The sequence below is a fragment of the Euleptes europaea genome, chromosome 1 (genome assembly GCF_029931775.1).
Source record: "Euleptes europaea isolate rEulEur1 chromosome 1, rEulEur1.hap1, whole genome shotgun sequence".
Classification (NCBI taxonomy): domain Eukaryota; kingdom Metazoa; phylum Chordata; class Lepidosauria; order Squamata; family Sphaerodactylidae; genus Euleptes; species Euleptes europaea.
In genome coordinates this window covers 177800094-177870726 of record NC_079312.1, presented here as the reverse complement: position 1 = coordinate 177870726, position 70633 = coordinate 177800094, and the positions used below count along the sequence as shown (strand labels likewise).

General features: G+C 51.3%; 1 protein-coding gene across 2 annotated transcripts; it reads left to right on the top strand.

Moving 5' to 3' along the window:
• The first annotated feature begins 25164 nt into the window (after window positions 1–25164).
• On the top strand, window positions 25165–63238 carry SLC6A8 (solute carrier family 6 member 8). 2 transcript variants are annotated; one of them, XM_056848824.1, is made up of 13 exons: window positions 25165–25326; window positions 40837–40968; window positions 42934–43180; window positions 44284–44416; window positions 48336–48470; window positions 50144–50247; window positions 51139–51263; window positions 52067–52179; window positions 52341–52478; window positions 56172–56274; window positions 59302–59402; window positions 61042–61212; window positions 63062–63238. In XM_056848824.1, exons 1-13 carry the CDS (start codon window positions 25239–25241, stop codon window positions 63203–63205), a joined length of 1734 nt encoding a protein of 577 aa, XP_056704802.1. In that variant the 5' UTR covers window positions 25165–25238; the 3' UTR covers window positions 63206–63238. The 2 variants fall into 2 exon arrangements, with proteins under 2 accessions (XP_056704802.1, XP_056704876.1); XM_056848898.1 differs by having other exon boundaries at window positions 25201–25326; window positions 40917–40968.
• The last annotated feature ends 7395 nt before the right edge of the window (window positions 63239–70633 follow it).

Genomic DNA, 70633 nt, shown 5'->3' with positions numbered 1-70633 from the left:
GCAATTTTCTTATACATTCATACACGTTCAATATGGCACAGAATTGTATTATTCAGACCACTGAAGGAGGTTTCACAGCAGAAACATATATGGTCTGAGCGGTGATATTGTTTGGGTATATTGTCACACCGTTGTAGTTTTGTGTTTTTATGTTTATTTGGCATGTTTAGCACAGATACATAGAGGCTAGAACAGGGCTGCAATACAAGTTGTATATTTATATTAATTCTGTGTTTGTATTAAATTCATTGAAGAAAGCTGATCGGAAGAAAGTAGATCCCTTTGAAATGTGGTGTTGGAGGAGAGTGTGAGGGATACCCTGGACTGCCCAAAAAACAAATCAGTGGGTTCTAGATCAAATCAAGCCTGAACTGACCCTAGAAGCTAAAATGACTAAACTGAGGCTGTCGTATTTTGGTCACATTATGAGAAGACAGGAGTCACCGGAAAAGACAATCGTGCTAGGAAAAGTTGAAGGCAGCAGGAAAAGAGGAAGACCCAACATGAGATGGACGGACTCTATAAAGGAAGCCACAGCCCTCAGTTTGCAAGATCATATTTTGGTCATTTTATGAGAAGACAGGAGTCACTGGAAAAGACAACAATGCTAGGAAAAGTCGAGGGCAGCAGGAAAAGAGGAAGACCCAACAAGATGGATGGACTATAAAGGAAGCCACGGCCCTCCGTTTGCAAGATCTGAGCAAGGCTGTCAAAGATAGGACCTTTTGGAGGACTTTCATTCATAGGGTTGCCATGAGTCGGAAGCGACTTGACGGCACTTAACACACACACACACATTAAATTCATTATATATTATTCACCAAATCGCTTGAATCAATATTAGCCCATGGTTTCATGTTGATTCCTTACCTTTTGGGTACCTTGTTCTAGTTTTATAGGGTTACGGTTATTTTCCTCCTTTTTGTCGTTGCTGAGAAAATATACCTCCGGCCTCAGAACTACTTTATGAAGATCAGAAAGATGCCTATGAACACGGAAGGATGCTTTCCCTGTATCTGTCCACGCAATGCTTAAAAGGTGATGTATAAGCATTATTTAATTCCAGCTTACCGCTGCAAAAACAGGGTCTTGCAAAACCTTAAAGTCTAACAAATTTTATGCTGGCAAGCATGACTGCCCAGGCCTGGCTAGCCAAGGCTGGTTCAATCTTGTCAGATCTTGGAAGCTAAGCAGGGTCGGCCCTGGTTAGGACTTGGATGGGAGACCACCCAGGAAGTCCAGGGTCGCCAGGCAGAAGTAGGCAATGGCCAATCACCTCTGCTCACCTCTTGCCTTGAAAACCTTTGGGGTTGCCATAAATCAGCTGAGACGTGATGCCCCTATAGCCTAAAATCCACTTCTTCAGAAGCAATGAGTGAATCTTCACTTGGGCTTCCAGATCACAAAGTCAAAAGAAAGTCAAAAGGTAGGCTGACCACATTTCCTTGAGACAAAAACGGGACATTGGGATGGCAAAAACGGGACATTGGGATGGCAAAAACGGGACATGGGTTATGTAATATTAGTGTAACCCGATCGGAGCACTTTTTCTATGAGAATTTACTCAGCCATGGCTGCCTGCAGCATAAGAAATGTCAGAACTGAAGGAAACAAACGTTGGAAGTGTAATGAGGTGCAAAACGGGACAAAATTGACATTTTAATTAAAAAGACGGGACGGCCAGGAAATATGATAAAAACGGGACTGTCACGTTCAAAACGGTACCTATGGTCAGCCTATCAAAAGGGAGAGCCAGCATGGTGTAGTGGTTAAGAGCAATGGTTTGGAGCGGTAGACTCTGATCTGGAGGACCGGGTTTGATTCCCCACTTTTCCACATGAGCAGCGGAGGCTAATCTGGTGAACTGGGTTGGTTTCCCCATTCCTCCACATGAAGCCAGCTGGGTGACCTTGGGCTAGTCACAGGTCTCTTTAAGCTCTCTCAGTCCCACCTGCCTCACAGGGCGTCTGTTGTGGGGAGGGGAAGGGAAGGTGATTGTAAGCCGGTTCGATTCTGCCTTAAGTGGTGGAGAAAGTCGGCATATAGAAACCAATTCTTCTTCCTCTTCTTCTTCTTCATAACACTCCTATTTAAGCATTACAGAAGATGCACATATCATGTGTCCCCCCCATTTCTGAATCTATTTTATTTAAAACCAATCTACCCTGCTTCTCTATCCAAAAGGGACCCCCCAAAAAGATTAAAACAGGATGTAAAAGCAACGGTCATAAAAACACAGCTGCAACACCATGCCACCTCGGCCAAAGCAGAATGACGCCTGTCACCTCTAAGAATTGCCCTGAGGGCCAGTGAACATGTTCGAGGCCACCCCAATACATTTTGGGGAGTTCTAATGGCAATTCCCACCCCCAAACCCTTGATCTACAATCCAGGGAGAGGGTTTCTCATGAGAGCTCCAAGCCATGAACAGGAGCTGCCTAAAGAAGATTTTTATACCACGCTTTTCTCTGCCTTTAAGGAGTCTCAAACCGGCTTACAATCTCCTTCCCTTCCCCTCTCCACAACAGGCACCCTGTGAAGTAGGTGGGGCTCAGAGAGAACTGCGACTGGCCCAAGGTCACCCAGCAAGGCTTCATGTGGAGGAGCCATGCAGAGGGGTCATCTGCTGAAGCTGGAGGGTGATTCAAAACAGAGAAAAGGAAGTATTTCTTCACACGACACATAGTTAAATTGTGGAACTCCCTGCCCCAGGATGTGGGGATGGCTGCCAACTTGGAAGGCTTTAAGAGGGGAGTGGACATGTTCAGGGAGGAGAGGGCTATCCATGGCTACTAGTCAAAATGGATACTAGTCATGATGCATGCCTATTCTCTCCAGGATCAGAGGAGCATGCCTATTATATTAGGTGTCGTGGAACGCAGGCAGGACAATGCTGCTGCAGTCATCTTGTTTGTGGGCTTCCTGGAGGCACCTGGTTGGCCCCTATGTGAACAGACTGCTGGACTTGATGGGCCTGGGTCTGATCCAGCAGGGCCTTTCTTATGGTCTTATGTTCTTCATTGCCAGTATGGCTGCCGATAGAGTGCAGCAGCAACAGGAATTCTGCATGGCAAGTTTCCCCGCAATTTCTCTATCCTGGTCCTTCGACAGTGGCCATATTCCCCGTCCCCTGACCTACCAGGGCTTTTCCAGTTTTTTTTAAATTAGAAAATCCATTAACTTATACTTATATACAATCGTAATGGTCTAAATGCAACAGGTTCTGCAAATGCCCAGATTTCATTTTCAAAAAGAGTCCCTAACCTCTTCCACTGTGGAGACATGCCTTTCCCCTTATACCTCTGCAACGGAAAGGGCTAGACTTACTTATATTTCAGCAATGGAAAGGTCTAGACTTACATTTTTTTTTAAAAAATGAAAGCCGGAAATTCTCAGAACCTGTTACACTTATTGCTATAACAGTATGGTGATATAACAATATGAAATTGCTGATATATTTTTTAAAAAAAACACCTCCTTCCCCCAAGGAAACAGCTGCTAGGACAGGATCATGGAAAACGGCTGCCAAGCAAGCAGGGCAATCTGAAATTTCCAGCCCACACAGCAGCCATCCAGCCTTTACTGAGATCTTCCCCAAAATTTTGCATCAAAACAGGTTTGACAAAGATTTGATTAAAGCTGGAGAAACCTGGAGAGGCGGCAGCGGCTCTCCCGGGTCTCAGGCAGAGGTCTTTCTCATCACCTGCTTGCCTAGTCCCTTCAACTGGAGATGCCAGGGTTTGAACCTGGGACCTTCTGCATGCCAAACAGATGCTTTACCTACTGAGCCACAGCCCCTCCTGCTGCTGTTCTTAGCAGGCATGTAAAGAGAGGCAGGAGGCACGGTTCTTTTGCACTCTGCACATGCACACTAAGAGGAAGTCCTTCCAAAAGGCAGCAAAATATGGCAGTTCTGAAGCGGCTCAGGACCCAGCGGGAGTGGCTCGCGACCCACTGGAGCGTCCTGACGGATGGGGTGAAGACCACTGCTCTAAGGGGACGAATATGTGAATTAGCCAGCTGCTATTTTCTAACCCTTCGGGGAAGCGCATACAGTTTCTCCTCACAGCCAGCCTGTGAGATTGGGCAGCCTGAAAGAAACCAGCTTCCCCAAGGCCACCCAGAGAGATTAATGACCAAGCAGGGCTCTAAAACTAGATTTTCTCCATCCAAATCGAACCACATTTCGCCTGCTCTTTCGGTTAATTCCTAGACAGGATCCGCGCCGTGCGCATTGGGCCAGAGCGCCGCAAAACACTGGCTGTTGTTCAGTAGCTCTCCCACGGAGGATCGTAGTGGCGCGTTATAAGGCGGGGCAGAGTGTTTATAGCCCGGACCGGAGCTCACATTGTACATGAACGCATGAGATTTGTGAGCGCTTAAGATAAAACGGTGCATCAGATCGCAGCATGTTTCGGTGACGCTGGAAATGCTATTGTGAAGTAGGGTCGGGGGGTATGTGTTAAAATTAGTGTGGAAGCCAACATTTCATCAACTGGAAACATGTTATCCAGCATTCTGGGCCTATGACTGCAGGCAGGTTTCGTTACAAAAACGGGGGAAAGATTGGGGGCTACGTGCCCATCCTATCAATGGTGCATGCAGAGGTATGAGGCGCACCCTAAAATGCATGGTGTAAAAAATAACAGGTGTCTGTCTGTGGCTGATAGAGAGATGTGGAAATGTTGGTGTGTATGTGTGTACAGTCCTGCACCGTGAAAATAAAAACTGATATTGCAGAGAAGGATATTAAGGTATGAATGGTAGAAATAGGCATGAATGGGGGTGGGGGAGGCGGAGGGATTGCAGGGGCAGGAGAAGAGAAGGCACCTGGGGGGCAGGAGAAGAGGATGCACCTGTCGGATGGCTGGGCTTAGATGTGAGGCATTATCTAGGGAGGAGAGAAGCATGTTTATAAGCGAAGAGGCATGTGTGGACAGGTGTGTGTGGACAGTCCTGCAATGTGAGAATAAAATCTGATATAGCAGAGAGGGATTCGAAGGTATGAATGGTAGAAATAGACACAAATGGGGGCAAAAGCGGAGGGATTGGGGGGCAGGAGAAGAGGAGGCACCTGGGGGCAGAAGAGGATGCTCCTCTCGGATGGCTGGGCTTAGATGTGGGGCATTATCTAGGGAGGAGAGAAGCATGTTTATAAGCAAAGAGGCATGTGTGGACAGTCCTGCAATGTGAGAATAAAATCTGATATTGCAGAGAGGGATACGAAGGTATGAATGGTAGAAATAGGCATGAATGGGGGGAAAGGAGGAGGGATGGGGGGCAGGAGAAGAGGAGGCACCTGGGGGCAGGATGCTCCTCTCGGATGGCTGGGCTTAGATGTGGGGCATTATCTAGGTAGGAGAGAAGCATGTTTATAAGCAAAGAGGCATGTGTGGACAGGTGTGTGTGGACAGTCCTGCAATGTGAGAATGCAATGTGATATCCCAGAGAGGGATTCGAAGGTATGAATGGTAGAAATAGACACAAATGGGGGCAAAGGCGGAGGGATTGGGGGCAGGAGAAGAGGAGGCACCTGGCCAGAAGAGGATGCTCCTCTTGGATGGCTGGGCTTAGATGTGGGGCATTATCTAGGTAGGAGAGAAGCATATTTATAAGCAAAGAGGCATGTGTGGACAGTCCTGCACCGTGAGAATAAAATCTGATATCACAGAGAGGGATACGAAGGTATGAATGGTCGAAATAGGCATGAATGGGGCGAAAGGTGGAGGGATGGGGGGGCAGGAGAAGAGGAGGCACCAGTCGGATGGCTAGGTTTAGATGTGGGGCATTATCTAGGTAGGAGAGAAGCATGTTTATAAGCAAAGAGGCATCTGTGTACAGGTGTGTACAGGCCTGCACTATGAGAATAAAATCTGATGTTGCAGAGAGGGGTACAAAGGTATGAATGGTAGAATTAGGCATGAATGGGGGGAAAGGCGGAGGGTTGGGGGGGCAGAAGGGGATGCACCTGGGGGGCAGGAGAAGCGGAGGCACCCGTCAGTTGGCTAGGTTTAGATGTGGGGCATTATCCAGGGAGGAGAGAAGCCTGTTTATAAGCAAAGAGGCGCGATGTGGGAAGAGAGCCTCGTGGGAATCGATGGGTGGATGGAAGGAAAGGGCCGGGGGACAGTGATGGACGGACGAGAAGGGGTCGGAGTAAAGGAAATGGGGAAATAAAGATGAATATGAGCAAAGGAGGAGGAATGGGCAGGCTGATGCAGGAAGGAGAGGTACAGACCCAGCATGCAATCCAAGTGCAGGGGAAAATAACAAAACACAAAGGGGAGGTTTTGGCTTGGATTTGCCGTCCTGTAGATGCACATTTTCCCCCTCCGAATCCTCAAAACTCAAAAACAAGCCCCCACGCAGAGTTTTGAGAATCCGGATGGGGAAAACGTGTGTCTAGAGAGCGGCGAATCCAAGGCAAAACATCCCATGCCTAAATGGCCCAAAATGAACCCCCATGCAGAGTTGTGAGAATCTGGATGGGGGAAATGTGCATCTAGAGCGGCACCTCCAAGGCAAAACCTCCCATGCATAAGTGGCCAAAAACGAACCCCCCCATGCAGAGTTTTGAGAATCCAGGTGGGGGAAATGTGCATCTAGAAAGTGGCAAATCCAAGGCAAAACCTCCCGTGCACAAATGGCCAAAAAACAGATCCCTGAAAGATCTCATCTCTCTTCCCACCCTTTGGCAAAGCCCCCATTTGGATGCCCAACGAACGCGACGCGCGCCTCCAAGGAAAGGCGCAGGGTCCGTCCCGCCATCCTGACCCCCCCCCCGGGTCCCACTTCCCGGCAGCTCCCGACAAGGGGTCCCAGGAAACCCCGTCTCCCCCGCCGCCCCTTTCCCTCCAAGTCCAGGTCTGCGCCCGATCCCCACCTCCGCGCGAGAGGATCAAGCGCAGCGCCGGGCCAACGCGCAGCATTTTTGCAAGGTGGATCGGGCGCAGAGGCGCGCGCACGAGAGGACCCCCCCCTCCCCGAGCCCGCCGGCCTCCCCCTACCTCTCCGCCAGCGCCGCGCCTCCCTCTCCGCCGCCGCCTGGCCTCGTTGGCATTCGGGGGAGCGTCCGAGTGGCGCGCGCGCGCGCTCCGCAGCCTGCCGGCGCGGGAACGCGCAGGACGACGACGCGGGCAGCCCCCTCCCCTCCAATCCCCCGACGGCGGGGCCCACCCACTCATGCCTAGGGTTGCCAGGTCCCTCTTCGCTATCGGCGGGAGGCTTTCGGGGCGGAGCCTGAGGAGGGCGGGGTTTGGGGAGGGGCTCCAACCCCATAGAGTCCAATGGCCAAAGAGGCCATCTTCTCCAGGTAGACCAATCTCTGTCGGCTGGAGACCAGTTGTCATTGCAGATCTCCAGCGAGTACCGGGAGGTTGGCAACCCTAACTTCAACGCCCTAGAGTCCAGTTGCCAAAGCAGCCCTTTTCTCCAGGTGAGCCGATCCCTGTCGGCTGGAGACCAGTTGTCATTGAATGATCTCCAGCGAGTACCGGGAGGTTGGCAACCCTAACTTCAACGCCCTAGAGTCCAGTTGTCAAAGCAGCCCTTTTCTCCAGGTGAGCCGATCCCTGTCGGCTGGAGACCAGTTGCCATTGCAGGAGATCTCCAGCGAGTACCGGGAGGTTGGCAACCCTAACTTCAACGCCCTAGAGTCCAGTTGCCAAAGCAGCCCTTTTCTCCAGGTGAGCCGATCCCTGCCGGCTGGAGACCAGTTGCCATTACAGGAGATCTCCAGCGAGTACCGGGAGGTTGGCAACCCTAACTTCAACGCCCTAGAGTCCAGTTGCCAAAGCAGCCCTTTTCTCCAGGTGAGCCGATCCCTGCCGGCTGGAGACCAGTTGTCATTGAATGATCTCCAGCGAGTACCGGGAGGTTGGCAACCCTAACTTCAACGCCCTAGAGTCCAGTTGCCAAAGCAGCCCTTTTCTCCGGGTGAGCCGATCCCTGCCGGCTGGAGACCAGTTGCCATTAAATGATCTCCAGCGAGTACCGGGAGGTTGGCAACCCTAACTTCAACGCCCTAGAGTCCAGTTGCCAAAGCAGCCCTTTTCTCCAGGTGAGCCGATCCCTGCCGGCTGGAGACCAGTTGTCATTGAATGATCTCCAGCGAGTACCGGGAGGTTGGCAACCCTAACTTCAACGCCCTAGAGTCCAGTTGCCAAAGCAGTCCTTTTCTCCAGGTGAGCCGATCCCTGCCGGCTGGAGACCAGTTGCCATTGCAGGAGATCTCCAGCGAGTCCCGGGAGGTTGGCAACCCTAACTTCAACGCCCTAGAGTCCAGTTGCCAAAGCAGCCCTTTTCTCCAGGTGAGCCGATCCCTGCCGGCTGGAGACCAGTTGTCATTGAATGATCTCCAGCGAGTACCGGGAGGTTGGCAACCCTAACTTCAACGCCCTAGAGTCCAGTTGCCAAAGCGGCCCTTTTCTCCAGGTGAGCCGATCCCTGCCGGCTGGAGACCAGTTGCCATTGCAGGAGATCTCCAGCGAGTCCCGGGAGGTTGGCAACCCTAGCCGCGCCCCCGCGCCTACCTGCTGCAGATGCGCTCTCCGGGGTGAGGGCAGGCTCCCCGGGCGGACCCCTCCCCAGCCGCCGCGCCGCCTCTCCCTCCACCCCGGCGGCCGGCTCCCTTAAAGCGCCTCTCCTTCCCGGCCTTGTAAGGACATCAGCGCCGGACGGGGAAGCGGGGAGGAGGAGGCGGTGGCTTCCCTTGCCGGGGACTCACCAGAGGCCCTGCGGCGAGCCTCCCACCCGCAAATCCCCACTGGGGCGAAGGCTGGCCGACTTTGCGGGGTTGTTGTGCTGTGCAGGCGAGCTCTGAGCTCGTCGGGTGGACTCTGACCGGGAGAACCGGGTTGGATTCCCCACCCCTCCACATGAGGGGCGGAAGCTGGTTTGGTGGGCTGGGTGGCCGATGGTGCAGGGGAGGTTTTGCCTTGGATTTGCTGCTCTCCAGGTGCAGGTGGGTGAAATGAGGACCCAGCTTGCTGCTGGGGGGAAAGGGAAGACGACTGGGGAAGGCACTGGCAAACCACCCCAGAAACAAAGTTTGCCTAGGAAACATCGGGATGTGACGTCACCCCATGGGTCAGGAATGACCCCGTGCTTGCACAGGGGACTGTTACCTTTTACCTTTTTTAGATGCACATTTCCCCCATCCGAATTCTCAAAACTCTGCGAGGGGGCTTATTGTTGAGTTTGGAGAATTTGGATGGGGAAAATGCGCATCTAGAGAGCAGCAAATTCAAGGCAAAACCTCCCAGGCATAAATGGCCGATGTGTTTCCCCACTCCTACACCTGAAGCCAGCTGGGTGACCTCGAGCTAGTCACACTTTCTCAGCCCCACCTACCTCACAGGGTGTCTGTTGTGGGGAAGGGAATGTGATTGTAAGCCGGTTTGAGTTTCCCTTAAGTGGTAGAGAAAGTTGGCATATAAAAACTAACTCTCCTTCTTCTTCTAGGTCAGGGTTGATACTGGGGAGATACCATGGTATGGAGAGAAGGGACAGGGAGAAACTTTTCTCCCTCTCTCATATTACTATAACGTGGGGTCATCTGCTTAAGCTGGAGGCTGAGAGATCCGAAACCGATAAAAGGAAGTATTTCTTCACACAACGCATAGTTAAACTGTGGAACTCCCTGCCCCAGGATGTGGTGATGGCTGCCAACTTGGAAGGCCTTAAGAGGGGAGTGGACATGTTCATGGAGGATGGGGCTACCCATGGCTACTAGTCCAAATGGCTGCTAGTCATGATGCATACCTATTCTCTCCAGGATCAGAGGAGCATGTCCATCATATTACTATAGGTGCTGTGGAACACAGGCAGGATGGTGCTGCTGCAGTCGTCTTGCTTGTGGGCTTCCTGAAGGCACCTGGTTGGCCACCGTGTGAACGGCCCCAGGTACGCCGACTAAAAGAACAGCGCTGCTGCGCCAGCTTTTTCTGGCACAGCCTCGCTGTATTCAATGGGGCAAAATGCCCCATTTTTTAAAAAAAACTACCTTTAAAAGGATTTTTACAGCCATTCGGTGGCCGGGGCACGGCTTTGGAGGCTCCACATCTGCACCTCGGCCACATTGTCCCCAGCCGCCAAAGGCTCAGGAAGACTCAGGCCACCTGGCTGCCCATTATGATATGTCTTTTATATATCTTATCTTTTATATATCTTCGAGCAGGGAAGGATATAGGAACCACCCCATAAAAACCGCTTTGCTGGATTTGGCTGGAGTATCCTTCAGCAGGCCTTTCCTCCACGTCTGGGGATTTCTGGGGGAGTGACAAAGGACTCTTGATGAAGGGGGCAATTATTGCTGATAGACACCCCCCCTCCCCATTGGGGTAAGAAGAAGAGTTGGTTTCGATATGCCGACTTCCTCTGCCACTTAAGGGAGAATCAAACCGGCTTACAATCGCCTTCCCTTCCCCTCCCCACAACAGACACCCTGTGAGGTAGGTGGGGCTGAGACAGCTGTGACTAGCCCAAGGTCACCCAGCTGGTTTCAGGTGGAGGTGTGGGGAAACCAACCCGGTTCGCCAGATTAGAGTCCGCCGCTCATCTGGAGGAGTGGGGGATCGAACCCCGTTCTCCAGCTCAGAGTCCACCGCTCCAAACCACCGCTCTTAACCACCACACCACGCTGGCTCCCAAGGGAGGGAGGGGATGGTAGAGGTTTGGGATAATGGCAAGAAGCATTGGCTTTGCCACAGGGTTACACCAAGATATTTATTCCCTGCTTTCCTTTCCATTTATAGGACCCAAACCAACTTACACCATTAAACAAAACACTTCACATCTTTTACAAAGTCCCACCAGTACAAAAATACCACACAGATTTTTTTAAAAGATAGGGAAAAAACCAAGCGTTACTCATTACCGGTTGACTGACCTCATGGGTCACTAAAAGAATATCGGAAGACCTCCGCTTTACAAAGTTTCCAGAATCTTTGCAAGGTTATAAATAGAAATAGAGAAGCTGCTCTTTCTCCTATTTAGACACCAATCCTGATGTTTCCTGCAAAGTGTCGCTCTTTGCTTTAGCAGCTGAGAAAATCCGAGCGAAAGCTGTTTTTAATCAGGGAACTGAACATATTTAAATACTAATTTCTTGTGGGTCAGACTGTTTTAAAGTTATTTTATGGTTATTTTATGTTATTTTAATGTTTTGTATGGTGGGTTGTGAGGGCCTTCGGCCGCAGACAATAAACGTTATATCAAATAGATATAGAGAAATAGAAACATAGAGCTGGAAGGGCCTCAGGGGTCATCTAGTTCAAAGCTTCTTGACCGGTGGGTTGCGAGCCCGTATGGGGTCGCGTAACTTAAATGTGGGAGTCCCGAAAAATTTGCCAACAGTACTTATTAGTATGCAATTTTGCTTTCGTCTTCAAAAAATGGCAACATTATATGTATGCCAAAGAATTGTTTTGAAATAAATGCCTTTATGATTTATTATCAGTAAATGTTTGGTTTGTATACCTATTTTATATCCCTATATACCCAGGGTCCCGTAAAAAATTCTCGGGCGAAAAGGGGCCAAGAGTGGGAAAGTGTTTAAGAAGCCCTGATCTAGACCAACCCCCTGTACGACGCAGGAAATTCACCGCTGCCCACTAGACCCTGCTCTGTGCCCAGAAGGAGAAAAAAAAAAAACCTCCAGGATCCCTCGTCAATCTGGCCTGGAGGAAAATTGCTTCCTGGCCCTAAAGTGCCGATCGATCGGCATTACCCTGGGCATGTAAGAAAGAGCCACGAGAGCCGAGCGCCGACTCATCCCTTCCTGCTCTCCCTCTCATGAACTGCCTAAGGTCATAGAATCAGCATTGCTGACAGATGGCCATCTAGCCTTTGCTTCAAAACCTCCAAAGAAGGAGAGCCCACCACCTCCCAAGGAACCCTGTTCCACTGAGGAACAGCTGTAAGGCCATTTATGCAGGGACTTTTCCCCGGGGTCACCCCCGCCGACTGCTTCGGGGCCTCCTTTTGATTATGCGTACCTTTTCCGACCAGTGTCTTTCAAGGTCAGTTTAGGGAAGTCCTTCAGCTTTCGCATAAAAATGTCTTTGATATCTGTTGGCCGGCCATAGCGTTCGTCAAGCCTTTGCCACGCTCTCCCGAGTGTCGTTTCAGGGTTCTTGACATGCGCTGAGTAGAGTCGCTTGGCTAGTTCCGAAGAAGCTGGCCCCAGCCATGCGGTCAAGAGCGTCAACTCCTCGTCTGCTCGCAATCCCATCTCCCCTGTGACCTTCTGGTAGATGACCTTGCACAAGAAGTAGTCTTCCACGCGGTCCGTGAACTTCTGCACACCCTGCTCGGACAAATTCTTCCTGAGATTGCGTGATCCCAGGTAGCTGCCGCCATACTGGGCAGGTGCTGGGAGCAGAACGGCATGCATGAGCGTTGTGGGATACTGAGCAGCTAGCTGAGCCGCAGGAACGGCAGGTGACTGGAATGGCTGACGGTCAGAGGTCGCCGCGCTCTCCCCACACGTTTTGCCCGGGTTTTCCAGACGCTGTTTTAACCAGAATCCGGAAAATGCGGGCAGAACGCACAGGGAGAGCGTGGTGGCCTCTGACGGTCGGGAAAGGCGTGCATAGTCCAAAGGAAGCCCCGAAGCAGTCGGCGGGGGTGACCGCAGGGATAATGTGACTGCATAACAGGCCTGTCAGGAAGAACTGCCATAGTTAAGCGACAACTATTTTTGGTGCCATCTGCGGTTCAAATGTTCTGTAGCTTTTTAAATGTCGATTGTAGACTGTTTTAATGTTATTGCATTTTAAAAATGCTTATTGTAGGCTGATTTTATTGTTGTTACATCAGGTTAATTCATGCCATCGTATTCCCTATTACTATGTATGGGTGTGAGAGCTGGACAATGAAGAAAGCTGGTGGGAAGAAAGTAGATTCCTTTGACATGTGGTGTTGGAGGAGGGTGTTACGGATACCGTGGACGGCCAAAAAAACAAATCAGTGGGTTTTAGATCAAATCAAGCCTGAACTGACCCTAGAAGCTAAAATGAGGCTGTCGTACTTTGGACATATTATGAGAAAAGTCACTGGAAAATACAATCATGCTAGGAAAAGTTGAAGGCAGCAGGAAAGGAGGAAGACCCAACAAGAGATGGATGGACTCTATAAAGGAAGCCACGGCCCTCAGTTTGCAAGATCAGACCAAGGCTGTTAACGATAGGACACTTTGGAGGACTTTCATTCATAGGGTCGCCATGAGTCGGAAATGACCTGACGGCACTTAACACACACACACCTGCCCTGAGCCTGGCTTCGGCCAGGGAGGGTGGGATGTAAGTTGAATGTAATAAATAAATAAATAAACATCAAATCCATGGAGCGTTTGTTGAGAATGAAAATCCATTTGAGTCTGAAGTTCTCATCCTCATTAAACATCCAGGTGTGGGGTTGTCTTTTTAACGTGCCAGCCTCATGGAATCATGTTCTTCCTGGCGCTGAGCCGGTTGAGTCATCAATCAAAGGGGGATGTGGGGGAGAAAGGAAGGAACCCCCTCTGTGAGGATTTGGAGAACCCTGCAACCCCCAGCCTCACTGTTTTGACCCTCAACGGCCCAGAAGATCTCCCCACCTGAAGGTTCCCGTAACCAGAGTGGACATGAAATCCCAGGAAGTAACAGCAGAGGGACCCAACGCCATACACATGTCGGAGGCTGGAGAGTCCGTGGTCCTTAACCGGGAACCCCTTTGGCTGCGGAGACCGATTGTCCCGCTTGGAAGAGGAGATGCCGCCCGTCGTTTTTCTCCTGCAAGGCATTTTTGAAATATTTGAAAGACAGCGGGGGGGGGGGGGGAGACCCAGAGGGAAAAGAAACCAAGCCAGAAGTCGGAGACCCACAAAGAATCGATTGGAAGGGGGTGGGGAGGCTAACCAATTTGGAAATCCCACACCCCAATATCTCTCTTCTAGGGTCCCATAAGCGATCAGGGGAGGGACTTCAGCAGGGTATAATGCCACAGAGTCCACCGTCTGAAGCGGCCATTTCTCCAGGGGAACTGATCTCCGTCGCCTGGGGATCTGTTGTAATAGCGGGAGATCGCCCACCACCACCTGGAGGTTGGCAACCCTATCCTCGGGTGACCTTGAGGCCAGTCACAAATTCATCCTAAACTCCCTCACAGGGGTGTTGTTGTGAGGATAAAAATGGGAGGGGGGCGAACAGCATTGTAAACTGCTTTTGGGGAGAAAAGCAAGATATAAATACATCTGAAGGAAGGAAGGCGTCCAATTAATCAGGATTTTGCAGAACACCTTACCTTTGGGAAACTACAGCAAAGAGACAAAGGAGAAGGAGGCGGTGTTAAATTATGCTGTAGGCTGAAACCCGATCAGCAATGTATTAAGCTAAATAAAAGACTCAGAGGATTTAAACCCCATGTAGGGCAATAAAGCCCGGGGGAGATCAAGTGACAGGGCCAAGGACATGCAAGCAATATTTTGTCTCCCCACTTCCCTTCCTGTCCCCCTCCACACACCCTCCAATTTATTCCCTTTCCTAAAAAGCAGTTAAGCAGGTTGCTCTGCACAAGAACCAACACACGAACACGCGAAGCTGCCTTACACTGAATCAGACCCCCGGTCCGTCAAAGTCAGTATTGCCTGCTCAGATCAGCAGCAGCTTTCCAGGATCTCAGGCAGAAAAGGGTCTTTCCCATCACCTACCTGCTTAGTCCCTTTAACTGGAGATGCCGGGGATTGACCCTGGAACCTTCTGCATGCCAAGCAGATGCTGTGCCACTGAGCCACAGCCCCTCCCCAGGTCTCTGGGTAGGATTGCCAACCTCCAGGTGGTGGCTGGAGATCTGTTGCTATTACAACCGATCTCCAGCCGATAGAGATCAGCTCCCCTGGAGAAAATGGCCACTTTGGCCATTGGACACTATGGCATTGAAGCCCCTCCCCAAACCCCGCCCTCCTCAGGCTCCGCCCCCAAAACTTCCCACTGGTGGCGAAGAGGGACCTGGAAATCCTAGCCACTGGTAAGGTTGCCAGCCTCCAGGTGGTACCCTTTGTGTGGATGGGGAGCATGGGGGGTGGGTTTCTCCCAGAATGTAAAGAGTAAGGTTTGTAAGAAAAGGAAGAAGAGTTGGTTTTTATATGCCGACTTTCTCTAACACTTAAGAATCAAACCAGCTGACAATCGCCTTCCCCTCCCTGCAACAGACACCCTGTAAGGTAGGTGGGGCTGAGAGAGCTCTAAGAGCTGTAACTTGCCCAAGGTCACCCAGCTGGTGTCGTGTGGAGGAGCAGGGAAACAAATCCAGTTCACCAGATTAGCCTCCGCCGCTCACGTGGAGGAGTGGGGAATCAAACCCGGTTCTCCAGATCAGACTCCACCGCTCCAAACCACCGCTCTTAACCACTACGCCACGCCGGAACTGGTACTAGATGCACTACGGAAGAAGCTTCTGTTTGATGAACTGTTATTCAGCCTGTTCGTGGGAGTTCTTTAATATGCTCATTGTACAGATGGTGGTTATAGAGTTATTTAGGTAGTTATAGGATTATCGTTATTATTGTATCATGGTTATTGTTGTGAAATTACATAAATTGTTATTCCTTAGAGGCAGCGTGCTGTAGTGTTGTTTAGCTATTAATTGGTTGCAGCATAGATTTTCTTATTTCAGTTACCTCCAGGTGGTGGCTGGAGATCTCCCCTATCACAACTGATCTCCAGCCAAGAGAGATCGGTTCCCCTGGAGGAAATGGCCGCTTTGGCGATTGGACTCTATGGCAGCGAAGTCCCTCCTCTCCCCAAACCCCGCCCTCCTCAAGCTCCGCCCCAAAAACCTCCCACCAGGGGCAAAGAGGGACCTGGCAACCCTAGCCGCTGGTAAGGTTGCCAACCTCCAGGTGGTGGGTGGAGATCTCCTCTATTACAACTGATCTCCAGCCAAGAGAGATCGGTTCCCCTGGAGGAAATGGCCGCTTTGGTGATTGGACTCTATGGCAGTGAAGTCCCTCCTCTCCCCAAACCCCGCCCCCCTGAGGCTCCGCCCCCCAAACCTCCCGCCTGTGGCAAAGAGGAACATGGCAAACCTACTCGGGGGCCCTGCCAAACTCCCATGCCAAACCCAAGATGCCGATGGTCCTGGGCCAACACCAAACCCTAGAAGTCTCTATGCAACATCTCGGAGGAACTTTCCCCTCCTTCTGAGACAGCATGGAAATCCCCTTCCCCATATCCATTATTCTTTCTTTCCTTTTCTTGCAAAACGGCTCATCTCTTTTGGATTTCAGGCGGACGACTCACCATCTGGTGACTTACCCCTCCATAAGGGGCCAGCCACAGCCGGACGAGTCAGCCGTAAAACGTGCTTTCTCCGAGCCCATAAACGATATATCGCACAGAGGCTGCGACCTTTCCCTTCATGTAAAGGGAACCGGGGAGCTGGAATGGGATATGGGGCCTGGGGATGGGGGGCAGAGGGAGAGAAGCATGCGGGCAAGCAGGGCTTTCTGGTCTCGGTGGAGGAAAGAGCGGGATAACAGGTGGGGCATCTCTTTTTATGAGTATAGTTTATGGGTATCGTTTAGCTCCACATTACCAATGTAGAGTCACAGATAGGGTTTCCAGCCTCCAGGTAGGGGATGGAGATTTCTTGGAATAACACCTGATCTCCAGATTACATAAATCGCTTATTTATGTATTTGTTTGTTTGGAGTTACATTAAAAAGAAGTAGACAAGCTTGAATCTTCGGCTCCGATAGAAGTATTCCTTTCACAGTCCTCAAGATATATTGAAAAATAGGCTAGAGGTATATTTTCTCAAACAGTGTGTCCAGTCAGGATAAATCCGCCACCAGAAAAACCTTTGTAGCTCTGTCCCACGTAGGCAAAGTATTCGGGACAGATATGAGTGCTGATACCTTGGAGATATACCCGAGATAAAATTAAAATGAGACAGAATTCAAGTATGGAACGTGTCCAGAGGAGGGCAACTAGGATGGTGAGGGGTCTGGAGACCAAGTCCTATGAGGAAAGGTTGAAGGAGCTGGGGATGTTTAGCCTGAAGAGGAGAAGACTGAGAGGGGAGATGATAACCATCTTCAAGTACTTGAAGGGCTGTCATAGGGAGGATGGTGCCGAGTTGTTTTCTGTTGCCCCAGAAAGTCGGACCAGAACCAACGGGTTGAAATTAAATCAAAAGAGTTTCCGTCTAGACACTAGGAAGAATTTTCTAACAGTTAGAGCAGTTCCCCAGTGGAACAGGCTTCCTCAGGAGGTGGTAAGCTCTCCTTCCCTGGAGGTTTTGAAGCAGAGGCTAGATGGCCATCTGTCAGCAATGCTGATTCTGTGTCCTTAGGCAGATTGTGAGAGGGAGGGCATCTTGGCCATCTTCTGGGCATGGAGTGGGGGGTCACTGTGTGTGTGTGGGGGGGAGGTAGTTGTGAATTTCCTGCATTGTGCAGGGGGTTGGACTAGATGACCCTGGTGGTCCCTTCCAACTCTATGATTCTATGAATATTTATTCCCCTTCCCCCGGAGAAAATGGCTGGTTTGGAAGGCAGACTGCACGGCATTATACCCTGCCGAGGTCCCTCTCTGCCCTAAAACCCACTCTCCCAGGCTCCACCCTCAAATCTCCAGGTATTTCTGAACCTGGAGTTGGCAACCCTAGTCACACAAGTAGATGTGAGGAGTTTGCAATCGGCATGTTGACCAAATAGGAGATCGGAGACGGGAAATGGGGAGGAACTGTGGCTCAGTGGTCGAGCATCTGCTTGGCATGCAGAAGGTCCCAGGTTCAATCCCCAGCATCTCCAGTTAAAGAGACTAGGCAAGTAGGTGATGTAAAAGGCCTCAGCCTGAGAATCTGGGGAGCTTCTGCCAGTCTAAGTAGGCAATACTGACTTTGATGGACCGAGGGTCTGATCCAGTAGAAGGCAGCTTCATGTGTTCATGTGACATGGGTAAAAGAAGTTGTCATTGTTAGAAGCCTAGGAGAGCCGGCATGGCATAGTGGAGAGTTTCGGACTAGGATCCTGGAAGACCCAGATTCAAATCCCCACTTGTACCATGGAAGCTTGCTGGGTGACCTCGGGCCCCTCATAATCACTCAATTTGGCCGACCTCACAAGGTTGTTGTCGTGAGAAGGGAGAACGATGTTCTAAGCAGCTTTGAGTCCTCCCTGGGGGGGAAAGCAGGATATTGGGGGTGGTGCAGGGGTAAGAGCCAGAGTTTCTGGGACATAAGCAAGTTGTTTTTTAATGGAGTCCCAATGTGGGGACAGCCCAAAACACCCCTCACCCCATAAAAACCTCTGCCAGGCTTTCATAGTTCCGATCAGTTGGCAACCTTGTATTTCCAGCTTCTAGGAGACGGGAGGAATGGCAGTACAACCCCCCCCCCAAATTGTGATGAAGCTTCCCCACCCTACAGATAGCGAGGGACTCATCCTGCCCAGCTGGCACCCTTCCCTGGCATCAGGTGCCTGAGCTTGGGTTCTTTTTTTAAAGCAATCTCTGCCAGGCTGGGTTAAGAGGCCAATCCTGTTTATTTCAGGAGGGTGCCGGCTTGTGCGGTCACTTGTCTCGCCCTGAAGGCCGGCGCTGGGCAAAGGACCGGAGGAAAGGACGGTGCCAGCCAGGTATTGAACCAAAGATCACTTCAGGAAGGACAATTACCCTGACGCTCTTTCACCGGTAAAGGCCAGTGTTGGAGCGGCCTCATTTCAGATCTCGAATTTCAGATCTAGCATTGGGATCAATTTTCCCTCTCCCCCGCCCCCCCTGCAAGGGAGTTTAGGCTTCAAGCAGCTGGTTGCATTTCAGAGAAATCATGCCATAAACTATGTCGTAGTAGCACATTTCATTCCGAGATCTTATGCTCAGAGGAGATGACACCTTAGAGCGTGATCCAAATCATTCCTGGGGCGGGGAGGAAGAGATTTGCGACCAACTAGTGCCCCAGAGATGCATACCGTCTTTCATTTCAATGCCCCGGCCTTCTTGAACTGAAGTTTGCCTCTGTCCACCCACACACCCCTTTTAAAAAAGGAATTGCCGATTGAGCTGGGATTCAAATTTGAAACCTAGAATTGGGTCTTGACAATCAGTATTAATTTCATTCTGATTATTTCGGTCTTCAAGACGAGGAGGAGGAGGAAGAGGAGGAAGAGGAAGAAGAAGAAGAGTTGGTTTTTATATGCTGACTTTCTCTACCACTTAAGGGAGACTCAAACTGGCTTACAATCACGTTCCCTTCCCTTCCCCTCCCCACACAACAGACACCCTGTGAGGTCGGTGGGGCTGAGAGAATGTGACTTGCTCAAGGTCACCCACCTGGCTTCGTGTGTAGGAGTGGGGAAACAAATCCAGTCCACCAGATTAGCCTCCGCCGCTCATGTGGAGGAGTGGGGGATCAAACCTGGTTCTCCAGATCAGAGTCCACAGTTCCAAACCACTGCTCTTAACCACTACACTGCACCACACCGGCTCTCAAGCAGGTGCACTCAGGGAAAATGCCACTACTGTTTCCTCAAAAAAATAAACCATACAATTCTGGCACCCAGCCTCAAGATCAGGCTTTTACAGTGTTTTTGGCTTCTGGCCCAGAGGCGAAAAAACAGCTCCCCCACCCCATCCCAACTTGGCCAAGACAAGGTGTTTTGTTTTTGGTTTCTGATCGGTTGACAGTCCTCCTAGCCCGAGTCTAATAAATGTTTCTTTCTCCTCCCATATCAGGAAATAGAAACCCAGGCGGCGGGAGGAATCAGGAACAGCCGTTGAGGCCTGGAGTGAATCATAGTCATAGAGTTGTAAGGGACCACCAGGGTCATCTAGTCCAACCCCCTGCACAATGCAGGAAACTCACAACTACCTCCCCCCACCCCCCACCCCTAGTGACCCCTATTCCATGCCCAGAAGATGGCCAAGACACCCTCCCTCTCATGTGGCAGGCAGGCTGGCAGGAAGAAGCAGCCGGGTTGCGAACTCTGGGTTGGAAAATTGTTGGATATTTGGGGGTGGAGCGTGGGTACGGGGGGAGGGAGGGACCTCAGCAGGGCATAATGCCATAATTTACCCTCCGAATCAGCTATTGTCTTCAGGGGAATTGATCTTCATAGTCCTGTAGTCCAGATCTCCAGGCCCCAACTGGAGGTTGGAAAGCATAGGAATAGGGTTGCCAGGTCCCTCTTCACCACTGGCGGAAGTTTTTTGGTGAGAGCCTGAGGAAGGTGGGGTTTGGGGAGGGGCTTCAATGCCATAGAGTCCAATTGCCAAAGCGGCCATTTTCTCTAGGTGAACTGACCTCTATCAGCTGGAGATCAGTTGTAATAGCAGGAGATCTCCAGCTAGTACCTGGAGGTTTGGTAAACAAAGGTTAGCGTGCTGTAGGATACTCAAGTTTGCTGAGTACCTGGAGGTTGGCAACCCTACAGAGGAAGCAGCCGGACTCCAAAGGGATTCTGACTCCACCGCAGGGCTCTGCTGAACCGGGCTCACCGGGATGAAAGCCCAGACCCTTTGTGCTGTGAAAGGCATGAAAAAGGAGCGCCACTGAGCATACGTAGAGCGCATTCTCTCATGTCTGGCTGGGAGGGCGATGCAGGATATAGGGTTGCCTTTCCAGGCTTGGGAAATTCCTGGAGATTTGGAGGTGGAAGGCCTGAGGAAGGCGGGCTTTGGCGAGGGGAGGGGTCAGCAAGGTGGTCTCAGATGCTATAGAGACCCCTCCAAGTCTCCCCTGGGTGCTTTGGAGGGTGGTCTCTATAGCATTGAGTCCCACTGAGGTCCCTCCCCTCGCCAAAGCCCCGCCTTCCTCAGGTTCCATCAAATCTCCAGGAATTTCCCAAGCTGGAGTTCGCAACCTCAGGCAGGAAATGGGATAGGGTTGCCAGGTCCCTTTTCACCACTGGCGGGAGTTTTTTTGGGGCGGAGCCTGAGGAGGGCAGGGTTTGGGGAGGGGCTTCAATACCATAGAGCCCAATTGCCAAAGTGGCCATTTTCTCCAGGGGAACTGATCTCTATCGGCTGGAGATCAGTTGTAACAGCAGGAGATCTCCAGCCAGTACCTGGAGGTTGTACAGAAAAGTAGCACTAATGACTAACTGGAAACTGTTCAAACAATGCTTATAACAATAAATGTATAACCAAACCACGACTGTGTATATACATTTTATCACAATGTGCAATACATGTTCTAAGAGAATCATCCTTGCTGTTATGCAAGGTTACAACATAATATACAAACATTACCAACAGCAACATAGCAGCTTCATGGGTTCACAACTTTGCAAACTGCAATTGACATTGACCAAGTCCCAAAGCGACAGGCTACTATGCCGTCTGTTCACAATGACTGACACTGGATTTTCTACTTCATGGGTGTGCATTTTGCCCTAGTTTATGGCTTAGAGTGGAAGACCAGGACCGAAGAAACCTCAGTGAAAAGGGACTTTTACCGGAGCCCCTTCTCTTTGTTAACTGGCCTCACTACGATTTTCTCTACATGCTTCCATTCCCAATTTAGGATGTTTGTGTAGCGTTGGAACCTATTGAGTTACCGTTTGTATGCTTTGGGATTTTGTCAATGAACACACATGAAGCTGCTTTATACTGATCAGACCCTTGGTCCATCATAGTCAGTATTGTCTACTCAGACCGGCAGTGGCTCTCCAGGGTCTCAGGCAGGGGTCTTTCACATCACCTGCTTGCCTAGTCCCTTTAAGTGGAGATGCCGGGGATTGAACTTGGGACCTTCTTCATGCCAAGCAGATGCTCTACCACTGAGCCACAGCCCCTCTCCACGGCTCTCCAGGGTTCTAGGCAGGGGTCTTTCACATCACCTGCTTGCCTAGTCCCTTTAACTGGAGACGCCGGAGATTGAACCTGGGACCTTCTTCATGGCAAGCAGAAGATCTACCACTGAGCCACAGCCCCTCTCCACGGCTCTCCAGGGTCCCAGGCAGGGGTCTTAAACATCACCTGCTTGCCTAGTCTCTTTAACTGGAGACGCCGGAGATTGAACCTGGGACCTTCTTCATGGCAAGCAGATGCTCTACCACTGAGCCACAGCCCCTCTCCACGGCTCTCCAGGGTCTCCAGGGTCCCAGGCAGGGGTCTTTTACATCACCTGCTTGCCTAGTCCCTTTAACTGGAGACGCCGGGGATTGAACCTGGGACCTTCTGTATGCCAAGCAGATGCTCGACCACTGAGCTACAGCCCTTCCCCGTCAATTGCAGTTTGCAAAGTTGTAGCTATGTTGCTGTTAGTAATTTTTGTATATTTGTATGTTATTTGTTGTAACCTTGCGTAAGTGATTCTCTAAGAGCATACACATTGCCCATTGTGATAAAATGTATACATGCTATCGTGGTTTGGTTATACATTTTTTGTTATAACCATTATTTGAAGAGTTTCCATTTAGTCATTAATGTTACTTTTTTGTTTATTCTTCAAAGTACCTGGAGGCTGGCAACCCTAAAATGAGAGGCATGGGGTGGACGAACATGAACACATGAAGCTGCCTTCTACTGAATCAGACCCTCGATCCATTAAAGTCAGTATTGTCTACTCAGACTGGCAGCGGCTCTCCAGGGTCTCAGACAGGGGTCTTTCACATTATCTACTTGCCTAGTCTCTTTAACTGGAGGTGCCGGAGATCGAACCTGGGACCTTCTGCATACCAAGCAGATGCTCTACCACTGAACCATGGCCTCTCCCCTATAAGGCAGGATCCCTTGTTAAGAGAGCGAATGGGGCGGCCCCATCGGCATCTTTCCTTGGGTGTAAATCACACACAGTTCGGCGGGGTTTATTCCCAAACATGTCAACCGAGTAGGCATTGGGACGGGTTTTACAGCCTGACCCCGAAAGCAAGCACCCCAATCCAGGGCAGCAGTTTGCACTCCAGAAAACGCGCAAAGGGCAACGATCCAAAAACTGCATTCCCATGCGTCCTCAAAACTGTAGCGGGACCCTAGGTGTGCAAGAGGGTTACAAACCTCCAGGTGGGGCCTAGAGATCCCCCACAATGACAACAGTTCTCTAGAGATCTGTTAACCTGGAGAAAATGGCTGCATTGTAGGGTGGGATTTATGGCATTATACTGCACCGAGGTCCCTTCCCAATACCCACCATTTCCCGGACTCTACCCCCCTAATCTCCAGGAATTTCCCAACCCAGAAATGGCAACCCCCCATAAGTAGGGCCACTGGCAGGAGGTTTGGGGGCAGAGCCTGATGAGGGCAGGTTTGGGGAGGGGAGGGACTTCAATTCCATAGAGTCCAATGGCCAAAGCAGCCATTTCCCCCAGGGGAACTGATCTCTATCGGCTGGAGATCACTTGTAATAGCCAGACCGCCAGCTAGTCCCTGGAGGTTGCAACCCTATCCATAAGGCACCCCCTACCCCGCAACGCCTGCACAGAATGCAATGGCATTCACACACAGAGAGACCCGTGCACAGAATGGAAACCTGCCTTCTGCAGTCTGCAGAAATAATGGACACGCTGGGAGGAGGCAGAGCTATGGGAACAGGTGCAATGTGCAAAGGGGGGGGGAAAGCAGTTCTCCCTTCCCAATACCCTGCTCTTTCCGGACTCTACGCCCCCCCCCCCAAATCTCCAGGAATTTCCCAACCCGGAACTGCCAACCCTCCCCGCAACCCATGAGCAGAATTCACTGGGATTCACACACACACACACAAAGAGACCCGCGCGCAGAACGGGAACCTGCCTTCTGCCGTCTAAAGAAACAAGACACGCGCTCGGGGGGTGCAGAGCTATGGGAACAGGTGCAATGTGCAATGTGCACGGGGGGGGGGAGGAAGCAGCTCTCCCTTCCGGCTGCAATAGCCATGCCCCCCCTCTCACTCTCTCCCCTCCTCTCCCCTCTCCCTCCCCCCTCCCTTCTCTCCCCCCTCCTCTCTCCCCCCTCCCTTCTCTCCCCCTCCTCTCTCCCCCTCCCTCCCCCTCCTCCTCTCTCCCCCCTCCCTTCTCTTCCCTCCTCTCTCCCCCCTCCCTTCTCTTCCCTCCTCTCTCCCCCCTCCCTTCTCTTCCCTCCTCTCTCCCCCCTCCCTTCTCTCTCCCCTCCTCTCTCCCCTCCTCTCGCTCCCCCCTCTCTCTCTCCCCTCTCCCCTCCTCTCTCCCCCTCCCCTCCCTTCCCCCTCCCCTCCCTCCCCTCCCCCTCTCTCCCCCTCCCCTCCCTCCCCTCCCTCCCCTCCCTCCCCCTTCCCCCCTCCCCTCCCTCCCCCTTCCCCCCCTCCCCTCCCTCCCCCCTTCCCCCCTCCCCTCCCTCCCCCTTCCCCCCTCCCCTCCCTCCCCCTTCCCCCTCCCCTCTCTCCCCCCTCCCCTCCCCTCTCTCCCCCCTCCCCTCCCCTCTCTCCCCCTCCCCTCCCCCTCCCCTCCCCCTCCTCTCCCCCTCCCCTCCCCCTCCCCTCCCTCCCCTCTCTCCCTTCCCCCCCTCTCCCCCCCTCCCCCCCTTTCCTTGCGGCGGCCGAGCGTGGAAGGAGGAAGGCGGAGCAGGCGAGGGATCGCGGCGGCAGCGACGACGGCGGGGAGGGGGGGGGGACAAGGGGAGGGGGGAGGGAGAGCGAGAAGGGGGAGGGCCGCTGACGTCACGGGGCCCGGCCCCCGGTCCCCCCCCCCCACCAGCCGTCCGGGCGCAGGAGGGAGGCGCCGGCAGAGGCGCCGCAGCCGAGCAGGAGTCCGCCTCGACGGCCGTGTGCGCTGCAGCCGCCGCAGGAGCGCTCCCCGCCGCCGCGCCTCCGGGAGGGGCCCCCCGGGGGTCTCCCCCCTCGCCCGCCCGCCGGCCCCCCCGCGCCCCCCGGAGCCCGCTTCCCCCGCGGCCAGCGCTGAACACATGAGGTTTTTCAGGCTGACCTTCAAGTGCTTCGTGGATTGCTTCTGAGCCGCCGCCGCTCGCCCCGTCGACCCCCCCGGAGACCCCCGACGCCCCCCACACCGCCCACGCCCAGGGGGCTTCCTCCGCACCCCCTCCTCTCCCTCCCCCCCCCGTCCCAGCGCGGCCCCGATCCGCCTGGAGGGGGGCGGGCGGCCCTCGGGGGGCCCCCCCGGCGCCATGGCCAAGGGGGCTTCGTCGGAGGGCGGCGGGGTCTACAGCGTGTCGGCCGAGCCGCCGGAGAAGAGGACGGGGCGGGCCCCCCTCGCCCTGGGCCCCGCCGGGGAGAAGGGCCCCGACGCCGAGCCCCCCGGGCCGGCCCTGGCCCTCCTGCCCCCCCAGAGGGAGACCTGGACCCGCCAGATGGACTTCATCATGTCCTGCGTGGGCTTCGCCGTCGGGCTGGGCAACGTCTGGCGCTTCCCTTACCTCTGCTACAAGAACGGCGGAGGTGAGCTATGGAAGGGGCACGTGGGCGGGGAGGGGGGGAGAGGCGGACCCTGGGGTGGGCTAGAGTGGGGGGCACGGCCCGGTGGTGGAAGAGAGGGGCGGGATGCTTCCCTTCCCTAGAGGAAGGAGATGGGGCTGTGGAACTCCCTGCCCCAGGATGCAGTGATGGCTGCCAACCTGGAAGGCTTGAAGAGGGGAGTGGGCATGCCCATGGAGGAGAGGGCTATCCATGGCTACTAGTCCGAATGGACGCTGGTCATGATGCAGACCTATTCTGTCCAGGATCAGAGGAGCAGGCCCATTGGATGAGGTGCTGTGGAACGCAGGTTGGCCCCTGGGTGACTGGATGGACCTTGGTCTGATCCAGCAGGGCTATCCATGGCCACTAGTCAAAATGAATAGTAGTCATGATGCACATTTATCCTCTCCAGTGTCAGAGGAGCATGCCTGTTACATGAGGTGCCGGGGAGCACAGGCAGGATGGTGCTGCTGCAGTCGTCTTGCTTGTGGGCTTCCTAGAGGCACCTGGTCGGCCACTGTGTGGCCAGACTGCTGGTCTTGATGGGCCTCGGTCTGACCCAGCAGGGCCTTTCTTATGTTCTTATGGAGGATGGAGCTATCCACGGCTACTAGTCCAAATGGATACTACTCATGATGCATCCCTAGTCTCTCCAGGATCAGAGGAGCGTGCCCATTATATTGGGTGCTGTGGAACACAGGCAGGATGGTGCTGCTGCAGTCGTCTTGCTTGGGGGCTTCCTAGAGGCATCCAGTTGGCCCCTGTGTGAACAGACTGCTGGACTTGCTGGACCATGGACTGATCCAGCAGGGCTTCTCTTATGGAGGATGGGGCTACCCATGGCTACGAGTCCAAATGGATATCAGTCATGATGCATAGCTATTCTCTCCAGGGTCAGAGGACCATTCCCATTATATTAGGTGCCGTGAAACACAGGCAGGATAATGTCTTGTTTGTGGGCTTCCTAGAGGCACCTGGTTGGCCCCTGTGTGAACAGACTGCTAGACTTGATGGGCCTGGGTCTGATCCAGCAGGGCTTTCCTTATGTTCTTATGGAGGATGGGACTATCCATGGCTACTAGTCAAAATGGATACTAGTCATGATGCATACATATTCTCCCCAGGATCAGAGGAGCATGCCGAATATATTAGGTGCTGTGGAACACAGGCGGGATGCTGCTGCTGCAGTCGCCTTGCTTGTGGGCTTCCTGGAGGCCCCTTGTGGGCCCCTGTGTGAACGGACTGCTGGACTTGATGGCCCTGGGTCTGATCCAGCACGGCCTTTCTTATGTTCCTGTGAAGGGTGAAAAGACGTGGTGCTTCAGTTCCTAGGAACGAGGCACCTGATTTTTTTTTGCCCTAAGAAAGGTGGGAGGGGGCGGCATCCTTCCTGGCAGGAGAGATCCAAGGGGCCAAGGTGCGGTCCTCACCTACAGCCTGGAGTCAGGTCGGGCAGTGAGGTTCAACGATCTGGAGCTGGCGATCTGTCCTCCTCCCGCGGCCTGGCCTCGATATCCTTCGCTAAAGGGCAATTGTACTCTGTTCAGGGACCGCTGAAGACTCCTTGGGAAGAGAAGGGCCGAGGCTGGTGTGGGAGACAAAGATGAATGGGGAAGCTTGTTTGCAAAGTCCTGGCTGAGGCCTGGAATGTGGGTAGAGCGCACCTTGGGAGCGGAGCGGGACGTCCGCCGTGGGACCCAGTCGCTTGGCAGAAAGGCAGCCTTGTCAATATTTTAAATGTATATATTTTTTTAAAAAGGGAACTGGAGAACCCAGCCAGCCTCCCGCACTGGGGTTGCAAAGATCCCAACGCAAAAGCGTGTGACCTCCAGGCAGCCGAAAACCTGGGGGTTTAGAAATGAAATGTCTTTGCCTTTTAAAAGCGGGTTCATAACGTCACTCGGGAGCCGTGCCAAGGTGAAGTCCGAAAGGCGACGAACAAAACCCAAAGGGTTTGGTGCGGAGGGGCAGGAGGGGCTGTGGCTCAGCGGTAGAGCATCTGCTTGCATGCAGAAGGTTCAATCCCCCGCATCTCCATTTAAAGGGACTAGGCAAGTAGGTGATGGGAAAGACCTCTGCCTGAGACACCAGAGAGCCACTGTCGGTCTGAGTAGACAATACTGACTTTGATGGACCAAGGGTCTGATTCAGTGTAAGGCAGCTATAGGTGTTTATGTGTGTATTGTCCTGTAAAAGGGAATCCGATCTACAGGTGGGCTTCTTACAGCTGGGGTGGGGGATAAGGAGTCCTATGAGAAAGTGTTCCTTCTGTGGGGAGGGTAAATACCGAGGCTGAAAGAGGAGCGAGCAGTGATTAGATACAGGAGGAATCCTGTCTAAGCTGGAGTTACACGGGGGAGGGAGGGAGGATACCAGTTGGCACGGTGCTGCCTTGCAGATGTCACCCCACGCATTTCTTGTTATGGAGGGAACGAGGTGCATCCTCCAACATACAGAAGGGAAGAAAACGAGTCGGTTTTTATATGCCGACTTTCTCTGCTCTAAGAGAGCTGTGACTAGCCCAAGGTCACCCAGCTGGCTTCGTGTGGAGGAGTGGGGGAAACCAACCCGGTTCGCCAGATTAGCCTCTGCGCTCATATGGTGGGAGGAGTGGGGATCGAACCCGGTTCTCCAGATCAGAGTCCACCGCTCCAAACCACCGCTCTTAACCGCTACACCACTGGAGTTCCTCCACTATCTGACCGCTTCACACTCTCTCCAGGATGCTGTCTAAGTGAGATGCAATGGGGAAAGTGTCAGACTAGGAGACCTGGGTTCAAATTCACACTCTGCCATGGGAGCTTGGGCCGGCCACACCCTCTCAGGTGAACCTACTTTGCCGGGTTGTTGCGAGGATGAAATGGAGGAGAGGCGAACAGAAACAATGTTGGGTCCCCCGCTGGGAAGGAAGGATGGGAATGAAGGAAATGGATAAATGAAATGGGAGAGCAATCGCCCGCCGGTTCCCCTCTCAAAAATACCGGCTGGGTGAGGTGGAGGCTAATCTGGTGAAATGGATTTGTTTCCCCACTCCTACATATGAAGCCAGCTGGGTGGCCTTGGGCTAGTCACAGCTCTCTTAGAGCTGACTCAGCCCCACCTACCTCACAGGGTGTCTGTTGTGGGGAAGGGGAAGGCGATCGTAAGCCGGTTTGAGTCTCCCTTAACTGGTAGAGAAAGTCAGCATATAAAAACAAACTCTTCTTCGGACTTTAAGGGTGCAGCGTGAAAATGGTAAGGCTAGGTTCTGGGAAACCCGGATTCAAATTGCCACTCCACCATGGAAACTCGCTGGGTGACCTTGGGCCGGTCACACGCCCTCTCAAGCCAACCGACCTCGCAGGGCTGTTGTGAGGTATAAAACAGACGGGAGGAGAACAGGAGTTGGGCCCCCGCCGGGGAGAAACGCAGGGTGCAAATGAAATGCCGTGGAAACTTGCCGGGTGACCTTGGGCCGGTCAGGCACCTCAGCCTCACAAGGTTGTTGTGAGGATAGAATGAAGAGGACAATGCCAACGGCTTTGGGTTCCCACGGGGGAGAAAGTCAGGGTATAAATGAAGTCAAGAAAGAAATAAAGGGCTCCCACTTCCAAAATTCATCTCCTTTTCCCTGCGGCCCCAGCAATTCCCTTGACTTGTGGGGTTTGCTGCTTTGTGACTATGCCCTGGGCAGCAGAGGCGGGCCATTTACGCATGGGAGGTTTTGCCTGGGATTTGCTGCTCTCTAGGTGCACATTTTTTCCCCATCTGGATTCTCAAAACTCTGCATGGGGGCTCATTTTTGAGTTTTGAGAATTCGGATGGGGAAAAACGTGCGTCTGCAGAGCGGCAAATCCAAGGCGAAGCCTCCCGTGCATAAATGGCCATGGTGGTTTCTAAGGTGGAAAATCCCGACGTGGCACACCCGGGCTCTTAAATGGAAGGGAACAGTGGCGCAACGTGGAGGGAAGCTCTCCTCCACCTACTCCCTACTTAAATAGTCGTTTCATCTCTCCAGCCATGCGCGGTTCCATTTCTCCCAAGGCGTGAGCAAGAGAGGTGCCGGCGCGTCAGATCTCTCTGACGTGAGCGCCGCCAACCTTCACGGCGCCCACTTTTTCACCTTGCGCAGTAGTCTGCCTCTTCTGTGGGGATGCGAGACGTTATGGAAGAGGCACTGTCCGTTTCCTCTTGAACAGGAGGGCAGGGGTGGAGGGGGGCATTGGCGGGAGGGGGGAAATCAGCAGGCAGGACAAGGTTGTGGTGTCTGCCAGTTGCCCCCTGCAAATGCCCCCCCCCCGGGATGTTTTTAACTTCCCCCTTCCCTAGCTGCCTTTTTTGAAACCGGTAGTGAGTCTGGCTGGGGGAACAGCCGGGGCGGGGGGCTTTTGCGTGGAAGAATCAGTGAGCGTGGGAAGGCTTAAGTACCCCTTTCCCTTCAGCCAGCGTGGTGTAGTGGTTAAGAGCGGTGGTTTGCAGAGGTGGACTCTGATCTGGAGAACTGGGTTCCATTCCCCACTCCTCCACATGAGTGATGGAGGCTAATCTGGTGAACTGGATTTGTTTCCCTGCCCCTCCACACAAAGCCAGCTGGGTGACCTTGGGCAAGTCACAGCTCTCTTTGAGCTCTCTCAGCCCCACCTACCTCACAGGGTGTCTGTTGTGGGGAGGAGAAGGTGATTGTAAGCCGCTTTGGGTCTCCCTTAAGTGGTAGAGAAAGTCGGCATATAAAAACCAACTCTTCTTCCTCCTCTTATTCTCCCTTTAGGAGCGACCACATTCCCCGTTCCCTTGGCACACGGGGGATCTGGAGGGCGCATCTGCCAAGATCGTATCTCCTTTGGCCCTGGGTGGCGTGCGTTGTATTAAACACGCTCCCGAGCTTGCAAATGACATTTGTATAGTCTACAGCTTAATAAGGTTATAAAACACGTGGGCATGGCAGATTCCACCTCCCCGCAAGGATATACTCGGGGCAGTGACCGCTGCCTGGATCTGTAGAGAACCAGAACGGAACGGTGCTTTGGGGCGCAAAGGAATCTACTTTTAATCTCAATCTAGTGTCCGACCGCTGAGGTCAACGGTGACACATCAGGAGAGAGTCAGAACAAGCCAGCTTGCGATTGGCTGTTGTGGAGGAGGGGAGGGGGGATGCGGAGAAGTGATGCGGAGGGTAATTGACTTCCACTCAGGTGTGTTTCATTGGCACATCACGCTGGTTGCCCAAGAACATGGGAAGGTCAGTTCGGCCAGAGGGCGAGGAGAGACCAGATAGCCTGGTTGAGATCGGGGCCTTTTTTGCAAAACCGGGCCTCGGCTGCAAAATCCGGGTGGGACAGCTCCCGGCCGCCCCCCGGACACGTGTCGAGTGGAACCCCCACATCCTAAGATATACCGCAGCCGCCTGCCAGACACCTGGGCTGTGAGCCAGAGGGGATGACGCTACTAGCATCTCGAGCCTTTCTTCACACTTGTCTGGAAAGGCTGTGGGGGTGTTGGGGGGAGGATAACATAGAATCATAGCGTTGGGAGGGACCACCAGGGTCATCTAGTCCAACCCCCTGCACAATGCAGGAAATTCACAACCACCTCCCCCCCACACCCCCAGTGACCCCTCCTCCATGCCCAGAAGATGGCCAAGATGCCCTCCCTCTCAACATCTGCCTGAGGTCATAGAATCAGCATTGCTGACAGATGGCCATCTGTGTGTGTGTTAAGTGCCGTCAAGTCGCTTCCGACTCATGGCGACCCTATGAATGAAAGTCCTCCAAAATGTCCTATCTTTGACAGCCCTGCTCAGATCCTGCAAACTGAAGGCTGTGGCTTCCTTTATTGAGTCAATCCATCTCTTGTTGGGTCTTTTTAAGCAGAGGCCATCTAAAAACCTCCAGGGAAGGAGAGCCCCCCACCTCCCGAGGAAGCCTGTTCCACTGAGGAACAGTTAGAAAGTTCTTCCTAATGTCTAGATGGAAACTCTTTTGATTTAATTTAAACCCGTTGGTTCTGGTCCGACCTCCTTAGGCAACAGAAAACAACTCGGCACCCTCCTCTATATGACAGCCCTTCAAGGACTTGAAGATGGTTATCGTATCACCTCTCAGTCTTCTCTCCAGGCTAAACAGCCTTGTCAGACCCCCTTTTCCTGTGCCTCAGGGTTGCACCACTCCTGACACGACGCCACGCCACTGTTCAGCGCCCTGCCGAATCCGCCCTCTCTTAGGATCAGATCCTCCTCCCTGCTCTCCGAAGGACGGAAAGGTGCGGCCGGGCTGCTAGCAGCCGGGCTGCGGGAGGGGTGGCGCGTTGGCTGGTGCGCCCTCCTCTCGGTCATGACCACTCCCGGAATGAGTCTCTCACACACACAGGCTGACTCCCTGATCAGATGACCGGCCCGAGCTGACACCGCTGTGTACGTTTCTCTCTTGCCAAGGGCTGGCCGTGGTGTATATGTGTACACAGCCAGTGTGGTGCCGAGTTTGAACCAGGGAGAAAATCCCCCACGCGGTCAGGAAGGGTGACCTTGGGCCAGTTGCTGTCTCTTTCTCTCAGCTTTATATCCTTCACAGGGTTGTAGTTACAGGGGACTGAGGGGTTGAGAGCCAGCGTGGTGTAGTGGTTAAGAGCGGTGGTTTGGAGCGGCGGACTCTAATCTGGAGAATCGGGTTTGATTCCCTGCTCCTCCACATGAGCGACGGATGCTTATCTGGTGAACTGAGTTGGTTTCCCCGCTCCTACACACGAAGCCAGCTGGGCTAGTCACCTCTCTCTTAGAGCTCTCTCAGCCCCACCTACCTTACAGGATGTCAGCTATGGGGAAGGGAAGGTGATTGTAAGCTGGTTTGATTCTTCCTTAAGTGGTAAAGGAAGTTGGCTTATGAAAACCAACTCTTCTTCTTCTTGACTATCCCACCGGGAGCTCTTTGGAGCAAAGGTCTTGATAACAAGATAATCATTCAGAATCTGAGGTCTTTTATGCATGGCTGTTTCCCTCGCTGTCACCGCTCCGATGACTTTAGGGTCTTTGTTTGGATTATGCCTGCCGTTTCCGACCCATCGCATAAAGTCGCCTCGCTCTCCCCCTGCATTTCCCCCGCGTTTTGCCCGTGTTTTCAGAGACCTGTTTTATCTCGAATTTGAAAATTCAGACAAATCGGGGGGAAAGGAAGGGGGAGAGCGAGGCGACCTCTGACAGTCGGAAACGGCATGCGTAATCAGCACAAAGACCCAAAGTCTTCAGATGGGTGACGGCGAGGGAAACAGCCATTTGCAAAAGTCCTGACTGAGATGTGGGGGCGGGGGGGCCATGGTAGCCGCTGGTCTTCCTTCCAAGGGTGGCCACCTCTGGTCTTGCCCATTCGCTCCTGAGAACTAGAAACCCAGTTTAATTTTAAACACCAGCCATTTCTATCCAAAGGGATGTATATGCTGGAAGGGAGGCAGGACTTCTATCCCAAGCGTCTGTACAAAGTAAAAACTCGGAGCTGTGTTTGGGGAGGGGCCCTGGCTCAGTGGCAGAGCATCTGCTTGGCATGCAGAAGGTCCCCGGTTCAATCCCCGGCATCTCCACTTAAAGGGACCAGGCAAGTAGGTGATGTGAAAGACCCCTGCCTGAGACCCTGGAGAGCCGCTGCCGGTCTGAGTAGACAATACTGACTTTGATGGACCCAGGGTCTGATTCAGTAGAAGGCAGCTTCATGAACATAAGAAGCTAAGAAAGGCCCTGCTGGATCAGACCAAGGCCCATCAAGTCTAGCAGTCTGTTCACACAGTGGCCAACCAGGTGCCTCCAGGAAGCCCACAAGCAAGACGACTGCAGCAGCAGCACCATCCTGCCTGTCTTCCACAGCACCTAATATAATAGGCCTGCTCCTCTGATCCTGGAGAGAATAGGTATGCAGCATGACTAGTATCCATTCTAACTAACAGCCATGAATACCCCTCTCCTCCATGAATATGTCCACTCCCCTCTTAAAGCCCTCCAAGCTGGCAGCCATCACCACATCCTGGGGCAGGGAGTTCCACAATTTAAATATGCGTTGTGTGAAAAAATATTTCCTTTTATCTGTTTTAAATCTCTCGCCCTCCAGCTTTAGCAGATGACCCCGTGTTCTAGTATTATGGGAGAGGGAGAAAAAGGTCTCCCTGTCCACTCTCTCCAAGCCATGCATAATTTTATAGACCTCTATCATGTCTCCCCTCATCTGCCTTCTTTCCAAGCTAAACAGCCCTATCCGTCTTATCCGCTCCCCATAGGACAGTTGCTCTAGTCCCTAATCATTTTGGTTGCTCTTTTCTGAACCCATGAAGTCATGCGTTCATGTGACTCTGGTGTCCGCCTGACATTTTCAAGCGATGGATTGGACGACATCAACAGGTTCCTAGTCCTCTTGTTTAAACACAGAGGGAGAGAGATTCATTCCCAACCTGGTGTTTCAAAAGCGTCTGCTGCTGGTTCCGAAACCGGCAAGGCGGGGGTTAGACTACAAGAGAAAAACTATGCTCCAAGCCGGGTTAACGTTAGCTCCTCGTGGCTGGGACAAATTGTTTTCTCTTTCTCCATTCACGGGAGAGATCTGGGATCCGTCCTCCGTAGACGTTTTGACACGACTTGCGCAGCTTGCTATGCTCGTAAAGTCTTATTGAATTGAATCATGCTGCGCAAACACCCCGAGGGATTGCCAGCGCCTTGAACTGTGGCCCAGAGGCAGTGCGCTGGTGCACGCGCATGCCGTTTCTCACCCTCACGCTGCGGGGCTCGACGGTGTCCTGGCTCCCGGCTTTGTTCCTCAGGACAATAATCTGTTTCTCTAGGCCAGCAGAGAAAGGGGGGCATTGTGAAAAGAAGTCTGTGATATCCGCAAGATGCTTCTTTTCATTCTCAATCCTGTTTAAACTCTAGTAAAGTTTTGAGGCTTACTGGGACTCTGGATGGGGGGGGGGGTGATCCAGACAAGCAAAGAGGGGTGGGACCACAGTTCAGCAGGAGAGTATCTGCTTTGCAGACAGAAGGTCCCAGGTTCAATCCCCATCGTCTCCAGTTAAATGGAGTGGGAGATGCCTGAGACCTCTGAAAAAAACTGGGGCTAGTCAGAGAGGTCAAAACTGACCTTGACAGACGAACAGTGTGATTCAATGAAAGCAGCTTCATGAGTATTTGAGCAACAACCTTTGGGGATGGGCTGTGGCTCAGTGGCAGAGCATCTGCTTGGCATGCAGAAGGTCCCAGATTTGATCCCCAGCATCTCCAGTTAAAGGGACTAGGCAAGGAGGTGATGTGAAAGACCTCTGCCTGAGACCCTGGAGAGCCGCTGTCGGTTTGAGTAGACAATACTGACTTCTATGGACCAAGGGTCTGATTCAGTAGAAGGAAGCTTCATGTGTTCATGTGCGTTTAAGAAGCTGGGCAGCCGCTGGGGCCAGAAAGGGAACTGTGTGTGGCTGTGGTTAGGGGAATAGAAAAGTAGGCAAAGGAGGCCTGAAGGCATCCTCAGAGGTGGGTGAGGGTAGTGGAGATAAAGAGGTATTCAGTGGACAGCCGGCCTGGCCTGAAGTGACTCTTCTCCCATCTCGCAGGGAAAGCCACGGAGAGGTGTCGGCTTGCAACAAGCCAGGGACAATCCACAGCCACCCTTCTGAATGAGTGATGCAGGGAACCTCCCCTCGGGTAATCTGCAGGCAGCTGGTAGAGAGTCAGTAGGAGAGCCGTCCATATAAAAACCACAGAGCTTCAGCAGCTCACGTGTTGCGGATTCCAAGGGCAGGCACAGAGTCTCGATGGAGTTTTTGGTCACCGACTCGCAGGCACCTCTGTTGGATGCCCGTGGTCCATCTTGATACATACCTATTCTCTCCAGGATCAAAGGAGCATGCCTATTCTGTTAGGTGCTTTGGAACGCAGGCAGGATAATGCTGCTGCACTCGTCTTGCTTGTGGGCTTCCTAGAGGCACCTGGTTGTCCCCTGTGTGAACAGACTGCTGGATTGGATGGGCCTTGGTCTGATCCAGCATGGCTTTCCTGATGTTCTTATGGAGGATGGGGCTATCCATGGCTACTAGTCCAAATGGCTGCTAGTCATGATGCATACCTACTCTCTCCAGGATCAGAGGAGCATGCCCATTATATTAGGTGCATTGGAAGACAGGCAAGATAATGCTGCTGCAGTTGTCTTGCTTGTGGGCTTTTGAGAGGCACCTGGTTGGCCACTGTGTGAACAGAGTGCTGGACTGGACGGGCCTTGGTCTGATCCACCAGGGCCTTTCTTATGTTCTTGTGTAGTCCAGCACCCTCTTTCATACAGCAGACAACCAGTTGCCCTGGAGGGCCAGTAGCACAGAGGCCTTCTGATGTCACCTCCTGGCATTGGTATTCAGAGATAAATTGCCTTAGAATGTGGAGGCTCCCTTTAGTCCAGGGGTGTCAAATATAAGGCCCGAGGGCCGGCCCCGGCCCCTTGAGAGCTCTTATCCAGCCAGCCAGGGCCCCCGGTCCCAATCTGGGCTGGCAAGGCATGGTGGTGTAGTGGTTAAGAGCAGTGGTTTGGAGCTGTGGACTCTGATCTGGAGAACTGGGTTTGATTCCTCACTCCTCCACATGAGCGGTGGACTCTGATCTGGTGAACCGGGTTGGTTTCCCCGCTCCTCCACATGAAGCCAGCTGGGTGACCTTGGGCTAGTCACATCTCTCTTTGAGCTCTCTCTCTGCCCCACCTACCTCGCAGGGTGTCTGTTGTGGGGAGGGGAAGGGAAGGTGATTGTAAGCCGGTTTGATTCTTCCTTAAGTGGTAGAGAAAGTCGGCATATAAAAACCAACTCTTCTTCCCTCAAACCCAAATCCTCAGGTTCTCTCTCTTCCACCGGCTCTTCGTCTGAAAAATAAATGGATTCAGAAGCCGGGAGCTGATGTCTCCTAATTTTTACCTCCAATCAGATATCTGTCTTATCTATCTATCCATCTATCCATCCATCTATCCATCCATCTATCCATCCATCCATCCATCCATCTATCCATCTATCCATCCATCTATCCATCCATCCATCTATCCATCCATCCATCCATCCATCTATCCATCCATCCATCTATCCATCCATCCATCTATCCATCCATCTATCCATCCATCCATCCATCCATCCATCCATCCATCCTGTCACCTATCTAATCTATTTTATCCATCTATCAGCAACATACATAGGCCACGTAGAGGTTATATCTGCATAGAACGTAAGTAATTTCTATGCTGATTTATTTCTCCCCCTCTACAAAGGAACTTGTGCAACGCGGTACAAAAAGGATGCTGTGTCAGAGTTCCCTAGAACCACCTCACACAACTACATTTCCCAGAGTTCTTTGCAGAAAGGGCCTACTATTTAACCCATTGAAGTCTGCAGTGCGCACTTACCCATACATACTCCCGGCAGAGAAAGCGATGAGGATCACATCTACCTGTTTTTCTGTTCTGGAAACCATCTTCTGTAATCCCAGGCATATGGGAGCTGCTTGGAATTGCTGTGTGGGTGGAAAATGAGGGATCCCGGGATGGCCGCTTCTGTCAGGACTTGGTTCTGGGTTCGAAAGCTGCGACTTTTTTACAGGGCAATGGTCTCAGATGGTGAATATTGGACCCCGCTCAGGAGAGGAGGGTGGGAGATGGGCAGGTCTGATTTTGGGGGGGAACTGCCTTTTTCAGCTCTTCGGATCTTTCCTACCCCGGGATGTTAAAAATGGGTTTCAGCGCTGCCGACCCCAGTGAGAACAGCTATTTTCCCTGACCTGCTAGCTCTCTATGTGGAGGGGGTTGGAGGGGCAGGTATGGAAGAGCAGTTCAGTCTTTGTGTCTCCCGGTTTGTAATCGGAAGGAGTCCATCCTGGAAATAGAGCAACCATTCATTGGGAACTAGGCTTCAGGTAAAATCCTGACAATACAAGAGTTGCCAGGACTGGCTTGGGAAATTCCTAGAGATTTGGGGGGTGAATCCCGGGGTGGGATTTGGGGCACGGAGGGACATCAGCGGGGTATATAATGCTACGGAGACCACCTTCTAAAGCAGCCAGTTTCTCGGAGGGAACTAATCTCTATAACCTGGAGACCAGTTGTAATCCTGAAAGATCTCCAGCCACCACCTGGAGGTTGGCAACTCGCCCATACACACCCCATACACAATCATGCCCCAGCCCTCCAATCTTAGCCTCCGAGTTGCACATAAACACAGACTGGGATGCATTGGGGAAGGGCCATAGCTCAGTGATGGGGAAGGGCCGTAGCTCAGTGGTAGAGCATCTGCTTGGCGTGCAGAAGGTCCCAGGTTCAATCCCCGGCATCTCCAGTTAAAGGGACTAGGCAAGCAGGCGATGTGAGAGACCCCTGCCTGAGATCCTGGAGAGCCGCTGCTGGTCTGAGTAGACAATACTGAGTTTGATGGACCAAGGGTCTGATTCAGTAGAAGGCAGCTTCATGTGATCATGTGATTTTCTGCATATCCCCAGGCCTAGATATCCTTCTCCCACACTGATGAATGGGTTCCCGACCACCGCCCGGCTAATCCCCATGGGAAAGACCTTACATCCCCCACAATTATCCTCTTAGCCAGGGATTTGCAAGGAGAGGAGCCGGCCCGGGTCTTCCCTCCATCCAGGGACCTGTGATATAAATAGCAGCCCCCGGAGTGATTTGCACGGGAAACCCACATGTGCTGGGAACACACAGCCTGTCAATCACCGCCACGGGGCTTCAGCGTGCCCAGGCCCCTACGGTGACAAGAAAGGTTGTGGGGCGGCAGCCAACAGAATTGCAAATTTTGTAGCCTGCAGGGTGGGTGGGGGATGACACTTTTGGGTTCTCTTTTGCACAAGATTAGATGGATGGAAACACGAAAGGTGGCGAGAAAGCAACAAAGAACAGAGACTTCTGTTTTGTTCCCAAGATCTTTCCAGCTCCCTAGCAGCTATCTTGGGATCTTGTCCTTCCGCTCTTGTGTTCCCTTTTATTTCAGGGTCATCTGACCAAAGGTCTTGAGCATGACGTGCATAGGATAAAATAATTTTAACAGTATAGATTATTAAAATGTGCAACAGCGGTGACGTTCAATTCTTAAAATACTTGAAACACTTTATAATTAAAATCGCAATCACCAAGAATTGAGTTACTGTACAAGCATAACTGCAATAATAATATCACTACCAGAAAATATTTTTGTTAGTCTTTAAGGTGCTACTGGACTCTTGCCCTTTTTGACTAATAATATCACTAGTTAACAATAGTTTAGCCTTGTCGTGCCTTGAAAGAAACTGTTATTACCAGATATTTCGCACCACGTTTGGTTATTTCTGGGTCAGCATCCCCCAACAGAATTGAGACCACCCAAGAGTCCACAGGAAGACGATATCTTGATAAAACGGGTGCAATCCAGGTGGCCCCGGGTGCAGCCCTTAGGTCACGAAATAACAGGAGGTGATCTATTATTGTCTCACTTGCTCCTGATGCACAGACACATAAGTGTTTTATGCATGGTCGCTTAACCCTCCTTTATTCCCTGGTTCAGCCAGGGTCAAATTTTTGGGAATGCACGTTGCCTCATTCCTTGGAAGCTCAACGCTGCTTCAACGCAAAACGAACCCGGCTTTTCCCATTCCTCTTTTCCCTTGAATTAAATCGTTCCTCCTGGCTCATTCCCGAATCACTGAGCGAGCGTACAGCTTTCTGGGGTCGAGCTCCGCCCCGCCCTTTTCCAAACCCCTCTTCAAGGCAGCATGCAGATAGCCAAACAGGGGGAAGCACCGAAGATTGGCTTCTCTCACAGCCAATCACGAAGTGGTGTGTAAAGAGGCAGGGATTCAAGCGCATCCTGCTACCTCGGAGCTCTTTCTGAGCAAAAAAAAAAGGCTTTTTAAAAAAAACGAGGCTTGGATTTCTCCCCCCCCCCTTCTTTCAGATTGCTCCGTTTTTTGTTCTTAAAATGCTTTTTAATGCAGCAGTTGGGTTTTGGGGGAAGAAAAGCTTATCTCGCAAGGCAAGCCAATTACAGAGCAGCATTTAAAGGGGTGGGACTTGATTTGAACTCGGGAGACGGCTTTTCATGTATTCGTGCCTCCATTGGCGCACAGTTTCGTCCCTGATCTTTCCAGCCAGTGCAAACAGTTCCCCCCAACCCGGGTTACTTTGATCCTGGCTGAAATGGGGAATAAAGGAGGTTAAAGCGACCATGCATAAATGACCATAGTCTATCTGAAAATGGGATTTCTTCCGCTCTTGTGTTTTGCAGCTGTTTGCTAACAAAGTATTTTAATGGATCTGGGAAGATGTGTTTGGATGAATTTGGGGGGGGGGCGGGGAGACTGGCTGTGTATACGTTGCCATTCGTCAGAATCACAGAGACACGGCCAAGGTGGCTGCAAAAATTCTTATGAATCTCGGTTTTTTAAAAGCAGAATGTCAAATCAAGTTCCTAGTCCCTATGCTAGCAAAGATAACGCTTCAAACCCGATGCCTCCTGATGTCTCGAAAGCTTAGGGTTGCCAGCTCTGGGTTGGGAAACGCCTGGAGATTTAGGGTTAGGGTTAGGGTTAGGGTTGAATTAGGGTTAGGGGTTAGGGTTAGGGTTAGGGTTTAGGGTTATGGTTAGGGTTGAATTAGGGTTAGGGTTAAGGTTAGGGTTAGAGGTTAGGGTTAGGGTTAGGGTTTAGGGTTATGGTTTAGGGTTAGGATTAGGGTTAGCGTTAGGGTTAGGGTTAGACGTTAGGGTTAGGGTTTAGGGTTTTGGTTAAGGTTTAATTAGGGTTAGGGTTAAAGTTACGGTTAGAGGTTAGGGTTAGGGTTAGAGGTTAGGGTTTGATGAGGGGAGGGGAGCCAGCGTGGTGCAGTGGTTAAGCGCAGTGGTTTGGAGCGGTGGACTCTATAATCTGGAGAACCGGGTTCGATTCCCCCAGTCCTCCACATGAGCTGCTGGGGCTAATCTGGTGAACTGGATTTGTTTCCCTGCTCCTCCACACAAAACCAGCTGGGTGACCATGGGCTAGTCACAGCTCTCTCAGCCCCACCTACCTCCCAGGGTGTCTGTTGTGGGGAGGGGAAGGGAAGGTGATTGTCAGCCGGCTTGATTCTTCCTTAAGAGAAAGTTGGCCTAGAAAAACCAACTCTTCTTTTTCTTCTCAGCAGGGCACAATGCCATCGAATCCACCCTCCAAAGCAGCCATTTTCTCCAAGGGAACTGATCTCAGTTGTCTGGAGATAATAGCGGGAGATCTCCAGGTGCCACCTGGAGGTTGGCAACCCTGCAAAAACTAGGGGGCTGGCTAAACAAGATTTCTAATGCATGGGGCCTCTGTACCCTGTGCAGATTCTCAGATCCATTTGCCCATTGCCGCAGAATCCAGCTTCTCCCATTGCAGAAGGTGGGTTTCCCTTGGCCTGGAGCTCTTGATTCTCTGAATGCAGAATACACACAGCCGGTAGCTCAGGAAAGACTGGGTTTGGAGAACGTGGGGCTGTCGCTTATTTTGTGCTGCTCACCTGGCCACAGGTGTGTTCCTCATCCCTTACCTTCTTATTGCCCTCATTGGCGGGATCCCCATCTTCTTCCTGGAAATTTCCTTGGGGCAGTTCATGAAGGCGGGGAGCATCAACGTGTGGAACATCGCGCCCATTTTCAAAGGTAAGAGCCCCCCCCTTTCCTGAGACCCTGTTCAGCCCCCCCTCCTCCCCCTCCACCCCTCGAATGTGGGGCTAGTTCACAACAGCCCCCCTGCTTGCCGAGGATGGTCCTGCATCTGAACCTTTTTCAACATCCCCCCTCCCCAATTCACTCTTCCCAAGCCCCTTCTTCACTGTCCTAGAGAAATATTTTCCTTCCGGGGTGCTTTGTAAACTCTCTCTCCGCACCAGTCGTTGGTTTGTGCGCAGATTGGTGTTCACCGCGCATGGACTGCGGGAAATGAACATTTAAGGCCGGCCTTTGGCATGAGTTCTGCACCCATCCCTCTCGCCCCCACTCTCTCAAATGGGCACCTGGCACCCACCAGATCCAAAAAGCAGGAACTGAGTAAATCCAGTTCATAGAATCACAGAGTTGGAAGGGACCACCAGGGTCATCTAGTCCAACCCCTGCACAATGCAAGAAATTCACAACTACCTTCTCCCCACACACACCCCAGTGACCCCCTACTCCATGCCCAGAAGATGGCCAAGATGCCCTCCCTCACATCATCTCTCTACGGTCATAGAATCAGCATTGCTGACAGATGGCCATCTAGCTTCTTCTTAAGAACCTCCAGCGGAGGAGAGCTCACCGCCTCCCAGGGAAGCCTGTTCCACCGAGGAACCGCTCTGACTGTTAGAAAATTCTTCCTAATGTCTAGACGGAAACTCTTCTGATTTAATTTCAACCCGTTGGTTCTCGTCCGACCTTCTGGGGCAACAGAAAGTTGCTGCAACAGAGAGCAGAGAAATCCCCCCCCCCCCGGTCCTGGACTCCAGTTTTTTTAACCTGTTCCCAGGTTGTTCACCTACATCTTGAAAACCTCAGCCAGCGCTCTTTCCCAGTCCCAAGAGCAAGATTCCAGTTCAAGTCCCTTAGCACCTTATGGACCAAAACGTTTTCCCGGGTATGAGCTTTCGAGAGTCAATGCATTCTTCAGAGACAAGTAGGACTGGAGTTCCCTCAGCGCTTGTCATTTGGAACGTGGTGTTAGGGGAGAGTTTTATGGACACCGTGGACCGCCAAAAAGACAAATCAGAGGGGTCTAGATCAAATCAAGCCTAAACTGACCCTAGGAGCTCAAATGACTGAACTGAGGCTATCATACTGTGGTCATATGTGAAGACTGGGAAAGAGAGTAATGCTAGGCAGAGTTGAAGGTCGCAAAAAAACAGGAAGACCCAACATAAGATAGACTCTTTAAAGACTCCTTTTGCAAGACCTGAGCAAGGCTATTAAGAATAGGACAGTTTACAGAGTTTAGCAGAAGCTGAACAGTTAGGATCCAGTTTTCCCTCGTTTTGAGGTTGCCCCGGTGCAGGATTTTAATATTTCTAAAGGCTTCTTCCTCCAGTAAGACGGCACGAGGCAGGGACCTGAGAAATCCAGGGAGAGGGTATTTCTGGAACCCCCAGTTCCTCCGCTCGTGTACATTAATTGGGGAGTGTAACTGGGGAGGGGCCGTGGCTCAGTGACAAGTTATTTGCTTGGCATGCAGAAGGTCCCAGGTTCAACCCCCGACATCTCCAGTTAAAGGGACCAGGCAAGTAGGTGATGTGAAAGACCCCTGCCTGAGACCTTGGAGAGCCGCTGCCGGTCTGAGTAGACAATACTGAGTTTGATGAACCAAGGGTCTGATTCAGTATAAGGCAGCTTCATGTGTTCAATTCTAACTGTATTTTAGGGGACGGGCTGTGGTTCAGTGGTAGAGCCTCTGCTTGGCATGCAGAAGGTCCCAGGTTCAATCCCCGGCATCTCCAGTTAAAGGGACTAGGCAGGTAAAGTAAAAGGCAGGTAGGTGATGTGAAAAACCTCCGCCTGAGACCCTGGAGAGCCGCTGCCGGTCTTAGACAATACTGACTTTGATGGACCAAGGGTCTGATTCAGTATAAGGCAGCTTCATGTGTTCATGTGTCTCCGCAGGGCTGGGGTTTGCCTCTATGGTGATCGTCTTCTTCTGCAACACCTACTATATCATGGTGCTCGCCTGGGGCTTCTACTACCTGGTGAAGTCTTTTGCGGTCACCCTGCCCTGGGCGACATGCGGAAACCCCTGGAACTCTCTTGAGTGCGTGGAGATCTTCCGGCACGGAGACTGCGCCAACGGCACCGGCAACTTGACCTGCGACGAGCTCTCCGACAAGAGGTCCCCCGTGATCGAATTCTGGGAGTGAGTCCTGGCATGGTATCATCCCATCCTGTTCTGGCTACCCCCTCCCCTTCCTCTGGGCTGGGCTGGTTTCCATCTAGAATACGGTACCCCAAAGGTCAGGAATCAACATGAAACGTGGGGCTAATATTGATACGAGTAATCCTGTCAATGATGTATAATAAATTTATTACAAACAAAAATAAGCAACTTATATGCAGCCCTGTTCAAGCCTCTATATATCTATTATAAATATAATAGATATTTATAATAACAAATTAACAAAACAGTGACGAGTCACTGGAAAAGTCAGTCATGCTAGGAAAAGTTGAGGGCAGCAGGAAAAGAGGAAGACCCAACAAGAGATGGATTGCCATGGCCCTCAATTTGGAAGACTTGAGCAAGGCTGTCTAAAGACTTGAGCAAGGCTGTCTTTAGAGTCTAAAGCCTTCTTCGGTGGTCTGTATACCTACAATTCTGAAAACACCTATGCCATTATACAAGAACATAAGTATATATGAATATTACAATCTCGGTGACTGAGTAGAGTGATGTTTGTAAAATGCAAAATGGGTTTGTGTACACTCCATCCAGGGTTGCCTTTTTGATACAAGTAATCCTGTAAATGAAGTGCAATAAATTTAATGCAAACAAAAAATAAACCACTTATATATAGCCCTGTTCAATCCTCTACGTATCTATTATAAAACTTGATACATCTTGGTCACTGAGAGACTTTGAACGGTACACTTCAGTAGATCTATAGGAGCCTTAGGGCGCTTCCACACATACCATATAATGCACTTTCAATCCACTTTGACGCTGGATTTTACTGTATGAATGGCGAAATCCACTTGCAAACGATAGTTAAAGTGCACTGATTGAAAATGCATTATTTGGCATGTGTGAAAGCGCCCTAAGACTAAAAAGGCAATTTTGGATAGAGTGAACATAAACCCCATGTTTCATGTTGATTCCTGACCTCTGGGTACCTTAATCTAGTTTTTCAGGGTTAAATTTTTTTCCACTTTTTGTTGTTGGCTGCCAGTCTGGGCCAAAATTCGCTGGTGGAGCAACGTCTCTTGCTTGCTGAGGCTCACCACATTTTCTTCCCTAAATTGCAGGAACGAGGTGCTGCGTCTTTCCAAAGGCCTGGACTTCCCCGGGGCCATCAACTGGGAAGTGACCCTCTGCCTTCTGGCTTGCTGGGTCCTCGTCTACTTCTGCGTCTGGAAGGGCGTCAAATCCACGGGCAAGGTAGAGAAGCCGGGGAACGGCAGCCTGGCTCTTGCTGGCAAGAGATGGGGGGAAGGTAGGGTTGCCAGGTCCCTCTTCGCCAACAGCGGAAGGTTTTTGGGGAGGAGCCTGAGGAGGGCAGGGTTTGGGGAGGGACTTCAGTGCCATAGAGTCCAATGGCCAAAGCGGCCATTTTCTCCAGGGGAACTGATCTCTGTCGGCTGGACATCAGTTGTAATAGCGGGAGATCTCCAACCACCACCTGGAGGTTAAACCAAAATTCACACAGAAAACAAATATTCCGATACGACCATCATAATGCAAAAGTCATATCCAAGCACAGGTCATAAATTACAAATTTATGACCTCTGCTTGGATATGACGTTTGCATTATGATGGTCGTATCGGAATATTTGTTTTCTGTGTGAATTTTGGTTTAACCTCCAGGTGGTGGTTGGAGATCTCCCGCTATTACAACTGTCATATCCAAGCACAGGTCATAAATTACAAATTTATGACCTGTGCTTGGATATGACTTTTGCATTATGATGGTAATATTGGAATTATATTGAACTGCTTGGAATATTTGTTTTCTGTGTGAATTTTGGTTTAACTATTATATACACAGAAGTGTCTATCTTTATATTAATCACCTGGAGGTTGGCAATATGGTCCCTCTTTGCCACGGTCAGAGGTTTTTGGGGTGGAGCTTGAGGAGGGCGGGGTTTGGGGAGGTGAGGGAGGGACTTCAAGGCCATAGAGCCCAATGGCCAAAGCGGCCCTTTTCTCCAGGGGAACTGATCTCTATCGGCTGGACATCAGTTGCAATAGCGGGCAATCTCCAGCTAGTTTGGTACAAAAATGCAGGTTTGGTACAAAAATGCACATAGACAGGTTGCAAAATAGCAAATATATAATGAGTGATAAAATAGCAAATATATAATGAGTGATAAAGCTAGAAAAGACAAGACAAGTGTGCAACACGAAATCTTAACAACTAGGTTGCTAACCATATACAAAATTACAAGGTAAGTATGAAATAGTCTTTGGTGTAAATCAGGAGGCAAACAGTCCTCTTCTGGATTTCAAAGATAACCAGTTCCTTAGGATATCCAATTGTAGGTATAAATCCAAAATTGGGGGACGTCCGTTTCACATTCGTTTCTTCAGCCCCATAATACATCCATAAGATTCAGACCACCAAAACCTCAATGGGTTCCCTTTCTTTGTCCTAAGGTGCCCATGGGAACCCCTCGACACTTTCCCTGGCGCCCGTCAAGTGTTTTTAGGAAATGGGCAAAACCAGGTGGGGCTTTTGCCCAGCAAGGCTTTCGATTGGCTGTGGAAGATCCGATGGGTTGTGCAGATTTTTAAGGAACGTCGCTTGGGCAGCAGCTGCCACCCCAGCGCCAGGATCTTCGCTGTGCGACTGAATCAGAGCCGTGGCAGCCGTTTTGTGGCTGGCTCCGCCTCCTGTGGCAGCCATTTTCCAGCAGCCATTTCATGGCTATGCCCGCCACGTTGTGTCAGAAATCCAGAGGTGGGCTCAAAAAGGTTGGGGACTTCTGGTCTAGAGGACCCCCAAGAGTGAGGGCAATGTACGGAGAGGCTGCGGCTCTTCAGCCAGCGACATGCTTTGGACGCCGAAAGTGGCAAGTTCAATCCCTGGCATCTCCAGTTAACGATTCTGAGAGAGGCGTGTGCCAAGGTTTTCTCCCTCTCTCATGATACCAGACCGCGGGGTCATCTGCTGAAGCTGGAGGGGGAGAGATTCAAAAGAGAGAAAAGGAAGTCTTTCTTCACACAACGCATGGTTAAATAGTGGATCTCCCTGCCCCAGGATGTGGCGATGGCTGCCAACTTGGAAGGCTTGAAGAGGGGAATGGACATGTTCATGGAGGAGAGGGGTATCCATGGCTACTAGTCCAAATGGATACTAGTCATGATGCATACCTGTTCTCTCCAGGATCCGAGGAGCAGGCCTACTATATTAGGTGCCGTGAAACACAGGCAGGATAAATGCTGCTCAGTCGTCTTGTTTGTGGCTTCCTAGAGGCACCTGGTTGACCACTTTGGGAACAGACTGCTGGACTTGATGGACCCTGGTCTGATCCAGCAGGGCTTTCCTGATGTTATTTTGGAGGATGGGGCTATCCATGGCTCCTAGTCAAAATGAATACTAGTCATGATGCATACATCTTCTCTCCAGGATCAGAGGAGCATGCCTATTCTATTAGGTGCCGTGAAACATAGGCAGGACGGTGCTGCTGCAGTCGTCTTGTTTGTGGCTTCCTAGAGGCACCTGGTTGGCCACTGTGGGAACAGACTGCTGGACTTGATGGGCCTGGGTCTGATCCAGCAGGGCTTTTCTTATGATCTTATGGACGACGGGGCTATCCATGGCTACTAGTCATGATGCATACCTAATCTCTCCAGGATCAGAGGAGCATGCCTGTTCGGTGCTGAGGAACACAGGCAGGATAATGCTGCAGTCGTCTTGCTCGAGGGCTTCCTAGAGGCCCCTGGTTGGCCCCTGTGTGAACAGACTGCTGGACTTGATGGACCTTGGTCTGATCCAGCAGGGCCTTTCTTATGTTCTTATGACCCGAATCCTTCTGCCTGAGGGACAGATACTTAGAAGTGCCATTCTTCTTCTCCTTCTCCTCCTGCCCCCCAAGCATGCACCCCTTTACCGAGCCGTGGCCTTCCCGTTCTGTGCACAGGCAGGAATTTCAGGGGAGACTCCGCGCATATCAGAGCACAAAGCCTCTTTCTGTCGCCGACCAACACACACATCCCCGCACGTTCTCCCCCTCCCCGCCAGAAACCCAAGCTCCTGCTTCTCTCCTTCCCGTCGTCGTTGCTGGCCAGGGCCTTCGAAATCCTGCCGGTCAGCAAGTTCCACGCCTGAAGAAGCCTGACATTTCCCCCCAGACAGCAACTGGAGGGGAGGAACAGCAGAGCGGCCCTGCTCTCTGTCTCCAGTAAGGGTCAGCCCGTAGTTGCCAGAGAATTGGAACGAGGCAGAGAGCGAAAGAACTAGCCGCGTGCCCGAGATACCTTTTCGGTGATGGCGGTCGGAAGGAAAAAAAGCGTGAAAGAATGATGTCTCAGCATCTTTTGGGAAGGAATGATTGATCACTAATGGTCTCATAAACCCATCAGAGCCCTGAGATGTTATATATGTATATATCCATAATTGATGCCTTGGAGCACATTCATCTGTAACAAAGGGTATTTTGAAATCTTAAAAAAAATAATTAAAAAATGTGAGGGGGTGACTTGCCCAAGGTCACCCATTAAGCTTTCATGGCAGAGGGGGGAGAGCCAGAGCGGCGGAGTCTAATGTAGAGAACCGGGTTTGATTCCCTACTCCTCCACATGAGTGGCGGTCTGTAATCTGGAGAACCAGGTTTGGTAGGTGAGGTAGGTGGGGCTGAGAGGATTCGGAGAAGACGGTGATTAGCCCAAGGTCACCCAGCAGGCTTCATGTGGAAGCATGGGGAATCAAACGCAGTTCTCCAGATTAGAGTCCGCCGCTCATGTGGAGGAGTGGGGAATCGAACCCGGTTCTCCAGATTAGAATATGCTGCTCATGTGGAGGAGTGGGGAATCGAACCCGGTTCTCCAGATTAGAATATGGTGCTCATGTGGAGGAGTTGGGAATCGAACCCGGGTCTCCAGATTAGAATATGCTGCTCATGTGGAGGAGTGGGGAATCGAACCCAGTTCACCAGATAAGAGTCCGCCGCTCATGTTTTAGAGTGGGGAATCGAACCCGGCTCTCCAGATTAGAATCCCCCGCTCCTATCCATTACACCATGCTGGCTCTCAACAGGAGGGGAGAAAGGCAGGGTGCGTATGAAATAAATAAATCCAATCCTTCCCAGAGCGGGGAAGCGGGGCCTTTTCCATAACTCGCCTCTCTCTTTCATTGCAGATCGTCTACTTCACTGCTACATTCCCTTACGTGGTGCTCATTATCCTCCTAATCCGAGGGGTGATGCTGCCGGGAGCTCAGGACGGGATAATCTACTATCTCAAACCAGACTGGTCCAAACTGGCCTCACCTCAGGTGAGCGGATGGCGTGGCCCAGGGAGGGAGGGAGGGATAAGACGAAGACCTTTTTGGCTTTCCTCCGTCACCGCGCTTTTGATCTGCGGGAATTAGCAGGCAGAAGCTTTCCGCCATGAAACATGCAAAAAGGGAGGAGAAACTCAACCTGAACTAGGCAAAGAACCCAAAAGGTTGTGCTGAAAAGTGTGCAAAATACAAATATTATGCAAAAATATAATGAAACTTACGAAAAGGGAAGAGAAAGAAACTCAACCTGAACTAGGCAAAGAACCAAAAAGGTTGAGCTGAAAATTATGCAAAATACAATTATTATGCAAAATTATGCAAAAATATAATGAAACTTACGAAAAGGGAAGAGAAAGAAACTCAACCTGAACTAGGCAAAGAACCAAAAAGGTTGAGCTGATAATTATGCAAAATACAATTATTATGCAAAATTATGCAAAAATACAATGAAACTTACGAAAAGGGAAGAGAAAGGAACTCGACCTAAGCTAGGCAAAGAACCTAAAAGGTTGAGCTGAAAATTATACAAAATACAAATGTAATTTATCATGGAGTGTACACTAATTAAAAACACGGGGCCTTAAATATACAGGCTAATCAGATTTTTAAAATATAAAAAATAATTGCTAAATTTCCAACATCACTGATGATGAGGAATCAATGTAAATGACCAATAAAAACCCAAATGCATTTCGGCCTTTGTGGCCTTCTTCAGTGGTCATATGTACAATTATATATATTTCAAAAAACACATCCAGAAATACATAAAAGGTATGCTGTAGCATCAAACCTGAATATGGGGGAGGGAAGAGAAAAGAGAGGGGAAAAACCCACTCACTGATAACCTATACAGCATACCTTGTATGTATTTCTGGATGTGTTTTTTTGAAATATGAATATAAGATCACTGGTCATTTACATTGATTCCTCATCATCAGCTATGTTGAAAATTTAGCAATTATTTTTATATTTTTAATCTAATCAGCCTTTATATTTAAGGCCCAGTGTTTTTAATTAGTGTACACTCCACAATAAATTATAGTTGTATTTTGTATAATTTTCAGCTCAACTTTTAGAAGCTTTCCACAGCCTGCTTAGAACCGTTAGACCTACAGTGTCGGACTCAATCATTACGAGGGCCAGATGTGACATAAACGCCACTTGGTTGGGTCAAGCCATGCCTCGCCAGCCCAGTTCGAGAATAGGGGGGTGACTGCCTCGGCTTGCTCGCGGGCCGGATAAGAGCTCTCAAGGGGCCAGATGTTTGACACCCTCGGTCCATGGTATCTGTAAAACTCTGGCTTTATGCCCCAATAAAGTTGTATACAGAAAACCAACACATCCCAGTTAAGCTAGAACAGGGGTGTCAAACTCAATTGTTAGGAGGGCTGGATATGACATAAATGCCACCTGGTCGGGCCGGGCCAGATAGAGTGGGGTGGGTGGCTGCCTCGCGGGCCGGATAAGAGCTCTCAAGGGGCCGGATCTGGCCCGCGGGCCTTACGTTTGACACCTTTGCGTTAGATAGCCTCAGATTGATGCAGATCCAGTAGTCGAGTCAGCTGACAATCTGGCCATCGTAGTCCGAAGGGGCTCGGAGCTAGAATTCCTGGGTCCCCCCCGTGTGGCGTCTCACTCTTGTTCTCTCTCTCTCTGTCTTTCAGGTGTGGATCGATGCCGGGACCCAAATCTTTTTCTCATATGCCATAGGACTGGGGGCTCTCACTGCCTTGGGCAGCTATAACCGGTTCAACAACAATTGTTATAAGTGAGATCCCATTTCCTACACAACCCTCCGTGAATGTGGCCCAAACCGGGAACAGGTGCACGGCCCAGAGGGAATAGCCGAGTGCTGCTTTTTCGGGTCGCCACCATAAGTGGTTCCCCCCCACACACCGGCTTTCAACAGCTGCATTGCAAAGTAACAAAGCCTCGCCAGTTATCCGCAAGCACGGAAAAGCTGGATCTTTTCAGTCGTGGAGTACCCGGCAACTGTTAATCTTTGCCAGGAAATTGTGAAAAGGACTCGCCGGCTTTTGAATCGCCCCCTTTAGTTATGCCAAGTAACAGACGCTTGTTGAATGGGTATTAGCAGCTGAACGGGTTCGTCTCTGTGCCGTCAAAAAGCTTCAAGCGCTGGCAATTTCTGGCAGACCTAATGGTTGCTAACAGCACTGTACGTGGCCAGGCCGGGTTTTATTCTGGTCAGCCTTAGCTGTTTGCCTTATTCACCCTTAAGACTTTTCGGCAGAAAACAATGTCCAGCGTGGTGTAGTGGTTAGGAGCGGCGGACTCTAATCTGGAAAACTGGGTTCGATTCCCCAATCCTACACATGAAGCCTGCTGGGTGACCTTGGGCTAGTCACAGTTCTCTCTGAACTCTGTCAGCCCCACCTACCTCACAGGGTGTCTGTTGTGGGGAGAGGAAGGGAAGGAGACTTGTTAAGCCGGTTTGATTCTCCTTAAAAGGTAGAGAAAATTGGCATATGAAAACCAACTCTTCTTCTTCCTTTGGGCAGGGAGTCTCTGTAGGGCCATGCTGCCAGGATCGCCCTTTCCAGTTTTGATCACGCAACCCGCTGCAGCATGAGTCCCTCTCCCCTCTCGGCCTGCCTGTATACATCCTTTGATTGACACCTGTCACTCTTGGCCTTTCCAGAGATGCCATCATCCTGGCGTTGATCAATAGTGGGACCAGTTTCTTCTCCGGCTTTGTGGTTTTCTCCATCCTGGGCTTCATGGCTGCAGAACAAGGTGTTGACATTGCCAAGGTGGCCGAATCCGGTGAGTGTTTGGGGCCCATATCATAGAATTCCTTAGGGGGGGGAGGAAGGGGGGAGGGCCCGGGAGCTGATGGAGCCCTTTGCTACGTTCCCCAGTTCCGGGGCAAGTTCAAGGTTGGAACTGAGATCAGTGCATGCCTCTCTGCATGTACAGAACCACAGTCAGGATCCCTCATTAGGGGAGGGGCCGTGGCTCAGTGGCAGAGCATCTGCTTGGCATGCAGAAGGTCCCAGGTTCAATCCCTGGCATCTCCAGTTAAAGGGACCAGGCACCTAGGTGAAGTGAAAGACCCTTGCCTGAGACCCTGGAGAGCCGCTGCCGGTCTGAGTAGACAATACTGGAGGAGTGGGGAATCTGGAAAACCGGGTTCGATTCCCCTCTCCTCCAAATGAAGGGTTGGACTCCAACCCGGGGGTTGGTTTCCCCGGGTTCAATTCTCCACTCCTCCACATGAGGGGTTGGACTCTGATCTGGAGAACTGGGTTCGATTCCCCACTCCTCCACATGAGTGGCAGACTGTAATCTAGAGAACCGGGTTCAATTCCCCACTCCTCCACATGAGGGGTTGGCGAACTGGGTTGGTTTCCCCGCTCCTCCACATGAAGCCTGCTGGGTGACCCTGGGCTAGTCACAGCTCTCTCCGAACTCTCTCAGCCCCACCTACCTAACAAGTGTCTGTTGTGGGGAGAGGAAGGGAAGGTGATTGTGAGCCGATTTGAGTTTCCTTCAAAAGGTAGAGAAAAGTGGGGTATAAAAACCATCTCTTCTTCTTCTGTCTTCATCTCTCCCTTTTCCCCCCGTAGGGCCTGGTCTGGCATTCATCGCGTACCCGCGCGCCGTCACCCTGATGCCAGTGGCCCCTCTCTGGGCTGCCCTCTTCTTCTTCATGCTGCTGCTCTTGGGCTTGGATAGCCAGGTAAGCCAGGGCAGGACTGGGGAGGAAGCTGGGAGGGGCCGAGCAGCCGGGCCGCTCTCCTGACGCAGGGAGATCTGCGGCGCATTGCCTGCCTCGTGTCTCACAATCTCCTTTTCTCCCGTCACCTCAAACACCACCCCTGCCTGCCGCCACCACCGCAGTTTGTGGGCGTCGAAGGCTTTATCACCGGCATCCTGGATTTCTTCCCGGCCGCCTACGCGTTCCGTTTCCAGAGAGAGGTCATTGTGGCCGTTAGCTGTGCCGTCTGCTTCTTCATTGAGCTGTCCATGGTCACTGAGGTAGGGATTTGGCCGGGGGACAGGACGGGACATGGACCAACACATGAACTACCAGCGAGCAGACCTTCCAATTTATGCTAAAACTTTGGGGGGATTAGATGGAGCAGTCAAAAGACATTTGGGTGGACTTCTGGTAGAGAGCTGATCTCAGCACTACGTTCCTCGGGGCTCTCCCGAGGAACCCGTTCTAATTTGGGGTGCTAAAATGCACTCCACCCTGGTTCCTAACAAGTGGACTGGGGCGCAGGACTACCCCTGCAGCCGAGAAGAGCGGTTTTGACTCCCATATCCTCTGAGAGGGCTTTTTTAAGTCCCTCTGAGGTTTGGATGTTGTCCCGCTGGCATCAAGGGGAATAACATCGCTAAAAGACATTTGGGTGGTTCCTCAGGCAGAAAAGTCCAAATGGGTCCCCTTCTTCTCCGTCTCTCCACTCCCCAGTATGGGGCCTAAGTTATCCTCCACAGCTTCATTGACATGCACAAGATCTCATTTCACCGGGTGCTCATGTAAGAGATTGCACTTCCCAAAACAACCTCATGGTAGGGCTACTACTAGACTTCATTAATTTTATTTTATTTTGATTTATTTGTACCCCACTTTTCTCAAAGCAGCTTACAACATTTTATTTGTACCCCACTTTTCTCAAAGCATATTACAACATTGTCCTCCCCATAGTGGTGTATTGGTTACCACTGGTGGACTCTAATTTGGAGAACCCAGTTTGATTCCCCGCTCCTCCACATGAGCGGCAGACGCTAATCTGGTGAACCGGGTTGGTTTCCCCACTCCTACACATGATGCCTGCTGGGTGACCTTGGGCTAGTCACAGTTCTCTTAGAGCTCTCTCAGCCCCACCTACCTCACAGGGGGTCTGTTGTGGGGAAGGGAAGGTGATTGTAAGCTGGTTTGATTCTTCCTTAAGTGGTGGAGAAAGTCATCGTATAAAAACCAACTCTTCTTCATCATCATCATTCTCCTCTCCCCCATTTCCTCCTCACAGCAACCCTGTGGGGTAGGTGAGGCTGAGAGAATGCGACTGGCCCAAGGTCACCCAGCGAGCTTCCATGGTACGAGTGGGAATTCGAACCCAGGTCTCCCAGATACAAGTCAGACACTCTTAATCACTATACCTCACTGGCTCTCCCAACTCTCTGCATGTAGAAAGCGAGTGTGTAAGGAAGTAGGGCTTTGCCTAAGGTTCTCACTGACTGGGTTGCCAGCAGGCCTGGAGAAAAACGTCCTGTCCCTTTCTTAAAGGCTTAATGTGTGGGAATGGGCAGGGGACGCTTTCCACGGCACGGGGGTCACTGTCACCACTTGGTGAATAACCCCCTTGTTAAAGGGGGTTATTCTCTGCTAACTGACAGAGAAATGGCACACCTGCATTGAAACTCCCTGCATACAGAAAGATAGCATGTTAGACCGAGCCAGAGCCTCACACACTAGCTTTCTACAAGCAGGGAGTTTTCATTTGGCAGGGGGCGATATTCAAACATGCAGTTCTCCACCTGCAGTTCACATGTAGCACGGGGGTTGCGGAGGAAGCTTTATTGCAGGGGTGTCAAACTCCTTCGTTACAAGGTCCAGATATGACATAAATGTCACTTGGTTGTGCCGTGCCATGCCTCGCCAGCCCAGATTGGGACTGGGGGTGTGCGGCTGCCTCAGCTGGCTCGTGGACTGGATAAGAGCTCTCAAGGGGCCGGATCCGGCCCACAGGCCATAGGTTTGACACCCCTGCTTCATTCTTTTAACCTGCTAGCGCCAGCAATGTTGTACTGTGTGTGTCAGAGCAAGAAAGGCACCCTGACGATGCTCACATGAACACATGAAGCTGCCTTCTACTGAATCAGACCCTCGGTCCATCAAAGTCAGTATTGCCTACTCAAACCGGCAGCGGCTCTCCAGGGTCTCAGGCAGGGGTCTTTCACATCACCTACTTGCCTGGTCCCTTTAACTGGAGGTGCCGGGGATTGAACCTGGGACCTTCCGCATGCCAAGCAGATGCTCTACCACTGAGCCACAGCCCTTCTCCATTGCTCTCCAGGGTCTCAGGCAGAGGTCTTTGACATCACCTACTTGCCTAGTCCCTTTAACTGGAGGTGCCGGGGATTGAACCTGGGACCTTCCGCATGCCAAGCAGATGCTCTACCGCTGAGCCACGACCCCTCAAGCTCAGAGGCACACAGTCATTCTCGGGATATATTTCTGGGCCAAGCTGGGCCCGCATCCTTAAGGAGACTCACGTTGGCCCGCAGGTGTTTGTTCCTCGAGACTCGTTTCAGTTAAATAGCCAGAAGCTTTCCAAGCGGCTTGGCTTCGCTCAAGTCAAGCCCAGCTCGGCTCACGTGCCCTCTTCTGAAACGGAGATTGACGCGGCCGACAGGAAGGTGAAAGTGACCTGGGCAAAGAGATCAGGTTGCGAAACAGGAGAGCCGTCGGCATTACAGTCAGGTGGGAAGAGAGGCAGACCTGGGACCGGAAAGTGTCAGTCAAGGTTGGGAAAGAGCAGAAGCGTTGGATCACTCAAAGTCGAACGGGAAAACGGCTGCAGAAATTCAAATCTAGGATCCTGAAGTGTCTGGGGGACTAATAGTGCCTCTGCCCAGGCTAGCGCGATCTTGGAAGCTAAGCAGGGTCGGCCCTGGTTAGCACTTGGAGGGGAAACCCCCAAGGAAGTCCAGGGTTGCTGCGCGGAGGCAGGCAATAGAAAACCACCTCTGTTAATCTCTTGCTTTGACCTGGATGGCCCAGGCTAGCCAGATCTCATAACATCTCAGAAGCAAAGCAGGATCGGCCCTGGTTAGTGCTTAGATGGGAGACCACCTGGGAAGTCCAAGGTTGCTATGCAGAGGCAGGCAATCCAAAACCACCTCTGTGAGTTTCATGCCTTGACCTGGATGGCCCAGGATGGCCCAATCTCATAACATCTCAGAAGCTAAGCAGGGTCTGTCCTGGTTAGTACTTAGATGGGAGACCACCAAGGAAGTCCAGGGTCGTGACATGGAGGCAGGCAATGGCAAACCACCTCTGTTAGTCTCTGGCCTCGAAAGCCCTACAGGATCGCCATAAGCCGGCTGCTTCTTGACAGCACTTTCCAACAGTCCCTCCTCTGCTCTCACTGTCTGCACCTGTCGCTAAGAGGTAAAAATAAGGCCTCGCTTTGCTGTTTATGAGAACTTGGTAAAGTATTTGCAAATTATGTAATACAGCTTCCCCGAAGAAGCCTGGTGGTGAAATTCATACGGAATTTTAGTTGAGCAATAAAAATATATTTTTACTTTAATTGCACCATCAGCCTTAGCCTTATCTCTAAAACCCTGGTGTGCCGGAGGAGCTGGAAGGCAGAGTCAGTCTGGGAAAGTGGGAGCGGAGCAGTGGACATAAAAACCTCCTTGCAGAGAGCCAGCGTGGTGTAGTGGTTAGAGCATTGGCCTGGGATCCGGGACGCCCAGGTTCAAATCCCCGCTCTGCCAAGGAAGCTCGCTGGATGACCTCAGGCCAGTCCCACACTTTGAGCCTAACCCACCTCGCAGGGTTGTTGTGAGGGGGAAAAAGGAGGAGGGGATAACGATGTAAGCTGCTTTTGAGTCCCCCTTGGGGAGAAAGGTGGGGTAAAAGTAAAGTGAATAAATAAAATTAGGTGTCTTCGCGTCATCACCCCCCTCCTCACATCCAGCCCCTTCCCTCAGGGGGGCATGTATGTCTTCCAGCTGTTTGACTACTACTCGGCAAGCGGCACAACGCTTCTGTGGCAGGCCTTTTGGGAGTGCGTGGCGATCGCCTGGGTGTACGGTAAGAGCCAGCCGTATATATCTTGTCGCTGGGAGGGGGGCAGCAGGAATTGAACAGCATTCCCTGCATTGTGCAAGGGGTTGGACTAGAATGACCGTGGTCCCTTCCAACTGTATGATTCTACGATACATGTTTTAAAACGTGGGCCTGCAGCCCCCACAGGCCGTTAGGGCTTAATCCCTAGTTCTAGGAACTGAGGATGTGTATACCCCTGGTGCAAATCTTCTGTGGATTCACAGGCACACCTTTTTAAACAGGCGTACTGACAATCTAAAGCAGGGGCGTTGGACTCATTTGTTACGAGGGGTGGGTGTGACATAAATGCACACTTTCCCCTGCATGGAAACTCTCTGCCTATAAAGAGATAGTATGTTAGTCCCAGCCGGAACCTCACACACTAGCTTTCTACATGCAGGGAGTTTTCGTTTGGCAGTTCCCCAACTGGAGTTCACATGCATCCCGGGGGCGGGGAGGAAGCTTTATTGCAGGGGTGTCAAACTCATTTGTTAAGAGGTCCGGATACGACATTAATGTCACTTGGTCAGGCTGGGCCATGCCTCGCCAGCCCAGATCGGGATTGGGGGGTGGGGTGGCGGGCCTTATGTTTGACACCCCTGATCTGAAGGGTGCGCACGCTCAGGATGCATCAGCTCTCGGAGTCCCCTTCCTCCCACCTTTGTACCTGGGGGTGCAAAACGGTGACTGGCTGTCCCCCATGGCACTGTGCCCCCTCCTTGCCTGGAGTAAGATAAAATGTCTTTAAAAAAGAAAACCCAAACAGGTCAGCTTTAATGAAAAAGAGAGGCAGAGGATGTGGACTAAACAAAACGATAAGCAGCATCTGGGGGGGGAATTGTTTTTCGAGAAGTCAAAACGCTCGCCTGAAGCACGGCGGGATGGGGGAGAATGGGGCGACCCTGATGTTGGTGCTGGATACCTGCCGTGGCAAATCAGGGAGAGACAGCGCTTACCCTGCAATACGAAAGCACGCAGGTCTGGCGCATCTGTCCGCAGAACCCATTAGGGCTTTCTAGGCCTGGGGTCCCCGACCTTTTTGAGCAGGAGGGCACCTTTGGAACCCGGGAACAGGGTGGCGGCCGCAGCCACAGGTCGGCCGTTGCAGGAGGCCGTGCCAGCCACACGGAGGAAGTCCAGACGCAGGGGAGAAGTGGGTTGAGGCAACGGGTTGAAAGTAAACCAAAAGAGTCTGCGTCTAGACATCATGAAGAATTTCCTAACAGTCAGAGCAGTGGAACAGGCTTCCTCGGGAGGTGGTGGGCTCTCCTTCCCTGGAGGTTTTGAAGCAGAGGCTAGATGGCCATCTGTCAGCAATGCTGATTCTATGACCTTTGGCAGATGATGAGAGGGTGGGCATCTTGGCCATCTGGGCATGGAGTAGGGGGTCAATGGGGGTGAGGAGGGGAGGTAGTTGTGAATTTCCTGCCTTGTGCAGGGGGTTGGACTAGATGACCCCGATGGTCCCTTCCAACTCTAGGATTCTAATTTTAAAAATACACTGGGAAAGAGGAGTGAGAGAGAATCAAACCCAACTCTGGCAGCAGCTGTTTCATTGCCATCTCCTGAATTTGCATTTGCAATTATTAGCGCAGGTTAGAAGTCACTCCTTAACAAAAGGGGGTGGGAACAGATCTGCCCCCCCCTCCACACACGCACACAAACATGCACACACACTTGTATCTGTTTCATTTGATTTAAGCTGCCTTTTTGGAGTGCGCAGAGGAGGCAAAATTTGCAAGAGGCTTGGTGGCTAGTCCCCATGAACTTGCTGCCGGTGTGGCAGCGTGGTGTAGTGGTTAAGAGCGGTGGTTTGGAGCGGTGGACTCTGATCCGGAGAACCGGGTTTGATTTCCCCACTCCTCCACATGAGCGGCGGAGGCTAATCTGGTGAACCGGGTTGGTTTCCCCACTCCTCCACATGAAGCCAGCTGGGTGACCATGGGCTGGTCACAGTTCTCTCAGCCCCACCTACCGCACAGGGTGTCTGTTGTGGGGAGGGGAAGGGAAGGTGAATGTAAGCCGGTTTGAGTCTCCCTGAAGTGGTAGAGAAAGTCGGCATATAAAAACCAACTCTTCTTCTTCTTCTGCCTTGAGGGTGGGAAGGTTTTACCCAGCACGGTTCGTTGCCAGTTGGAAGAGGGGTGTGGGCGTGTGCCGAATTGCAGGACAAGGTTGTCTTCTGTTGCGTGCTCACTCTCTGTTGCGTGCTCACTCTCTGCTCAAGGGCATCTGTGTTTTCCCTCGTGGAGCGAGTCCCGTCCTTGAAAAGTCCCCGCTTTATCTGCCGCAGGAGAGTCAGGCAAGCTGATTTGCCTGAGTGGGTCAAGGGCTGCCAGGAGGGAGGGAGGGAGGGAGGGATATGGGAAGGCATCCGGCTCTCCATCATAGGTAGAATCATAGAGTTAGGACCACCAGGGTCATGTAGTCCAACCCCTTGCACAATGCAGGAAATTCACAACTACCTCCCTCCCACACACCCCCAGTGACCCCCTACTCCATGCCCAGAAGATGGCCAAGGTCCCCTCCCTCTTATCATCTGCCTAAGGTCATAGAATCAGCATTGCTGACAGATGGCCATCTAGCCTCTGCTTAAAAACCTCCAGGGAAGGAGAGCTCACCACCTCCCGAGGAAGCCTGTTCCACTGAGGAACCGCTCTGACTGTTAGAAAATTCCTCCTAATGTCTAGACGGAAACTCTTTTGATTTAATTTCAACCCGCTGGTTCTGGTCCGGCCTTCTGGGGCAACAGAAAACAACTCGGCCCCATCCTCCCTATGACAGCCCTTCAAGTACTTGAAGATGGTTATCATCTCCCCTCTCAGTCTTCTCCTCTTCAGGCTAAACCTACCCAGCTCCTTCAACCTTTCCTGTTAGGACTTGGTCTCCAGACCCCTCACCATCTTCGTCGCCCTCCCCTGGACACGTTCCAGCTTGTCTGCACCCTTCTTAAATTGCGGTGCCCCAAACTGAACGCAGGACTCAATTTGTGCTCCCCCACCCCTTTCCCAGGCGCTGACCGCTTCATGGATGACATCGCCTGCATGATCGGCTACCGGCCCAGCCCGTGGATGAAATGGTGCTGGATGTTCCTGACCCCTCTCATCTGCCTGGTAAGATTCGGTTTGGGGGGCGGGGAACCAGTGGAGCAGGGGTCCCCAACTTTTTTGAGCCGGTAGGCGTCTTTGACCATCTGACACAGGAGCTATAAAATGACTGCCATGTAGGGTTGCCAGCCTCCAGGTACTAGCTGGAGATCTCCCACTGCTATTGCAACAGGTCTCCAGCCGATAGGGATTCCTTCCCCTGGAGAGAACGGCCGCTTTGGCCATTGGACTCTATGGCATTGAAGTCCCTCCCCAAACCCCACCCTCCTCAGGCTCCGCCCCAAAAACCTCCTGCCGGTGGCGAAGAGGGACCTGGCAACCCTACAAGCAACCTGTGTGGCAGAGAAACTGGGCTGAAATTTTCAGTTCAGCTCTGCATTAAGCAGATTTCTCTTGGCCGTAAGGACTTCCTTTGTAAAATGGGAATCATCATAGCTGTGTCCGGCTCAGGAGACTTTGCTTTCTCCCAAATCAACAAACGTAGGCGTGCGCACCCAGGCGCATAGAGCAGGCCAAAGCTTCCGTGCAGATTCTGTAGGGAGACATTTGGACGCTTCCCATCCCCGCCCAGATCTCGCTGGAGGAGAGCAGGGTTTTTTGCAGACAGAAAAGCTGTTGGGATCAGTGGTATTGCGTCTGCTGCAGCATTGTCTTTGGAATAAAGATGCTCAGGGGACCATTCGAGCCACTCCACTGAGCACCCGGGCTGCAAGCACCACCATCTTGGCTTTTCGGGACCCACCTGGTCCAAGATGGTGACGCAGGTAGCCCAGACGCTCTAGGGAGTGACTTGAATGCTCCCGCGAGAGAGCGCGCTTCAAAATATGGCCGAAATGTGCTCCAGAGGGAGGCATTTTTTGCCAAAAGGAATTTTTTTAAACAAGCGAACAGTTCGTATGCAGGCATGATCTTGTCTGAATTTTATACCTGTACCTGGAGTTGTGGGGCCGCGGCTCAGTGGTACAGCATCTGCTTGGCTCAGTGGTAGAGCCTCAGCTTGGCATGCAGAAGGTCCCAGGTTCAATCCCTGGCATCTCCAGTTAAAGGGACCAGGCAAGCAGGTGATGTGAAAGACCCTCTACTTGAGACCCTAGAGAGCCGCTGCTGGTCTGAGTAGACAATACTGACTTCGATAGACCAAGGGTCTGATTCAGTATAAGGCAGCTTCATGTGTTGGGAAAAGGGCCGTGGCTCAGTGGTAGAGCATCTGCTTGGCATGCAGAAAGTCCCAGGGTCAATCCCCGGCATTTCCAGTTAAAGGGACCAGGCAAGCAGGTGATGTGAAAAGACCTCTACCTGAGACCCTGGAGAGCTGCTGCCAGTCTGAGTGGGGAGGGGCCGTGGCTCAGTGGTAGAGCATCTGCTTGGTGTGCAGAGGGTCCCAGGTTCAATCCCCAGCATCTCCAGTTAAAGGGACCAGGCAAGTAAGTGATGGGAAAGACCTCTGCCTGAGACCCTGGAGAGCCGCTGCCGGTCTGAGTAGACAATACTGACTTTGATGGACCAAGGGTCTGATTCAGTAGAAGGTAGCTTCACGTGTGTTCATGTGACTCCTGTCTCCTCTGGGGATGGAAGGTGGAAATGAGGAATGTCTGGGGGATGGCTTTGTGGTTTGGGTCCCATTGTTTCTGTCACTTCCTTCCAGGGCATTTTCCTTTTCAACATTGCCTACTACAAGCCACTGATCTACAACAACAGCTACATCTACCCCTGGTGGGGAGAGGCCATCGGCTGGGGATTTGCACTATCTTCCATGTTGTGTGTCCCTCTTACTGCCCTCTACAAACTCATCCGTGCCAAGGGAACGCTGGCAGAGGTGAGGTTCCTTCCCAAACCATTGGGATAGAGGGAAGTTGAGAAGGGGTTGTTGTTGGGGGAGAGGCCGTGGTTCAGCAGGAGAGCCTCTGCTTAGCATTCAGAAGGTCCCAGGTTCAATCCCCGGCATCTCCAGTTAAAGGGACCAGGCAAGTAGGTGATGTGAAAGGCCTCTACTTGAGACCCTGGAGAGCTGCTGCCAGTCTAAGTAGACAAGACTTACCTTGATGGACCAAGCATTTGATTCAGCATAAGGCAGCTTCATGTGTGTTCACGTGCGAAGCACTGCTTTAGAGGAAGGGCCATGGCTTAGCGGTAGAGCTTCTGCTTAGCAGTCAGAAGGTCCCAGGTTCAATCCCCAGCATCTCCAGTTAAAGGGACTAGGCAGGTAGGTGATGTGAAAGACCCCTGCCTGAGACCCTGGAGAGCAGCCGCCTGTCTGAGTAGACAATACTGACCTTGATGGGCCAAAGGGTCTGATTCAGTAGGGGAGGGGCTGTGGCTCAGTGGCAGAGTATCTGCTTGGCATGCAGAAGGTCCCAGGTTCAATCCCCTGCATCTCCAGTTAAAGGGACCAGGCAAGTAGATGATGTGAAAGACCTCTGCCTGAGGCCCTGGAGAGCTGCTGCCAATCTGAGTAGACAGTACTGACTTTGATGGACCAAGGGTCTGATTCAGTATAAGGCAGCTTCATGTGTTCATGAGACCTCCAGGTGAGACCTGGAGATCTCTAGGGATTACAACTGATCTCCAGACTATAGAGCTGCTTTGGAGGGTGGTCTTTATGGCATTATGCCCCGCTGAGGTCCTTCCCTTCTGTAAACCATACCCTCCCCAGGCTCCATCCCCCAAGTCTCCAGGAATTTCAAAACCTGGAGTGGGTAACCTTGAGTGCAGAATATGTAGATTCTTTTCAGAACAGTTGCTAATAAATACCCTGAGTCGGGGGAAAAACTTGACGACAGGAAAACCTTTTTGGAAAGAAACCCTTCTGGGAACCTCTGTAGCTATTTGCTGTGAATGTTCAGGCTTCAGCGGGTTGAAACGACTCCTTTCTGTTTATTGGCAAAGCCGCAGAATGTTCATAAACATTCCAACTTCTCAGAAGTTTAAAAAAAGCATCTGTATGCCAGGCCTAGGGACAGATGACGTTGTTGGGTGGTTAGGAATTTAGCAGAAGGATGTATGGAGCACTGTCAAAGATTGGTCAGCGCACGTATGTGTGCACATGTGGGTGGCATGTAAATGGCATGTGCCCGTAGTGCGCTCCTATGGGTATTATGAATGGGAGGGGGGCTTTGTGGGAGTGAAGGAGGAGTAGGCATGGAAGGTACAGCACTTAAAAATGCAAATAGGGACCTGGCAACCCTAGTAGGATCCCTTCCTCTGCCCACAGCGCTGTTACAAAAGAGTAATGTGTAGTTTGGCCTCCAGTCTTGTCCTCTGGAGTGGCAGAGAACGAGTCTTTGCCTCCTATGCGAGTGTCCACCAGTAAACCTCTGTGGAGAGCTAGCATGGTGTAGTGGTTAAGAGCGGTGGTTCGGAGCGGTGGGCTCTGATCTGGAGAACCGGGTTTGATTCCCCACCCCTCCACACAAGTGGCGGAGGCTAATCTGGGGAACTGGATTTGTTTTCCCACTCCTCCACATGAAGCCAGATGGGGGACCTTGGGCTAATCACAGCTCTATTAAGAGCTGTCTCAGCCCCACCTACGTCACAGGGTGTCTGTTGTGGGGAGGGGAAGGGAAGGTGATTGTAAGCCGGTTTGATTCTTCCTTAAGTGGTGGAGAAAGTCAGCATGTAATAACCAACTTTTTTTTTTCTCCTTCTCCTCCTCCTCTCTCCAACAGCGTTGGCACCATCTGACCCAACCCATCTGGGGACTGCACCATCTCGAATACAAGGTGCCCGAATTGGATGACGGCGCTCTGACCACCCTGACCCCGGTCTCGGACGGGAGCGCCAAAGTGGTCATCTTGGAGAGCGTCATGTGACGCAGCCCTTTGCCCTCCATACCCCAGCTGGAAAAGGCACCGTGGTTGGTTGTTTTGTTGGGTGCCGCTCGATTCCTGGCTGCCAATTGGGAGTGGGGGTACAATCCACCTTCCAAGTATTGAGCTGGGCGGGGAGGGCACCTGGCACCCTGAGAAAAGGTACGGCTGGTTCTTCATGCACTTCCCACCTTCTCCTCTCCGGCGCCAGAACAAAACCTGGCCGTGGGGAGGAAGAACCAGACCCTTAGACCTGAGTGGGTCGGTGGGAATTCTAAAGGCCATAGGGGTGGTGGGAGGTTAGGGGTCGGGGAAAGAGAGCCTTAGATTTACATTTTTTAAAAGAAATGTTATTTTTTAAAGATGAAATATTTTAAATTTCTATATATATATACATTATAATATACATATCTACATATCAATCTATATATATATATATAGCCAAATTAGCAGGAGGACAGATTTCCTCCTACCCAGTAGAGCAGAGCTGTGCGCGGGGTCATGATCTGGGATCGAAAAAAGAGTGGGGATTTCATCCCCAGCTGTCTGGGATTGAATGAGTTCGAGACGGGGCGTCTGGATTCTGTCTCCGGGGCAGCGAGGGAGGCAGAAAAGGGTGTTGAGAACCAGGATTCCTGGACCGTCCCCACAGCGCTGGGCAGAGAAACACACCCATATGGTAGCCGAGATCCTGTTCTCGTTTCCCTCCCTGTAGAGGAAGGTGTCTCTGACCTGGATGGTCCTGGGTAGCCTGATTTCATCCGTTCTCAGGAGCTAAGCAGGGCCGACCCTGGTAGGTTCTTGGATGGGAGACCACCAAGGAACTCCAGGGTCGCTATGCAGAGGCAGGCAACGGCAAACCACCTTTGTTCATCTCTGTCCTGACCTGGATAGCCCAGCCTAGCCCGGTCTCATCAGATCTAGGAAGCTAAGCAGGGTCGGCCCTGTTTAGTATTTGGACGGGAGACCGCCAAGGAAGTCCAGGGTCGCTATTCAGAGGCAGGCAATGGCAAACCGTTTTCGTTAGTCTCTTGCCATGAAAACTTCACCAGGGGTCGCCATAAGTCGGCTGCGACATACGGCACTTTCCTCCACCACCGTTTCCCCCGACCTGGATTGCCCAGGCTAGCCCAATCTCAGAAGCTCATCAGGGTAAGCCCCGGTGGGTACTTGGATGGGACGCCACCAAGGAAGTCCGGGGTTGCTTTGCAGAGGCAGGCAATGGCAAACCATCTTTGTTCCTCTCTTGCCGTGAAAACCCTACAGGGTCACCCTAAATTGTGACTTGACAGCACTTTCCACCAGATTAAGGTGGCAGATACGTGCCCCTTCTCCACTTGACGCCACTGCCCTTATGGAGACCTAAGTCCTATGAGGAAAGGCTGAAGGAGCTGGGTATGTTTAGCCTGAAGAGGAGATAATTGAGAGGTGATACGATCACCATCGTCAAGTACTTGAAGGGCTGTCGGATACAGCAGGGGTGTCAAACATAAGGCCCGCGGGCTGGATTCGGCCCCTTGAGCCTGCGAGCCAGCTGAAGCAAACCCCCCCCCCCGGTCTCAATCTGGGCTGGCCCGGCCTGGCCATGTGACATTTATGTCATATCTGGCCCTCATAACACATGAACACATGAAGCTGCCTTGTACTGAATCAGACCCTTGGTCCATCAAAGTCAGTATTGTCTGCTCAGACCGGCAGCAGCTCTCCAGGGTCTCAGGCAGATGTCTTTCCCATCACCTACTTGCCTAGTCCCTTTAACTGGAGATGCCGGGGAATTGAACCTGGGACCTTCTGCATGCCAAGCAGAGGCTCTACCACTGAGCCACAGTCCCTCTCCATGGCTCTCCAGGGTCTCAGGCTGAGGTCTTTCCCATCAGCTACTTGCCTAGTCCCTTTAACTGGAGATGCCCGGGATTGAACCTGGGACCTTCTGCATGCCAAGCAGATGCTCTGCCACTGAGCTACTGCCCCTCCCCTACGTAACAATTGAGTTTGACACCTCTGAGATAGGCTATGATTGCAAACGTATGTATCTAGCGGGAAATAGAGTCAGAAACCGAACCCGGCTGTGTCGCTGATTGTCCACGAATGGTGGTTGTGGGCACGATCGGTTGTTCCAGAGTAGTAATGCGTGAGATGGCCCTGGGTGTCTGTCTGTCCACACGGCAGATGGTAAGGATATTGTGCTGCCTTGGAGGGGCAGGGCAACGGTACCCTCCTTTCCAGGGACAGCCCCCTCCCCGGTAGTCCTGTTCATTCTAAAATAGTTTTGTGTGAAGATCCTCATAAGGGGCATTCTGGGCATTGAGGGTACAGCTTACCCTTTTGTGCCAGTCTTTCTCCTGCAAGGTAAGGGCAGAGCAGACAGGTTTCTCTCTGCCTTCCCCCGTTATATCCTCAAACCTACCCTGCAAGGTAGGTTAAAGATGATAAGTAACTACCGCACCCCCCCCCCAAGTCGCCTAGTGAGTTTCATGGCCGAGGGAGGACTCGAACCCGTGTCTCCCTGGGCGTGGCATTGTCTGTCGCACCACCGTTGTCCGAGAGGCCTGATGAAGCTGAGGCGTTCAAACCTCCAGGACTGTGGGATCGCAACACACATTTTGTGTGGCGGTTCCCCTTAGCAAGAATCATTTCCTGAACGCCTTAGCCAATATTATCCCCAACACCCTTCATCTGCCTAACCGAATCTTGCCAATTCTCTGCCTTGGCTGCCCCCCTTTGCTTAATTGTCCGCCCACAACTCTGCTAGGCTTTTAATTTGCACATTTTCTATAAGAGAGAAAGGAAGGGTGTTATATATATATATATATATGTATGTATGTATGTATGTATGCACACACATCTATATATCTCAAACAAACAGAACTTTAACTGTGCAGAAAAGCTTCCCACGTGTATATTTTTTAAAGGAAGCGATTATACAGGAAAGAGAAATATGTAATTTTCTTAATAGTTCTGCAGGTTGTAAAAAAAAAGAGAGAGAGAAAGAGAAATCTGAATTTTATTTTGTGGCAAAAGTTATAAATATTGCGTCTATATTTGTTTCCTATATATATATAAATATGTGTGTGTGTATGTATGAGATTAAATAACATAACAAGCCAACCTCATGAATCAGGGGACAGGGTGTTTGGAGATTGTATGGATTGGGGGGGGGGGTCATGTCAGTGCAGCAAAGAAAAGCAGGCAGGGGCCGTGTTTAGACGGCATCCGCTCTAGCCGGATGTTGCGCAAACAGTTCTGGCCCACGCCCTATCAAGATCTGTATTCCACTTTGAGCCCTTTTAATCTGTCCACCCCTACTTTACACAGCAAAGACACCCATCCCAAGAGCTACTGGAAGGAGGATGGGGGAAATGGAGCCTCCATGTGCAGAGGCAGTCTAGCCTGCGCCATCCAGATGCTGAGACCAAGCGAGAGGAGCGGTCATGCGCTACGGGGGGCCTGCCCAAAGGCAGCCTTTCTTAGCGACCGAACGCTGGGACAGATCGGCCTTTGGTCTGATCCAGCGGGGCTCTTTTCTCCACCGTCGCTTTCACTTCCCCATAGGTAAATCACCTGCGTGGAGGTGGTCATGTACGAGATTCAGCTGCATGTTTACTGGGCTATGTTCTCAGCGGGGTACCCAAAGGTTGGGTGGAGAAAGGTAAAATAACATTATATAGAAATACATTTATTTTAGGGCACTTACATGTGTTAAGTGCCGTCAAGTCGCTTCCGACTCATGGCGACCCTATGAATCAACGTTCCCCCAAATGTCCTATCTTTGACAGCCTTGCTCAGATCTTGCAAATTGAGGGCTGCGGCTTCCTTTATTGAGTCCATCCATCTCTGGTTGGGTCTTCCTCTTTCCCTGCTGCCTTCCACTTTTCCTAGCATGACTGTCTTTTCCAGTGACTCTTGGCTTCTCATAATGTGACCAAAATACGACAGCCTCAGTTTAGCTTCTAGGGTCAGTTCAGGCTTGATTCAGGCACTTATATCAGGGTTAAAACCATTAAAATGGATAAAGCAAAGCACAATAGCCACTATTAAGGTTTTTATCAGGTGGATACGCGCATGCGCACTCCAAATGGGAGACTAATATAGCCCAGAGTCGAACAACTTGCAGGTATCCCTTAGTGGGCTTTCACATTTGAAAATTGATCTACACCCCTACACACATATCTGGGCCTTTCTAATTCTGTTTGTATATTGTTTGTGTGTGCATTATGTGGGATTGTTATCTGACCACAAACGCATATGGTGTGTGGTTTAAGCTGATCAACCTTAATAGTTGATAAGAGAGCCAGTGTGGTGCAGTGGTTAAGAGCGGTGGCTTGGAGCAGTGGACTCTAATCTGGAGAACCGGGTTTGATTCCCCACTCCTCCACATGAGCGGCGGAGGCGAATCTGGTAAACTGGATTTGTTTTCCTGCTCCTACACACGAAGCCAGCTGGGTGACCTTGGGCTAGTCACAGCTCTCTCAGCCCCACCTCCCTCACAGGGTGCCTGTTGGGAGGGGAAGGGAAGGTGGTTGTAAGCCGGTTTGATTCTGCCTTAAGTGGTAGAGAAAGTCAGCATATAAAAAACAACTCTTCTTCTTCTAGATGCTATTGTGCTTTGTTTTATCAATTTTAAGGTTTTTTAACCCTGATATAAGCTTCCTAAAATAAATATATTTCTATATAACATCACTTTACCTTTCTCCACCCAACTTTTGGGTACCCAGCTTTTGGTTTTTCAGGTTGGGTCTTCTCCCCCCCCTTTTTTTGTTTTTGTTTATTGACCTGTGTTCTCAGCATCGGATGTTTTGTGCACGGCCGGCAGGCGTTACGTTCTGCCCGCAAGCGGCAGGACGTTTCCTTCAAATGGGTAGACGTGTTGTGTCTGAACTCTTCCCGCAACGTCCTTCGGCGCCCACAAAGGTTATTTCAGCAAAGCGCTTGGAACGCCTCCCGAGTCTGGCCTTTCCCCCCTCTCTTTATCAGTTGTTTTTGAAACCACGGCTGGCAACCGATCCCAGAAATCCTCGATAAGATTCATCGCTTTCCTTTTAACCACTTGATTAAATTTAAGTGCGTTTCATTTGACCCAAATGGCAATAGCGGTGCCTTTTATTAACCCTGGTAGAAATAGAGGCAATCTTTAATACATATTTTTGCCATTTGCCATTGCAGTAAAATATCACAACCCGAGCAGCATCAATAGAAAAGAGCAAGAGTCCAGTAGCACCTTAAAGAATAACAAAATCTCTGGCAGGGTATGAGCTTTCGTGAGCAGCAGCTCAACTTCTTCAGATACAGCTAGAAGAAGCATCAAAACTGTGCCCCCTGTTAACTCCGGCAATTAAAATATGCCCCAACTGACTACCTTTAAAGCTTGCGGGCTTATTTGTGGCCTGGAAAATAAGCTCAAATATAAAGGGAGGAAATTACCAATATTAAAAATAAAGAGGGAGGGTAAAACAACAACAGACAAACAAAAAATTATGGACACTTTTATAGATTATTACTCAAATCTTTATAAACAAAGTGTGGTTTCAGAGAGGGAAATAGAGGCATATTTAAATCAATTTGACTGGAATTTCACAAGAACATAAAGATTTATTGGATTCTAGAATAACTATGGAGGAATTAAAAACTGCTATAGGTAAAAGTAAATTAAATAAATCTCCAGCCGAAGATGGATTTATAGCATTTTATTATAAATTTTTTATAGAACAATTATCTCCACATTTATTAAGAGTAATGAATCATTGCTTGCAGAATGGATCCATCCCGCATACCTGGAAACAAGCAAATATAGTATTAATATCAGTATTTTTTTCCTGACTTTGCCCGCCTGCCTACCTGTTTGGTGTCCGTCAAAGTCATCTTTTCAGTGTTTCCCACCCCTTTTAAAAACTTGTAAGCGTACACACCGCATCTAGAGCCACGCATAAACAATGTATAGACATTAATGCAGGAGTCCCCAACATGGTACCTGTGGGAATGCCATGGCGCCCGCCTATACCTTTCTCGGTGGCCGCTGGAGACCTCATTGGCTGGGCAGATTAAACACCGTTTCAGCCAGGCTGTGCAGATTAAACGCTGTTTCAGCCACTGCTTGCACCTCCACGTTGGTTTTATTCCCTCTCACTCATCTTTCCCAGTGTGTTTTTAAAATTAACCCCCTTCAGCCCTGCACTGGGATTCCTCAGTATGCATGGTTCCGCCTCCTGCGGCAGCGATTTTGTGGGTGCCCCCACCCACCCCGTCTCATAATTCCAGAGTTGCCCACAGGCTCAAAATGGTTGGGGGACCCTGGATCAACGGGTTGGATCCTGTCAGCTGGGATGGTTTTCCCAGGGTTTGTGGACACAGATGATCTCTCGCAGAATATGCTATTAGATCTTGGGAAAACTAAAGCGTTTGCCAGAGTTTAAAAGCGCATTAAAGAGCTTGATTGTATCAGCACCACTTTTCGTGCTCGCCGCTTTTGTTCATCTCAGTTTTTCGGAATACCAACACCACCACGCGGTTTGCCCGCTTATACTTATTACTTGACAACTCGTCTTTCTAGAGCCTTCTGTTTAACTAGACTGAATGCTAACCCCTCTATGGCTATGCAAGGCAGAATTTTGAACATACCATACCCAGAAAGGACCCGTCCTTGCTCTTCTGGCTCTGTTGATTCATTAGCTCGTGCCCTCTTGGAATGCCGCTTGTATGAGGAATTTAGATCACGTTATATCTCTCCCCTTTTAATAGCTAAATCTAATGCCTCTGTGTCTGACATAACGCCTTTTTAAATTAAGTGCAAGGAATCCCTAGGCTACACTGTCAGTGGCAAGATTTATCTCAGCCCTCGTATCCCTCAAACATTAGATTTAAAATCACGCTGCTCAAGATCAATGGATCAAGGAGCTTATAAGGGACAAAGGAAAAGACACAGGTGACCAGAAGCCGGGCAACTCAGGGGCTTTAGCGAGGAAGGAAAATCCGGCGAAACGGAGCAGATGCAGCTCCTGGGATCCAGACTAGCCTATGCACGTCGGGCGCAGTTTTAAAAACAAGCCCTCACAATAGAAAGAACTGCTTCTTGCTGCATCCCCCCTGTAATTATGGGGAAAGGAAGCGGTTAGCTAGGTACAGAACGCGTAGCCTTTGAAGCATGCCGTACGGGAACTTCGGAGGAACAATGCGTTGGAGAACAAAACGCTGAATAGAGATGTTATTGTGGCCACAGTCTTAAGAGGCGGAAACGAGGGTCGGTTTCCAGAACCGGCTGGAGTCTGGATCGGTTTTGACTTTGGGTCGGCTGCTTCAGTGCCCCCCTCGCCCGGCCCTGCCTCCTTGCCAGTATTCAATGCCTTATAAAGGATCCCTGTAAGCATTATTACTCCCCCGCACCTGCCCTGGCACCCTGGAGACGTGCCCTTTCTGAGCCATGCCTTTCGACGCGGA

Bases quoted from the DNA above. Each gene is read 5' to 3' on its own strand.
- SLC6A8 (XM_056848824.1), top strand. From the start codon at position 25,239: ATGGACTTCATCATGTCCTGCGTGGGCTTCGCCGTCGGGCTGGGCAAC. The intron at 43,181-44,283 runs GTGAGTCCTGGC...CCTAAATTGCAG, and splicing joins CCCGTGATCGAATTCTGGGA to GAACGAGGTGCTGCGTCTTT. The intron at 51,264-52,066 runs GTGAGTGTTTGG...TTCCCCCCGTAG, and splicing joins TGCCAAGGTGGCCGAATCCG to GGCCTGGTCTGGCATTCATC.